The sequence below is a fragment of the Eumetopias jubatus genome, unplaced genomic scaffold, assembly GCF_037043125.1.
Source record: "Eumetopias jubatus isolate StellerSeaLion01/CBP00866 unplaced genomic scaffold, mEumJub1_p1.0 scaffold_4, whole genome shotgun sequence".
In the NCBI taxonomy this organism is placed as follows: domain Eukaryota; kingdom Metazoa; phylum Chordata; class Mammalia; order Carnivora; family Otariidae; genus Eumetopias; species Eumetopias jubatus.
In genome coordinates this window covers 83,162,263-83,224,948 of record NW_028274810.1, presented here as the reverse complement: position 1 = coordinate 83,224,948, position 62,686 = coordinate 83,162,263, and the positions used below count along the sequence as shown (strand labels likewise).

At 59.0% G+C, this 62,686-nt stretch overlaps 1 protein-coding gene across 1 annotated transcript; it reads right to left on the bottom strand.

The window, feature by feature from the left end:
• Positions 1-11,551: 11,551 nt before the first annotated feature.
• ADGRB2 (adhesion G protein-coupled receptor B2) lies at positions 11,552-41,110 on the bottom strand. Its single transcript, XM_088023021.1, has 29 exons — positions 40,300-41,110; positions 29,112-29,195; positions 28,687-28,851; positions 27,357-27,521; positions 26,587-26,751; positions 26,338-26,505; positions 26,161-26,262; positions 25,883-25,989; positions 24,896-25,090; positions 24,665-24,733; positions 24,479-24,587; positions 23,815-24,145; positions 23,359-23,464; positions 23,142-23,185; positions 22,767-22,893; positions 22,213-22,316; positions 22,016-22,118; positions 21,169-21,319; positions 20,917-20,986; positions 20,464-20,530; positions 20,226-20,311; positions 19,835-19,933; positions 17,563-17,734; positions 17,136-17,231; positions 16,725-16,764; positions 15,447-16,063; positions 13,106-13,141; positions 12,565-12,663; positions 11,552-11,998 (listed from the first exon to the last, which is right to left on the bottom strand). The coding sequence occupies exons 1-29, from the start codon at positions 41,099-41,101 to the stop codon at positions 11,813-11,815; spliced, it is 4,665 nt and encodes a 1,554-aa protein (XP_087879147.1). The 5' UTR covers positions 41,102-41,110; the 3' UTR covers positions 11,552-11,812.
• Positions 41,111-62,686: the final 21,576 nt, after the last annotated feature.

The window sequence follows — 62,686 nt, the reverse complement described above, 5'->3', positions numbered from 1 at the left end:
GTCAGACGCCCAGGTCTATTTTTAGAGCCGGCTCCAGGATTGAGCGCAGAGGGGCAGGAGGGGGGCGCCTCATAGGGGCGCAGGCGCCTGACCAGCTCCTCCCGCTGGGGCTCTAGCCCCAGGCCCTCCAGCTGTCTACCTAGAAAAGAATGGAAACACGGGGCGGGGGGGGGGGGTGGAGTTGCAGGAGGTGAGGTGTAAGCCCGAGAATGCGTCCCCCCTCCACCCGCCTCCCTGCGAGGCCTGGCAGTTCCAGGGAGCCGGGAGCGGCCTCCCCAGAGAAACGACCTCTGTTAAGTAGGGCCGGGAGCCTCGCGACGGCGGGTCTGTCTGGCTATTGGACTGGGGGCCAGGGCGGGCGGGGCTCCCGGGAGACCCAAGTGGCTAGGGAAGGAAGAGAGGAAGCTTCCAAGTTGGGGGATCCCGATCACACGCCTCCGTCGGCCACGCCTCCAGCCCGCTCTGGCCACGCCCCCTAGGCCACACCCACGGCCTCTGCCTTCCCAGACTCCACACTAGGCCCCGCCTCCTATCTGGCTCCGCCCGGCCCTGGCCAACCTTGCATCCTGTCTCCAAGGTCCAGAAAGGCCGAGATGCGTGGCGGCCTGGGACTGGACCTGGGCCTGCCTCGGGAGGCCGGGACAGAAGTGAGAGGAATGGGTGCCTCCTCCTCCAGCGTGGGGTCGGGGAAAAGGAGAGCGTCGGGGGATGGGGGTCAACCGCAGCGCCATTGACAGGGAGGTCTCTAAGCTGAGGGTGTTATCTGTGGGACCCCAGCGGTTTTAGAAGCCCAAGTGGCTGAGGTCCCTCGAAACACAGAAACACTGCTGTATTCGCGGGCACAGAGCGGTATGCCGAGGCACCTGAGGCAGAGGTCTCTGGGCTGATACCCCCACTACTGGATCCTAGAGGTTGAGGTCACAGTCCTGGGGAGTGGGGGCAGCTGGTGGCCCCAAATACTTGAGCTCTCTTGGCGAGTTCAGGGACTTGGGGTTTGGAGAGGCCCAAGTGAAGGCCCATCCCCTGGTCGGGGGAGGGGGTGAGGGGCAGAAGATGGGAGGGGAGCCGGTCTCTTAGCACCAGCCCTCCATCTAGTGGGAAGTTTGGGAATCGCAGAGGGGATGCCGAGGTGGCGTGGGGGGAGGGGTCCGTTGCACTTGGAATCCTTCCTCTCCCTGGGTGTCCTGCTGGCACCTACCGCCACTATCCTCCCCAGCCAATCGGCTCCATCTCAGGGATCGGCCCCAGATAGTCATTTGAAGCTCGGTCCCCCCCGTTTCCCCCTATCCATATGGATGGTGTCCTCTTCTGTCCATCGAGGTGGCCGCCCCGGGTTCAGGCAGCCGCCGTCCTTGGCCTGGATCGTTGCAGCTTCTGCCAGCTGCTGTCCATCCCTCCAGTTTCCCCTTTCCCCCTCCATTCTTCTACTGCTAGCCAACTAGCGTTTCTGAATCAGAAATCTGGTCGTGTCACTTCCTTGATTAATCTCTTTCAAAGGTTTTTTATGATCAAGATGAACAGCCAAACCTTGGCTGGGGACTTAGGAGGCTTTTCACCACTTAACCCCACCTCCTTCACACAGGCCAACTGTCAGTTCTTCACAGACCCCTGCTGGCGCTCACCAAGAGGCCTTCCCACCTGCTGTTCCTTTCTCCTGGAACACTCTTCCTTGCTGTTCTCAAGGCTCAGTCTGGCAGAAACTCTGCTCCTTGGGAGGCCTTTCCTGATCCCCTCGGAATGAGTTTGGTGCCCCTTGTCCGAGTCCCCCCCCCCCCCCCCCGTCCTGGATGCATCCCTGCCCCTCTCAGAGCCTCGCTGCTTGGGTCTCATCACTTATGCACTCCTGTGACAGGATAATTTATTGAGATGTTCATGGTTTTGCTCCCCTCCCAGTTCCATGCTGATAGCCCAGCCCTTTGGTTTTCCTAGCCTCGGGGAACTGTGCAAGGCTGAACACAACAGCTGTTTGAAGTCCGATGGCTCATCCTGACTTTGGAAAAAGCTAAACTTCTGGAGTGACTGGGCTGGGTAATCCCAAGGGATGGGGAGAAGAGGACTGAAGCAGAGCAGCTAGCTACAGAATGGGCAGAAGGGGGCTCCTGGGAGTGCTAGGGACGTGTGTCCAGCAGCCCCACCCCTGACTGGTGGCAGGAGCTGTGGAGGACAGCAAGTGGTGCACGGGGCGGGGAGGGGGGGGGGGGGAGGCTGGAGCCCAGGCACTAGGGTTCTAGCCTCAGTGCTCGGAAGTAGCAGAGGAACAGCTGAATTGCCGCACCTCGAACCTCGAGCGACCACGTGACCTGAGACAATGGGCATCTCTGTGTGATCACAGTAGATGGATGACAGGTGGTACCTCCTCCGTGCTTAGGCCCAAGTGGGACAGAAGGTCCTTGCACAAGACTCTGGAGGAAGTGGCAGGGGGACCCCAGGGATGGTTGAGATTGCATTTGCTGCCAACTCATAGGCTTAGTGTGAGTCAGATTGGAACTGACTTAACAAGAATACAGACACGGAGTATTTCTTGAGTTTGTGCACCAAGATTTCTACCTGCCACACCTGTCTGTTGTATCCGCACCGTGGGGCTAGGGCTGTGCCTCATTCAGAATTGAATCATCGGGACCTAGCAGGGTGCCTGGCCCATAGTGCTCAAAATGTATATGTTGAACTCACTTTTCCTTGGTAGCTACAGAAATCTTTCTAAAACCCAGGTCTGCCTCAGTGATTCCCCGGCAACCCTCAGAATAAAATCCAAACCCCTATCGTGGCCAGAAAGCCCACCGTGATCAGAACCTGCCTCCCTCCTGGCCTCATATCGGCAGCCCACAAGCCCCACCGCCCCCCTACCCCTGCACGCTCCTCTCCTCTCCAGCCAAGCCACACGATTCACAGCTTCCCAGACCTGCCAGGCTGTTTCATGCCTCTGTGCCTCCTTTGCTTACCTGGCCCCTGCCCCTTTCTCCGCCTGCTGAGCTTTCAATTAGTCTTCAAAGCTCAGCATAAGTGTTTCCTTCTTTAAGAAGCCTTCCCTAATGTCCTCCCCACAAAGGCGGAGGAGACCCCTCCAGCTCTGGAGCCTGCTGCTCATGTCCTGGTCTGACTCCCTCTTCCCCTAGTCCTAGTTCCCAGATGGCAGTTTCTCTAGCGTGGTGAGTCCCCAGTGCCCCGCACCCTGCCATGTACACCACAGGCTTTCCAGAAATGTTCACTGTTCACTGAACATTAGCCCTGACCCTCCATAGACTCATGATGTGACCTTGAGCCACCTCTCCCCTCTGTGGGCCTCACTTTTCCCCTCTGCACAATGGGGGTGGGAGTGGAGCTCAATGGTCTCTGAGGGCCCTTCTTTCTCTCAGCTGGGCTGGGCAGCAATGGTGCGTAGAACACCACTCACCTGTGTGCCCTGCAGGCTGGCCAAGGGCAGAGCACGCTCAGACGTGCAGCTGCATCTGTAGTACCCGGGCGCGGCCGCCTGGGAGCAAGTCCCTGCCTATATCGGTGCACGTGACACTCTCGCACAAAAGCATGCATGGACTCCTGGACATCGATGCTCTGTCCACCCAACCCCCATCCCCAATCAGCCACTGGCCTTGACAGTGAAAAATTCAGCAGGAGCCAGAGCTGCCAGTCCCGCAGCAAGTTAATATGCAAGGAACGAGCCTCCTGCAATATGCAAATCCTGAGGCTGATGTCCTGTGGGACTTTCTCCTTTCCAGGCTTGCACATGCAATACCCTCCCTCTACCCCCAGGTCTAGACACAGACACGACTGGCCTGTGGCATGAAGGGCCAGAGCTTTAGCTCCAAGTATCCCCCTCTTGATGTCCTATGGGAACCTTAAACTCCACATTCATTCCTTCATCCATTCAGCAATATCTATTAAGTTCACATCATGTGCCAGGCGGTGGTATATGTCAATGAATATCACCCTGTCCTGCACTCAGAGGTTCACAGTCTAGTGGGGGAGACAGACAATAAACAGGAAACAGGTGCTATAGTTTCATAGGGGGAAAGCAGTACTAAGGAAGGATTAGGCTGATGTGATACAAAATGACTCAGAGGGTCAAGGGGTATATAAGGAAGGCCTTTCTGAGGGGATGGCTTCAATCAAAAGATGAGGAGCCAGCAAAGCAGATAACTGGGAAAGAGGATACAGTACATGCAAAGGCCCTGGGGTAGGAGAAAGCATGAAAAGTGTTTGAGGAGCAGAAACGAGGCCACATAGCTGGAGCTCCATCAGTGAGGAGAGAGTGGTATGGGACACATCAGAGCTTGGGCCACAGTAGGGAGACTTAACTTTATTCTGAGAGCAAGGGAATGACCCTAGAAGGTCTTGGGCAGAGGAAACAAAATCCATCCCTTCTCTCTGCATCTCTCTTCCCTGGTGTCCTTGTTAGAGACTATGTCTTCCTCATCTTCACATCATCAGTTCCCAGTGCAGGGCCTGGCACGGGCTGACATCAGACAACGTTTGCTGAATAAATGAATGACCAGTTCGGGCTCTCCTGGCTCAAGGCTTGAATGAGTGGCTCAGAGTGGGTGAGCTGGGCCACTGGGGAGTCCTTGGGCAGCTCAGATGGGAGTCATCTGGGCGAGATTAATATATTTAGGTGCCCTGCCCACTGAAAAGAATCTGGTGTTCTTCATACATAATTCATAATAGAAATAATACTATTCTGTGAAGCATAATACTTACAAGCATGCTGAAATGGAGACAATTTCTTTTTGGATTTTTCAATTGCAAACTTCTGGATAAGTTCATTGAAGCAGAATTTCTTTCTGTGTGTGCGTGTGCGTGTTGCTGTCAGCTTGCTGGTGCCCCACGCTGGACTATCTGCCCCTTAGGTCAACCATGCTAGAAGGCAGGCCTGGCACAATGGTCTCCTCAGTGATATGGTCTTGGCTTTGGGCTCAGACCCACGAGGAGTGCTAAAGGTGCCACAGTGGCCCAGGCCTAACTGATAGCAAGTGGTGCATAGCAGCGTTGTTGGCAGCTTCTCAAGGCTTCACCAGATGTGGCAGGTGCTCAGTGCAAGAACTCCTAACACCCCCTGGGCCACCAAGGTTTGCTGCCCCTGCCCATCTCTGACCCTCTGAAAACCGTACAAAGTGACCAAGGTACTAAGAGACTTCTCAGAGGAAGAATCTAGGGCTCCGAAAGGTTATTTAACTTGTGGTCACTCAGCAAGTGGGGATCAAGTTGCAATTTAAGCATGTCTGGCCCCTAAGCTGTCTCCATTCCGCTGCTGATGGTGGGTGGGCCAGAGTAGGCCAGAGCGCCAGGGGCCACAGCCTACCTGTCCACATCTGATCCCCAGAGATGGCAGGAACAAACTGTGGAGCTGAACCCAGCTCAGCCTTGCCGTGGGCTCTGCCCTCCCCCTGGCCTCTTTTGCTGCCCAGCTGAGCTCTAAGCTCAAAGCACTCCCAAGCCCTTCCCAGGGCCTAGAGCTGGACTCTTGTCTCAAGGTCTCCATGGGGGTCCCACAGCATTATATAGACACAGTGCTAGGCACCCAGAGGGGCTCCAGAAGCTTGAACGGAATAGCCCTTGGGCTCTGAGTCCCAGAATTCTCTCTCACTTCTCTCCCACAGTGGAGGACTTCACAGGTTCTATCCATCATTCAATTCCAACCGCACCTGCTCTACTTATGGACCCTGCAGGGAATTAGACTCAGTCCCTGCCTGGGAGGAAGGTTGACCTCCCTTCCCCACCTCAGTGTGCTCCCTGGAGACAGAGCTCGGGAAACTCAAACAAAGTAGATCAGAGATTCTCAGGGAGAATGGGAAGGTGGGTGGCTCAGGGCAGCACCCCTACGTACAGGCCAGTTTTCCCAAGCCAACCCCAGAGTAAGCTCTGCCACCACTGGGCTGCAGCACACTCCACCCCCGCAACCCCCAGTGGGTGGGAAGTGACAAATGAGCCTGAGGAAGCGGAGAAGGGGAGGCAGCGATCGATAGCATTAACATGATGCCCAAATTAAATATTGACTTTCTTCGTTGACTCTAGGGATGCCTGGATTGATGGCTGGGGCTGTGCCATGCACCGCATGGGATGGGGACATACCAGCCTGGAGCAGGCCCAGTGGGGAGGCTTGCGGGGAGCTCCCCTCCCCCGCTCTTCCTGACCAGCCTGAGAGGGCTGCAGGGAGCCCAGGGCACATGCCCGTATCTCCATCTTGTACCCTGGGAACTCCCCAGGGAATCCAAAGTTTCCTCCTCCCAGAGGTCTTAGAGCTGAGGTTTTGTTGAGCACCCACCTCTACCCCCCATCCCCTCTTCGGGAATTGCAGCTGGCCAGCAGCCCAACAAATGAGCAGAATCAATCTCCATGATGATATCCATTACCAGGTCTCAGGACCCTGCCACCCAGAATGGCAGAGCTGGTTATTTTTGGTCTGTCATTATGTAGGATCTTGGGGAGGGGGTAAGAATGACCTCTTCGTTGCTTGGAAACATTCCATCATCCTTGCCAGCTAATTCACCTTCAGAGCCTACAGCGGGCCCTGAGCTTCCTCTCCCTTTTCACAGCCCCAGTTCAAGAGTTGTCTATCCGGTCTTCATTTCTTCACCTCCCTTACTCTACGGCCACTTCGATACGGCCTCCTGCCATACCCAAGACCCTAGTCCAGCTCTTTGTGTTCCACTCCTGTGTGTCTAACCACAGTTAGACTTGTGCTTCCTACTTGAAATTCCCCTTTGACCATCTCCAAGGTATTTCCAGGTTAACACGCTCAAGGCCAAAGTCATAAGGCGTCTCCCCCAAAGCTGGTTCTCTTCTGGTGCTCCAAATCTAACGGCACAGTTGTCCATCGAAGTGCATAAGATAGAAGCCCATGAGTCATCCTTGGCTCCTTCCCATACTGTCCATATCAGGGGCTGACAACCGCACTCACTACATACACATCAATTCCATGCCCCCTCCACTGAAACTTCCCTTCATGGATGGTCTCCTCACTGGTCTCTGCATCCATCCTTACTCTTCACTAATTACCCACCCCATCCATTTCCCATTCACTCAGAGCAACCCTGTTAATATATAGATCTGATCCTGCCAGTGTCCGACTCAACACCCTTCTTGACTTCCTACTAGCCTGCATGCCAAAGCCCTTATGGGAGGCTCCTCTGCCCTGGACACTTAGGATGTATGTTGAGGGCCTGAGAGGGTAGGGGTCTTCCTGGGGTTGGTGGCCTTGGAGAAGTACAGGGAGGAATAATAGGGGGTGCTAGGGATGGCCCTAAAAAGCCGCAACTGTGGGACCCCATAAATTGCCAGGGTAGGCAAGAAGCCTTGAGGGACATAAGTCCAGAGAGGCAGAAGTTGGCAACATCCTGCACCCAGGGTCTCCCTCAGGCCTCCTTGGTCACCTAATTTCCTTGTAATTGGTGCCTAATGGAAGTGAATTAAACCCTATTGAGTTTTAATGTGTCTGTTCAAGTGCCAGTCCTAACCTGCCTCCCTTCTCCCAGGGTCTGGGGCTGCAGGTAGAAGGAAGACAGACTGTGGGGTGGGGGGACAGTCTCCTCGGGACACCCCCTCCCTGTCCACCTGTATCCCCTGAATACCTAGATTCCAGGAACACTGACTTAGGACCTACTTCGTGCTGGCACTGTACTGGGAATTTTCCCTGCGTCACCTTCTTGAACCCTCACCACGACCCAGTGAGGAAGTAGTACTTGCACCTCCTTTCCACAGGTGACACTGAACTGACTTGTCCAAGGTCACTGCCTTTATTCTGTCTAGAGCTGTGCCGTCCAGTATGGTAGCCACTAGCTACACATGGTTACTGAGCACTCAGAATGTCGCCATGCTGAATTGAGATGTGCTGTCCATGTAAAACAAACACTGGATTTCAAAGACTTAGTATGAGAAAGAACATAAAGTACCTCATTTGTAATTTACGGATCATGTGTTGAAATGATGTTTTTGACATATTGGGCTAAATATATTATTTAAAAAACAATCTTGGGATGCCTGGGTTACTCAGTCGGTTAAGCGTCTGCCTTCGGCTCAGGTCGTGATCCCAGGGTCCTGGGATCGAGTCCTGCATCGGGCTCCCTGCTCAGTGGGGAGCCTGCTTGTCCTTCTGCCCGACGCTCTCCCTGCTGGTGCTCTCTCTCTCTTTCTGACAAATAGGTAATAAAATCTTATTTATAAATAAATAAATAAATAAATAAATAAATAAATAAATAAATAATCTCACCTTTCTCTTTTTAAAAATGGCTACTAGAGAATTTGAAATTTACAATTACATATGTAGTTTTCCATTTTTTTGTTGGACATTCTCCCAGGGTCTGGTCTTACAACGGTAGGGCTGGTCGGCTCACCCATGACCCTGCCACGGCTGGGAGGCAAGGGAAGCTGCTGCTGAGCTTGGGTGAGCCTCTGGGGCTGTCTCATCTCTTGGGGGGGGTGCGGGGCGCCAGGTCCATTTCAGCACCCTGGAGAGCACCGTGGCTCCCCCTTGGTGCCTTGTAGAGATAGCATCAAGGCCTAGGAAGGAATAACTGGGAAAGGGGTTGATGTCACCTGCAAAACGCTCCCCATGAACAATATCCGCGAGGAAGGCTAGGTAAGAATTATCGATATCCCCATTCTGCACATAAGGAAACCAGTATCGGTTTGTGCATTCCCTCCGTTCACTCAGTAAAGATCCACTGATGCCTACTCCGTGTGGGGCCCTCGACTGAGCACACAAACCTGAACCAGGTCGACGTGAAGGACACCAATTCTGCGAGCAGTGTGACAGTGAAAGTGTGTGCCAGGGCTGAGGGAGCCCGGCGAGTGCCGACTGCTGAGATGGGGAGTTCAGGGATTGCTTCACAGACGGGCCACTTGGGCTGGCGCTGGAAGGGTGAAGGGGTTTGTGCGTGCGAGCAGGAGGGAGTTCCAAGCGGGAGAAATGGCTGTGCCTACGCACGGAGGTGAGAGGGGTCAGGAGAGGTAGGCAAAGGTCACATCACCAAGGCCCTTGCATTCTAGGCTAATTCTAGGATCCTTAGGAGGCTTCCGGGCAGGGCAGTGGCTGGGCCAGGTGGATAAAGGCCTGGAGACAAGAGGCAGAGAGAGTAAGGACGACGACGTGGGAAATTCAAGTCCAGGAAAGAAATGACAAGTTGTTCGCTATCAGCCGTAATGGAAGGGCTATCAGGCCTACAGATAAGGAAACCCAAGGCTGATAGGGCCTGTCCAAGGTCACACCTCCCACCAAGGCAGTGCCTGGGGGTGTGAGGACTACGGGGCAGAGAGGCGCAGAGCCTCAGCCCAGGAAAACTCTGCCCCCGACCACAGACGTGGTGAGTCTCCCGCCTCAGGAGCCTCTGCTGCAGCTGTGGTTGCTGCTTGAGCAGAATCAACAAGGTGAATACTAAGCTGCCTCAAACCAGATGCACAGCAAAAAAACCACAAGGGGTGGGGGGAGTAAGCACATGGTAGCTCAGCCCCAGAGATCCCAGTGGTGGCCAGCGGAGCCCAGGGCCGGGAAGAAAGGAGACAGGAATACAGGAAAGATACTGAGAAGGCTCTAGGTGATAGCTCCAAGGAAAACTGACCCGTGGTGTTTGGCAGGCGGGGCAGGGGGGACCCACTGGCACAAGGTCACGGCCAGGAGCTTTGTTGTGCCAATCGTGCCCATCATAGCACCCCAACCTCTGCCTGGGCCAATCACAGCCCTTCCTTGGGGAGTTTCTGATGGGAATTTAAGAGAAAGTTTCTTCCTCTCTGGGGGCAAAGCCAGTGATGGGAGCTGCAAGGAGGCCTGGGGCGGCGGGGAGGTGAGGAAGCTTGTCTAAAAGAATGAAGCTGACACAGCTTTAAGGGACAGAACATCTGGAGGCACTCTGACCCTGGGTCCCATCACCTACGGACAGCCACATGTGCCCACCACTGTCCTCGCTGCAGCTTGCAACTCCTGAGTGAACAAAGTTCCCTTTTACCCAGGCTGGCTGGCCAGGATCAAGATTCTGCCACTCACAGCCACAAGCCCCAGTATAGTCACTTACAAGGTGTGGGAGTTTGGGAAAGTCATGCCCCCTCTGTGAGCCCTGATTTCCTTATCTGTCAGATGGGGGAGTCACAGTACCTACCCCGAAGCCTCAAATGAGGTTGTGCCTGAGGGAGCCCTGTGCACAGTACATGCCTGGCCTGCCCGAGGGGGGCTGGGGAGGCCTGGAAGGCTCACAGGAATGCAGGGGGCCTGGAAAAGCCCAGGGTCTAGGGGCACAGGTCTGAGGACTCTGCTCCAGCTCCTCTGACCAGGCCCACAGCAGGCAGGATTCAGAGAAGACTGGGGGAGCCTGGACCTTGTGGCCAGCCCCTCCTCCAGGGGGGCTTTTAGCTGTGTCCCCTGCCACAGCAGCCAGTCCCTTCCCCCTTTTCCCCTATCCAGGCCCCCAGAGCACCTAGCCCTTCCCTCTGATGGGTCAGCCACCCCCCGAGACTGTCTGAGTCCCTGGGGAGCGGCCCAGGGGTGCCCGTGCTGCTGAATGACCAGGCCAGCAGGCACACCTGTGGCCCCCGCTCCCGATGCCGCCTGACCACAGGAGCACCACTGCACACACCGCAAGACATTTCCACATGCCGATCCTACACCCCCTCTTCCCGGGTGCCATCATCCACTCGGGCGTGTGAGGAGTACACCCCAGGATGAATCTCACACCCTAGCCCTCTGGCCCCAAGCCAGCCTGGCCCCTTCCTCTCTACACCCACCCTGAGCCCTGGACCCCGAGGCTCCACTGTCACCCAGCGCCCAGCAGCTCCCCTGCAGCCAGGAAGGTCGGGTCCCAGGGAACTGAGCTCTAGCTTCCTGTCCTATCAGGGGAGGCTGATAAAGATGAAGGGGGGTGGCTCCACCGTCCACCAAGCCTGGGCTTGAAATCCCAGCTCTGACTCTGATAGCGACCTTGAGCAAGTCACTTCCCAATTCTGGCCTCGTTTTCCCATCCACAGACCTAAAACCTTCCAGGTTATTCTGAGGGATCAGGGGTTGTGTGTGCGAAGCTCCTAGCACAGAGCACAGCATGAGACCAAGTGCCAAGTGATAACAGCTAAACCTTTAGAAGTGTCTTCCATGCCAGGTCCTCGCTAAGCGCTTTGCACATACTAACATGTCTCATCCTCTTAACCCTATGAGGTAGGTACTATTACCAGCCCTATTTCACACAGACCAAGGTCACTAAGCTCTGCCTTGGCTCCAGCCCAGGCAGTCTGGCCTCTGAGTCCCAGTGAATAGCAGCCATGACCATCATAGCCAAGGGGTAAGGCCAGCTGCCAGGGGTCCCATTCCACATTCCCAATCTGCTTATCGCACCCAGGCCCGGATGGGAGACAGGATATGCCCAAGGTCATCCAGGGAGTCAGGGGCCAAGATAGAGTCAGAGCCCAGGTGCCCCCTCCCAGTCAGGGCAGGCCTGACCTCATTATACGGTTTGATGAGACCCAGTGGGGTGAACCAAGGAGACAGAGGAACAAAGTTGGGGTCCCAGGGCTGGGCCTTCCCCCGGGGGGAAGCAAACAGTTCAGCAGCAAAATCCACAGAGTGAAGTTTATTCCCGACAAAGTTTCCCTCCCCCCTCCCCAGCCCGGGACAGGGACAGATAGCTGGGGTGAAGATGGGGGGCCTCTGAGAAACAGGGAAGGGCCCTGGCCCCCCAGGCCATGCCGTGTCTGGCTCCCCCAGCCCGGCTGAGTCCACTGCGCCTCCCTGCCCAGCCCTCGGGAGAGGGGAGGGGGCGCCGGCTCCTGGGTGGTTCCAAAGTGGAGTGTGAAAATAGAGAGATATATATATTTATACGCAGTGGGCAGTCCGGTGTGGCACTCACACCTCTGTCTGGAAGTCACCATCAGGTGGCTCTGTGGGCTCCCAGGCGGCTGCTCGGTGCAGGCCCAGCCGTTCTCGGGGCTTGGGGGGCAGCGAGCCCAACGTCATAGACTTGAAGGTGCTCCAGCTCTGGTGTCTCCGCTGTTGGGACAAGCCAGGATGCTCCCCAGGGCTAGGCTTCTCCTGTGGGAGGCAGTGGGAAGGACCCGTGCAGATAGGCCAATACCCCCTCGCTCATTGTACAGCACAAGCTAAGAAGGCCCAGAGAGGGCCAGAGAAGCCCAAAGTTACCCAGCACCCAGGCACCTGAGCAGAGTTCAAACCCAGATCCGCCCGGCTCCAGAGCTGGGTTCCTGAGCCCTGTGCTCTGAGAGGCCCCTGGGGTTGTGCCTTCTCTGTGCCCACCCTCCTCAAGATCCTGTCGGAGCCCCTGGCATTGCCCCCCTTTCCCAGGCAGCCCCAGAATTGTCACTTATGCCATGGGTAGCCCTTGGTGAGGCAGGGTGAGGTTGCCCAGGAAGGGGAGGAGGGCTGGGAGGGAAGAAGCCCCTCAGAGCCCACCTAACCCTGACCCAGCCCAGGCGGGGGACTTAACACTAGACACGCTCCGTTCGGCTGTCCCACCCAAAGACACATTCCACCACTTCTCCCTCTGCAACGGGGGCCATGGGTCAGGGTCCGACTCTGTGGGGCCCTTGTCAGGTTGGGCCCTGAGCTGTGGGCAGGGAGCACTTGGGAGGAGCCCTCACCTTGGCTGTGGACTGGCTATGGTACCGGTCAAAAGTGTGGAATTTCTGGTTGAGCTCGTGGTAGAGTTCCGAGTGCCGCTTCCGGGTGTGCATCACCTTCTGGGGGCCACAGGGGGTGAGAGGAGGCAGACCGCACCGGTGGCACTGTGAGCCAGCCCCCGCCCCCCCCACCCCGTCACTCAGCATCCTGGCTCCCCGCATCTCTGCCTGCTGCTGGCCCCCTAGGTCAAGGCCTGGCTCTCCCACGACTTCCCAGCTCTGGGCTTGGGCTCAGGTCGGGGGGATGGTGGGAAGACCCCACAGAAGCCACAGGCTCGGGGCCTTGGGTCAGGCTCTGCAATGGGGCTTTGGCTCCTGTTAGGAGTGGACCCTCTGGGAACAGACACCACAGACAGATGCTCCCCAACACACACACACGCGCGCACACACACACGTACACACACACACACACACACAGTGGACCCTCCGGGAACAGACACCACAGACAGATGCTCCCCAACACACACACACACGCGTGCGCGCGCACATACACCCCACTTACCTCAAAGTCCAGGTCTGAATATCGTAACTTCTTTCGCTGGGAGGGAGCACCAGGGAAACAGTGAAGGAGAAAAAAGTTTTTTAGCACATGCGGGGGCTTTAGAGACAGGAACCCTGGTACCGAATATCTGCCTCGCACCTCCCCGCCAGCCCGCGCCCAGGAGCCAGGAATCCTTAAGGGCAGCCCTCTGGGGTTGGAGGACCAGGGCAGAGGCCTGGGGGAGGAGGAGCTGAGGCGTGACCCCACCACAGGCCCACACTCCCGCCGCTCCTGCAAGGCCCACACATGCCCGAGCCTGCAGGCAGACCCTCACAGGGAGTGCGCGCACACAGACACACCACAGACACGTGTCTGCCCGCGGTGCCAAGTGTCACAGAGACATGGATTCCCGCATGGGATCACAGAGCAGACCCTCCTTCCTCTGTGCCCCGGACTCTGCCCGTCCGCCCCATCCTGCCCCATCCTCTGCCAGCCACAGGCTCCCCTCTCCTTGGAACCTTCCACTTGCCCTGCAAACACAAGGAGTCGGGCTTCCAGTCCTTCCTTTGACCCTGCCTTGTTGACAAACCAGGTCTTGCCTCCCTGGCCTCTGCACCCCTCCAGGCCCTCATTTGCCCAAGAGCACATTCAAGGCCCCATTGACCTATGCAGCATCCAGCGCTGTTCAAGCAGGAGGCCTTAGAGTCTTAGCATGTTGGCACCAGGAGCACTCATGAGAGCAAAGTCAACTGTCCTGGGTTACATTGGGGAAACATCAGGGAGGAGGCTAAGACCACCAACTAAGATCTTCTAAGTCTTGGGCCCAGCAGACATGGTCACCACCACTGGCCTCCATGACGCCACTCCCTCCTGGTCCTCCCACCTCCCTGCCTGCCCCTTCTCCCCACCATCCCTGGCTTCCCCAGCACCAGGCCCTCCACGCTCAGCCCTAGACCTTCTCCTGCCCTTGACCACGCATATGTGTGTGCCCTCCCTGTTCTGGCCACATCTCTCCTTCTGGAGGCAGCAGGACATCTCTTCCCATCCCCTGATGCCCACAGGCACCACATACACAGCTGTGCCCAACTAAAAAAACTCCGAATTCCCCGCCCCAAACCCACTCCTCCGCCTCCACTCCACCGCAGTTGCCTGCACCAGAATTCTGGACGTCATCCTTGACCCCTCAAGACACCGCCACATTTACTGCTACCTCCCACACACAGAGCCCCAAACTGGCCCCTCCTCCGTGGCCCAACCCCGGGCAGGTGTCCACAGAACAAAACCTGCCGTGACGCCGACCGCGCCCCTCCCCGGCGCGGCTGTCATTTTGCCTTTGTTCTGCCTTCCTGTGTCTGCCATCTGCAGCAGGAGCGGGCACCAAATGTTCAAGAAGCATTTTTGGGAGAGAAACTAAACTTGCAAACCTCTAGCTGCTAACTTAATTTCCTTTGTGCGGAGGATGGGGAGAGGTGTCAGAGGCCAAACATGAGCAGCTGATGGCGTCTGAGCTGTGACTCCTGACCCTGCCCTTATCCGCACTTCCATCATCCCTCCCAGAGTTCTAGAGTGTTCTGGAGTTCTACAGTGGCTTACTGCTTGTCACCTGCCTGTTCCCAGTGATTCTCTGAGGAGGCCGGAGAGAAGGTGGGACATCCACAGAAAACACACAGGCAGTGAGACAAAGGGGCTCGTGTTTTCTCGGGAAGAGAGGGTCAATGACCAGAGGCCTAGCGGCAGTGCCCGAGGCGGATTTCAGGGATGTTAACAGCATCAATTTCCAATTACCTAGAACTTTCCACTGGCTGCACACAGAGACAGACGTTTTCTAACACCCAATGAATCCTAGGAACAACTCTACAAAGAGGCTGCCCTCTTCCCAAATGAGGAAACTGAGGCTCAGAGAGAGAGGATGCTCGCGATCTCACGGCTGATCAGTAGCGCCCGATCCACACTCAGACCTGCCAGACTCAGCGACCCAGGCTCCCAGCCCCCAGTGTAGCTTCCCTCACAACCCAACACCAGGCCCCTTCAAGGAAGACCCGTTCTAACCAGTCACCCCAAAGGAGGCCCTGAAGCACGCGGGAAGGCACGTGGGCACTGAGTCCCAGCCCATCTGAGGAGCTCGGAGAAGCCAGAATTCCCTTGTGTTGGCGGGAGCACACACCGAGGAAGGAAGGCACGGTGTACACACTCCCAGCCACTTCGTACAAAGGGGCCGCTCGGGGCAGGGGGCGGGGCACTGCTGGCTGCCCCCCCCCGCCCCCCCCACCCCCGCCACTGCTGCCGCCTGCGACTCAGACATCGCCTTGGGCGCACGGGGAGCAGGCCTCCCACCCCCAGCCCATGCCCTACAGCCCCTCACCTCCAGGGAGCCCAGCTTCATGGTGGAGCCCGGCACAGTACGGGGCATGGTCCGGCTGCGTTCCCCCGGCTCAGATACTTGGCGGGCACTGGGTGTCGGTGGGGGCGGCTGGAAGGTCATCCCGTAGGGGTTCTGCAGAGACCCATAGGCAGGGCCCAGCCCCAGGCCCGAGTGGTCCACAGACAGGAAGCTGGGGTAGCCTTCAGGGTGGGCCAGTGTCTTGGCAGCCCGCCGAGGGGTGCCCTCGGGCCGGGCCCTTGGGGGCTCTTCGCCAGCCCCGCCCCCGCTGCCGGGCTGCAGGCTCAGAGTCCGCCGGGGCAGCACCATGTAGTCCCCCTCGGAGCCCGGCTCGGGCCGAAGCCACGTGAGGTCCAGCTGCCGCAGGCCGCCTTCCCCACACATGTACACGGGGTTGGCCTCCTGGGGGGGCGGTGGCTCCCCCAGCCCTGGTGAGGCCGCCATGGGCACCAGGATATTCCCGGGCAGTGGTGAGAAGCTGAGGCCGCCCTCGGGACCCACAAGGCAGGACTTGGGCTCCTCGTCCTCGTCCAGGGACAGGCGGGACAGTGTGCCCGTGATGGTAGATGGGTTGCAAGTGTTGACCTCCTTGAACAGAACTGAGGGCAGGAGTGGGAGAGAGGTAAGTCCTGAGGAGGAAGAGTCCCTGATGCCCTGGCCCAGGCTGGGTAGGTACCAAGCCCCTGAGCTTGGACTGAGTCCAAGGAGAGGAAACTGAGTCCCGGAGAGATGGCTAGGTGGGAGACACTCTCTCACACACCAGATGGGCTAAGAAGAGGGGTCAGACCGGCCCAGAGGCCCATAGCAAGGCAGGGCAAGGGATGAAGCCAAGGGCCAGGTCCCACAGGTCAGCGCCTGGTGCAGGTCCTGACCTCTGACCCCCACAGCCCCAAGGCTGTCAAAATGGCCTTGCTCCTCCCTTCCCCCCACCCCTCCAGCAGCTCCTCCCCAGGAGCCAGAACTGGAAAGAGATTCTGGTAAGAAGTATGGAAATGATATAATAATGTGATAGCCACTCTATGCCAAGCATCCTGCTAGGCATTTGATGTCCCCTAATTCATTTAAGGCTCAGACAAGTAAGCCGTTCGCCCAAAGTCACACAAGAAGCAGTGTTCACAACTTCGACTCCAAGTTAGGGCTCTCTGACTCTACAGCTAAACCCCACAACCAGACCGTTAACAGGGCCTCCCATGATCGGGCTGGAGGCTTTCCCTTCTTGCCCACCCCTGGGGAACATTCTCGGCTCTCAGGCAGACTCACCTGTCTGACAAGCCAGATCCACATCCTTTTCAAAGTCTGACTATAGGCAGAGAGGAACAGAGCGGATGGGCAGAGAAAGGATCCATGTATCAGGGTGGGGGGGAGGGGGCTCAGGCCCCTCCCCAGCCACCCAGAGGGGCTGCCTTTGGCACACTGCCCGACGGAGCCCAGGGGGGCCCCACACAGGGTCTTGTCCAGCCTCGCCCGACAGGTAGGAACACTGAAAGGGGAAAAGACTTGCCCGATGCCACCAAGCTGTCAGTGACTGGGCCTGAATCAAACCCGGGCTCTGTCCCCTCCCTGTCTCTCATCCCCTCCATGGATGGGAAGATAAGCCTGGGGTAGGAGGACTGGGGGTGGGGGGGGCACACTCAGAACCCAACCACACCCTGCCTCGGCCTCCTCACTCACCAGGATCTGCAGCTGCCCGTTCTTACAGGAGTCGGGGGAGTCTTCACTCTCATCGGCCCGGCACACACCCATCTGGCACTTCACCACATCCTGGACCTGGGGGCAGCGGGTGCCTGCTGGGCCTGAGGCCACCACAGGGCCCCTGGCCACAGCTGGCTGTGCCTGAGGCCACCACAGGCCCCCCGGCCACAGCTGGCTGTGCCTCCCACCCCAGGCACCCAGGTGGGTGTGGAAGGAAAGAAATGCATGCGGCGTGGGGGAAGGTCAGAGGGGAGGAGGAGTCCTAGGAGGCCCTAAGGCCAAGGCCAAGGCTGCCCCAGGCCGCCAGCTTCCACACCCAGCTGGGGGGGGGGGCCGGGAGGGGCTTGGCTCCTCCCCATCTGCCAGGTGAGGGGGACGGGAGGGGGCGGGAGAAGCCCGGCCCCACCTCTCGGCGCAGGAAGCAGTGCACGGCGGTGATCACAAAGCCCTGCGCCGAGTTGAAGACGGCAAAGAGGGCCTGGAAGAGCACGGAGCGCCGGTCCGTCATGGCCAGGACGGCCGACATCCAGGTGAGCGCCAGCAGGGGCAGCACGACGCAGGAGCTCCAGAGTGAGGCCCTGAGGACGGCAGCAGAGGGCCCGTCAGGGTGACACTCCAGGGGGCTGGGGGGTGGTGGGGGGATGAATCCAGGCCTGCACTAGGCCTGGGGCCCTTAAGCTGCCCAAGACTGGCTAGGGCTCCACATTCCAAGACCTCAGCAATGTCCCCAAGCAGACAGAGGCCGAGGAGCCAAAGGCAGAGAGACAGAACAGGGACAGAGAGCGGAGAGCGGCGGCGGGGCCAGAGCGGGAACCAGGAGAGGTGGGAGGGGCCAACACGGTGGGGCTGAGCCTGAGGCGGCGTCAGGGGACGGAGACGGGGAAGGTGGAAAGAGCCCGTGGGACAGAAGACAGCGAGGGAGGCAGATGCAGATGCTGTGGGTTTCAGCCCCAATCTGCGTGGAATCACAGGCCTGGGCTGCACCCCCAGAGATTCCAGGAGAGGCGGGACGGGGCTGGACAGGAGAGATGGCAGACACGGGGAGAGAGCATGAGACGGTCCGACACACAGATCCAACAGTCAGAGAGCATGGAGGACGTGAGCGCACACATCTTTGGGCATGGGGTCAGGCCCGGTGCAGCAGAGCCTCTTCCCCCTCAGGTCCCCAAGGAGGTGGTGCCAGGCTCCTGGGGTGTTGGGGGGCCCACTCAGAGCCCTGGGCGGAAAGAGCATAGCTGGGGCTGGCCGGAAAAGCTGGGGTCATGACCAAACCCACGCATCCCCCACCTCCTTGACTCGGGACGCCCGAGGGAAGAGGCAGACGGGCCCTGGCATCCAGGCCCCAGAGCCATACCGCCCTCCCCAGCCAGGGCCCACGTGGGTAGAGCAGGGCAGGCTTGCCCTACTGGGCCAGATGCCACGCCCAGCCTACTCTGCCTTGTGAGCACCCCAGTAGGAGAGTCAGGCAGGGGTGGGAATGGCTCCGGACAAGGCAGAGAGATGGGCAGGGGGCCAAGACCCATCCTAGGAAGAGAAGCTGGGGGCTATTCAGCCTGGCGGGGGGCGGGGGGGGGGGCGGGCACAGTGGTCTCCACAGCCCCCGGGGGCGCAGCCAAGACTCAGAAAGGGGCCTAATCACAGTCATAAGAGCTGCCATTGATTAACCACCAATCCTCTGCCAGGCCCTACACTGAACAATTTACATACATTAGTTCACACTGTGATCAAAACAACTCCAGTAAACAGGCATGGGGATTATTATCCCAATTTACAGATGAGGAAACTGGAGTGTGCCCAACTGGGAAAGAGAGAGAGAGCTGGGATGCAGACCCAGCCTGGCCGCCTCCAAAGCCCAGGCTTTTCACTGCTAGTTCTGAGAGACTGGGTCGGGGAGGCAGACGGCTGCCCGAGGGAGAGGGAGCTTCCTACCACGCACAGCTTCCCAGAGACGGTGCCGGCTGCCTCCAGGAGCAGTGAGCCTCTCTGACCCCGGAGGTGTGCAAGACAAAGCTGGACCCCCACTGGTCAGGGAGGCTCTGATGGGTTTCTGGCCCTGGGTGGGAAGTTGGGCTGGGCCCAAGGACCCTGTGGATTCATTCATTCACTCATTCTGCTCTTACGTGCCTCTGAGTTTAGGATCCTTAGCTTCCGGGGGGTATGGTGGTGAATCGCTGAGATTCTCTGCCCCCCAAATGATTGTGAGATTCAATGCCTCTAAAATTCTAAATCTCAAATTCTATGACAAATGATAAGACTATGATTCACTCATTCTAACATTCGTAGCTTCTGATTGTTTTATTCTAAGATTCTATCATTCTAAGGTTCTATGAGCTCAAAGATTCTAAGGGCCTAAGATTCTAAAAGCCTCTGTAGGTTGGGGGGTGTAAGGAGGGCTCTGCAGCTGTGCCTGGATAAAACAAGCTGGGAGTGGGGGCAGGGGTGGGAGCAAGGGGTGGGCACAGGAACCCAGCATTTTCCGAGAGGCACAGACATTCACTCCCCATTGCCCTTTGCCACATCAATGCCAAGCCCTTGAGAGTGTGTGGCAGTTGGCAGGGCAGGGCAAGCTGTCCAGGGCACTGGGCTCATATCCCTCCTCCCCCCAACCATGGGCACTGCCCCCCATTCTTTTGCCCCCGCCCGCCCCCACCCCCTCCCCCCCGGGGGGCACAACTAACATGGCGTTCCTGGCCGAGGCTGAGCTGAGCAGGGGGCTGGGGACCGCTCCACACGCTGAGCAGGGGAGGAGCAGGCTGGCCCAGGGGCACCGCTCCGACCTCGGGGGCGGCACAGACACGGGAGAAGGAGGGGGAGACACATGGGAAGCGGGAGGAGACGGGGCAGCATGAGCCCCAAGTGGGGTGGGAGGGGAGGGCAGACGAGAGAGAAAGAGGTGGGTTAGGGTGGGCGAGGGGCTGCCGCGGAGCACTCCAGGTGCCCACCTTGCCTGCACCCTTGATGCACCAAGGTCAGGGAGCCCCGGTCCCATCGGCAAGCCCTGAGTCTCCAAGAGGCCCGGCCCTCCCTCCCTGCACTATTTCCCACAAGGCCAAGTCACATCCCCCTTACCCGGCCCTCTGCTTCTTGGACTTGTCCGAGATGCCATCACGTGCCATGAGCTTGTTGAAAACGATGATCCCGATGAGCATATTCACCTGGGGGCCCAGTGTGTGTGTGTGGGGGGGGGGAGAGACAGGATTACCAGGTGCCCTCCTGGCAGGGAAACCCCCAAGTGGGAGCTGGAGTGCAGGGAGAAGGTGGAGCCCCTATGGCCACACCCTTCCCAGGATGCTAAAGGGGCACATACCAGGACAATGACAGCTGCAGGGCCCACAAAGGCATAGAGCAGGCCGCCCTCCAGGGAGAGCCAGCAGCTGGGGTGGAGGGAAAAGAGGGGGCATCAGACACACCACCGCTCAGTGCCCCCTGGGCTGTCAATGGGGCAGAGCCTCCAGCTGGGTGACAGTGAGCCTGGGGCTCCTGCTGAGCCTCAGTTTCCCCTCTAACAAAGACCCAGCCCTGAGCCCACCGTGGGTGTCAAACAAGGCTGATCCCTGAGCTAAATGATGCTTAAAGATTATCCCCAATCCCAGCACATCCTTTTACAGTCAGGGAAACAGAGGCTCGGAGACACGGAAGATTTTGCCCACAGCATGGCAGGCACGGGCCAGGACTGTAGCCTGAGTAGACCCCATGCCCAGTGGGATGCCCAAACAGGTCCACTAATCCCCCTGCTGCCCACCATGGGAGGCCCACGTACTAGCTGGATGTACCGTATCCTTTGGTGCGGGTAAAGCCGACAGACACTGCCACCACCAGGGCCGGCAGACCTGCAGGAGCAGTGGGGGGGCCACAGTGAGATGGCTGTGAGTTCTCAGAGTCCCCTCATCCTCCCAGCCCCAGCGCAGCTGACCCCGGGCCCAGAGAGCGGGGGCCAGGGCCAAAGCTGACCCTGTCCGGCGGCTCCTGCCCCCAAGGCCCAGCGACAGAGTCCAGCAAGGGCCCTGCTCACCCCAGCCCAGGCAGAGGAAGCGCTTGCGAACGAGGCGGGTACGCATCCGTCCAATGACAGCCAGGTAGGACTGCCAGGCCTCCGTGAGCACCCAGCAAAAGGAGGAGAGGAAGAAGAAGTGCAAGAAGGCGGCAGTCATGGTGCATACACCCTGCAGGGAGATGGCAGGGAGGGAGTGGCCCTGAGCAGCCACCAGGGTGGGAGGTGCCAGGCTTCCCACACCCGCCGCTGGGCACTGCCCCGGCCGCCCACCAGAGCTCCGCCCCCCCCCAAAGCCCTGTCAGGCACCCCCGCCTTTCTGCACCCACACACAGCACGACACGGGCCCGGTGACACGCACACAGCACCCGACATCCGGGAGGCGGGCGGGCAGTCCACCCACGCACAGACGGGGCTGGCAGGGAGGGGCACAGACCGGAGCGGCTGTCGCGTCACGGCCAGGCGGGCCCCACGCCTGGAACTTCGTAGTGCTGGCACCGCAGAGCCGGCCGACGGGGCAGAGGGCACGGCCAGCCGAGGGCATCCACGGGCAAGCGGCTCGAGAGGCCCTGCTCCGGCTCCCACAGAATCAAGGAGGCCCCGGCTCCACAAACGCCCGCCGCCCAACGCATGCGCACGCGAGCTCGGCTCACATACGTGTTCCCAGAGGCACACAGACACTCACCACTCGGGGACACACACACCCCTCCTTCCCACTCGCGCCCTCCCCCAACCCAGGGCTCGGGTGTATACAAACAGCCGCCACGTGGGCACAGACGTGCAGACACGCGCGCCGGCCCCGGCAAACGCTCTCCGCCCTCAGCCCTTTCACGCCTCTCTCACCCTGGCGCCCGTGACCTGCACCTGCCTTGCTCAGCACCCGTGACTGGCCCACGAGGATCAGGACATTGGACGCCAGGATGGACAGGCAGAAGTTCAACAAGATGATGGAGCGCTCGGATTTTATGAACCTGAGAGGGCACGGCGGGCAGAGGAGCTAGCCGCCCTGCCCAAGCGGGGCTGGCTGGCCACCCCCTGCCTCACCCTGCCCAGCGCCCCACCTACCTCCAGAACGCGGCGTAGATGGCAAGGAGGGTGAGCAGCGCCATGCAGGACACGGCACAGCCGATCACAAGGGGGACCGAGGGGGAGCCTGCCAGCTCCAGGGTCTAGGGAGGATGAGCAGGCGGTCCACCAGGTCACCGGCCCGGCAGCTGCAGGGGTGCCTTCTCCCCCTCCACTCCCTGTCTGGCACCAGCTGGCACCTATACTTTTCCCCACACTCACACACGGGAGGGAACTCACTATCACATCCACACGTGCACGTGCATTTATGCTCGGTCACCTGCACTTTACTACACACAACCAGACACGCATGTGTGTGTACACGCATGCAGTCGTCCCCCCCCACCACACATCTCTAGGCACATGTCGTCCCTGTGAGCACCCTCCCGGGGGCACAGACTTGTGTGTGCAGGCCCCCAAGTGCACCCGCTCAGACGCACGTGCGGGATCACCCGGGTCCCTGCTGACACCACCACGGATGGCTCCTGGCAACCCCGGAGGGAGCACGCCCCCGCCCCCCACCCACCCAACCCAGGCACCTCCCTCCCACTCACCAGGTCCTTGGGCGGCTGGGCCAGCACAGCAAAGGTGGACAGGTGCTGGCACTGGCAGCGAGTGTGCGCCGCCTGTGTCTCTAGCGTCTGGCAGCTCTCGGTGTCCCAGTCCCCTGAGCTGGCATCTCTGGAGTCAGGGGAGAGGTGGAGTGATACCCAGCCCAGCTCCGTGGCCCCCCACCCCCTGGTGCCGGAGGAAATCCAGGGTAAGGCCACACCCAAGAGGCCCGGTGGCTGGGAGCCCCCAGATGTGCCCTGGACCTGGCAGGCCGAGGACAGCCCCAAGGAACCCGCTCGCCTTCCAGGTGAGACAGTCCCCTGACAGAAGTGCTAGCGCTGCACCCCCCCCCCACACAGAGCCCCAGCCCAACTCACGCTCTGGAGTAGTCCCAGCTGGCGCAGTGGGGATCGGTGGTGCCCTGGGGAGCAGAAGCGAGGAGTGCAGTGTGGGGCAGGGAGCGCACCACCCCGGACCACCACCCCTCCTGCCGCAGCAGGCCCCACACAGGCCGGAGGTGCAGCCGGCTATCAGACAGGCCTTTGGCTGCCCACAATGGGGTACCCCAGGGTTACTGTCTGGGTCCCCACTCACGTTGATGATGTAGGAGAGCTCCACTGTGATAAGGGGCTCAGCTGGTGGCTGGGTGGGGGGCCGCACAGTCACTGTCATCACCCTGGATGTGACGGCCAGCGGGGGTCTGGGGGACAGGTGCTGAGGTCAGCTCCTGCCAGTGGTGCCCAGAACCCAGGAACCCCAAAGGTGCTCTGGATCAGGGGCAGGGGGCTACCAGGGAGCCACGGCCCGGGAAAGGCCCAGAGTTCAGCGGGGCCCGGGACTTCAGGTGAGGTCTAGAGCTCAGTCCAGCAGCCCCAGTCTCCGGGAAGCCTCTAGGAGCTGCACAGACATCTTTGAGAAGAAGCCCCTGTGTCCCTAGCCAGGCAACAGGGCCCAAGGTCCAAGAGGCTGCAGAGAGAGCTCCCCGCGGCCAGCACGGGCTCAGTCCTCCTCTCACCCGGGCGGCCCCATCCACCCTTCCCGGGGACTCACCTGGGGGGCGGCAGGATGAGGCCCAGCGTGCGGTAGAGCACAGCACCAATCACAAAGTAGGAGGACGACTCCTCGGGGTCTGCCGGCAGGAGGCGCTGGTGGGAGTGGCCGGGGCCAGGGGGCACGGTTCCTGGGCCCCTCCCCCTGCCAGGGCTACCCACTGGGCCGGAGGCAGCTGGCTTCCCCGGGGAGGAGAGGCTGAGCACCTCCTTGGGTAGGAAGAGGCGGTCCTCCGAGTGCCGCACCCAGTCCTTCATGCCCCTGCGGCCGCGCATGGGGAACGTGATGTCACTGGACACGGCCGAGACCGGTTCGCGCTGAATGCTGATCACTGCGACCCGCACCAGAGACAGAGGGACAGAGGCGGCCGGGAGAGTCACAGGGGAAGAAACAGAAACGGGAGAGACAGACACACCAGGAAGGCAGACGCAGACAGCGAGGTTGGTACGAACACACGGGTGGGGGACACGCACACAGAGAAACAACCCCGGGGGGTGGGGTGGGGAAGAGACAGGGACAGAGATACAAAGATGGGGTTAAATGAGGGAAAGAGAGGACCCAGAGAGACAGAAAAATAGGAAGAGCCCTCAGAAACCACCCCTCCCCCACAGCGGCCTGGGTTCTACCCGATCCAGCCCCCGCTCCCTAGCCTGCCTCCCGGTACCCAGGTTGTCTGTGACAATCAGAGAGCTCTGGAAGGCCTTGAGGGCATCGCCCACCAGGTGAATGAAGTCCTCCACAACACGCAGCAGGTGCACAGAGCCAGGGGATACCTGGAGACAGAGAGTATATAAGGGTCCGAGGCAGGGGTGGGTCCTGGGGAAAAAGGCCTGGAAGTCCAGCCCCTCACCTGCTGAGCATCATCCCACTTTTCCTTGTTCTCTGCATCCACCATGAAGCTCACCACCTGGAAGAAGCGCTGGGGGCAAGAGCCGTGGGTGTCAGGAGGTCCCATCCCCAGGGATGGTGGCTTCCCCCCCATATAATCACACACGTCACCTCTGTAGACTCCGCCACAGGGGCCCAACCCCCCACTGCAGTCTAGGGTGCCCTCCTTCCTTCTGGTGGGGCAGGGCGGTACCTGCACGTCGTCTGCCGAGGGCACATAGGTGGCCCTCTTGAAGGTGTCAGTGACATTCCTTAGAATGTCCACGGAGAAGAGCAGGTCCCCACTGTAGTAAGTGCGCCGGGCCAGCAGCTCCTGCAGGCTGCGCACCACTTGGGACATGCCCTCCCCTGCCAGCATGCGCTGCCCTTTGGCCAGGTGCTCCCGAAGCTGCAGGCGACAGGTGGGCTGCTGTCACCACGGGGTCAGGAGCTGGGACCAGCCTTGGGCCCATCCCACTCCAGTCCACCCACTGCTTGCATCCAAGAGGGGGAACAGGTCAGAGAGAGCTGCTCAAAGGGGCTCATAGGAGACAGGGTCCAAGAAAAAGACCTAAAGATACTTGAAAAAGACCAAAATAGAAACAGCTAGAGAAGGGAAGCGCTCAGATGTGTACATAAAAGATGACAAGCACAGTACAGGGACAAGGCACCTCCCCATCCCAGAGGGGTCATGCACGCTCCGAAGTGTAACGCACCCTCACTATCACTCCCTCTTTCAAACACGAGCTCCGAGTGCAAACACACAAGTACCAAATACAGTCAGACACGCATGACACCCAGGCCACATTCACTGCCAACATTCCTAGCATCCCCAGCAGGCCCTGGGCTGAGCACTGCGGACACGGAAATAAATCCAACTTCGCCTCTGCCTTTAAGGAGCTCCCAGTCTAACGGGACACAGACATATCGATGAGCATTCACTACACCTCACAACTGGGAGGCTCGGGGGACCAGAGGAGCAACAGAAGGAGGCGCCAGGAACAAGGGAAGACACTCGAGAGTCAGGCCCTGAGGGATGAGTAGGAGTGCGCGGGGCAAGGACAGACACAGGCAGGCAGAGGTGGGCACAGCATACGTATGCCGAGGCACACGGGCAAGAGCAGGAAGCCAAGCTCCCTCCACCCCCTACCCGAGCCTGGGACAGATCCTGCGCCGCCCCAGCCCAGCGGGGCGCACTCACGGACAGGTACAGGTAGCGGTACTCGTGGGAGATGCAGCGGGCAAAGCTGGGCAGACCCCAGTAGGCCACGCCCTGGGCACTGAGGAGACAGCGGCGGCTGGCAGACCCTGCAGGGGGACAGGACGGGCCACGGGGTTGGGTGTGGGGGCCGGACTCCTACTCGCTTCACTCCACACCTGAGCACGGAGGCTCAAACAGGCGGGGGGGGGGGGGGGCAGAAGGGAGTGAGCAGGAAAGGCGGGGGTGGGGGCTTCGGGGACAGCCACCCCACCGCTCACCTGAGGCATTGGGGGGGCACTTGTTGTAGATGATCTCGCCAGCAGCTGCCTTCTTCCACGTCATCAGCATCACATACTCGTCCCTGCACATCTCATGGAAGGCTGTGGGGACAGTGGAGGGGCTCAGCTAGACCCACAGGCTTGTTCCTCCACCCCCTAGCGTCCTGTGGCCGATACCTGGACACCTCTTCTCACTGCAAGGCTTCACCTCCTCTCCGGTGCCCTCGCAGGGGTAGCCCTGTGCGCCCGTGGCCTGGCACATGCGGAAGCGGCGCTGCCAGCCTGTGTCACACGTCTTGGAGCACAGGCTCCACGCGTTCCACGGCCCCCACTTGCCATCTGCGGCTGCAGAAGGGGGGCGTGAGTGGCCCCAGCTGCCCCCCGGGGGCCGGGCTGCCACCTGCCCCCCCGGCTCTGAGTACTCACCCGGGCACTCAAGGTTGCTGCACTCGCGGGTGTCTGTGAGGGCCCCCGTACATGTGGCCCAGGCTGGGCCCGCCACACTGCACTTCCGGCTGCGTTGCTGGGTCCCGTTGGCACAGGATGTGGAGCACGGGCCCCAGGGACCCCACTCTAGCCACTGGCCTTCCACTGCATGGGGAGACACAAGCAGGGGTGGCCGTTGAGCAAGGGCTGTGGGGACCAGCGGGGGCAGGGAGATGGCAGAGCCTGTTAGGCATTCAGACTTGAACGAGGCCAGACCCACGGGAGAGGGGTGGATGAAGGGGGGCTGCAGTGAGCAGGTGGTGCCTGGGCCTGGTCCTGCCTGCCTGTCACCAGCTCCAGAAACGCAGGATACCTCTGCACTCAGCACCAAGGCGGCACTTGCTCTCTCTTGGTAAGGGAAATGGGCCCCAGGGACACCTCTGGATCTCTGCCCACTCTTAAGCCCAGATTTGTGTCCCCTCACAGCCAGGCTGGCCATGAGCACCAAAGGGCAATGAACAGCGAGGGTATCACAGGGCATAGGGGAAGGGGCAGCCTTCTTCTGTAGGGGTTACTGTGTGCCAACCCCAAGTCAGGGCCGGGGCACATCACCTCCCACGCTGGCAGGTACGCTTCGCCAGTCTCCCCATGCTTGGTTCAAGTTCATGGGCCCCCAAGGGCAGGGCACTGGACCTGACTGCCTCCCCTGGGTCTCCCGACCCCCACCCGGCTGGGCAGCGCCCGCCTGGAAGCCCACGGGCGCTACTGACCCGGGCAGGCGGCCATACTGCAGAGCTTAGTCTGCAGCTCGGGACCCTCGCAGGCCTTGCCGCCGTGCTGGGGGGGCACGCAGGTCCGCATCCGGCTCCGGGACCCCCGCCCGCAGCTGCGGGAGCACAGGCTCCAGGACCCCCACTCCTCCCACACGCCGTGCACTGCAAGGAAGCACGTGGCCGGTGGCTGGGCGGCACCTTGGCCCCGCCCACTGCCCATCCGCCCACCAATCAGGAGCTCCGGCAGCTCTGCAACAGCTCCTCATTGGCTCTGCACTGGGCCCCAGGACTCCGCCCTTTGGGGGGAGGAAATGGAAGACACAGGCTTCTAGTCCCAACTCACACAGGATACCTCCTGTGGACACCAGGACAGGGAGACTAAGACCGACCCAGGAAGGGAGCCGGGGCTCCTCCTCTCCTGGGGGCACAGGAAAGCCCAGGAAAGGGCTCAAAATCCGCCCGAGCCCTCCCGATCCCCAGACCCAAAGCAAGAATCCAACATGACAGGCCTGGGGCAAGAGTAGTGCCCATCCCGACCCCAAGCGCATGGACACACAAAGAGACATGAACCTCTACATGGACAGTGACACAGAGAGCTCACACTCCAGAACACAGCTTTGCCCCAGCCTTCTGCAAGCTCTTGCCACACCCCCGGGTGCCAAGACCCCTTCCCAGGTAGCCCTACTCTAAGTCCACGGCCAGGAGCTGGTCATGGTCTAGGCACTGCTGCACTCCCTCAGGGAACAAGGAACAGGACTGGCTGAAGCGGCCCCCCACCTCCCCATGGCAGACCACCTGTCCCAGGCAGGCGCATGCACATTCTCAGTACTCCATGCTGGACTGAGGAGGCTCCCTGGGGACTGGGATGGGGCATTAGAGGAGGGAGGGGATGGTCAGGCAAGGTTTCATTAAAAAAAAAAAAGACGTGTCATTTGTCTTAGATCTTGAAGGGCAGGCTGAATTGTAATAGCCAAGGTGGGAAGAGGATAAGAATAAGCCAATGCAGGGGGATGGGAGAGTGCAAGAGGCGCTGGTATGGCCAGAGCGTAGGGAACACAGAGGGCAATGGGGGTAAAAAGATGAGCCTTGATTACCGGGACACAGGCATCAAGGGAGTGCTGGGCCCAGAACCAAGCCCACTGGTGCGGGCCCTGGTCTGATTCATCTGCGTCCCCAGTGCCCTGTGTGGGGCTGGGCATGGTGTGGGGGACAGTCAAGTTTGCTGAATAAAAAAAGGAGGCAACCCACCATCTTTGGAAGATGAACCTGCCCAAGTCCCAGGCAGGACCTACCCCTGCAGGCAGAGCAGGCGGGAGGATGGGCATACCTGGGCAGGTGGCTGAATTGTTGCAGGGCCGGGTCTCCCGCAGGGGCCCGCTGCACAGGGTCCCATAGGGGGAGGACACGCAGGAGCGGGTCCGCACCTGCAGACCCTGCCCACACGTCAGAGAACACACGCTCCACGGGGACCACTCCTCAGCCGCCGGGTCGCCTACGAGAGAGGGACAGCGTCGGCGGCAGGGGGCACCTCCCAAGCACTCAGCCTCCTAGGGATCCTCCTACCCTGACCCCAAGTGACAGGCTCTTCAGAGCCTGTCAAGCCCGCCCATCCCTGCCCACAGGCCTCACGTGGCAGAGATGTGACTGAGCTCTAGGACACAGACACAGACGGGCACACGCCAAGCACACATGCCACCAGACGCCACACCGTCGGGCCCCCGCCACAAAGGAAGGGAGGCGGGCCCGAGTTACCTGTCTGCGCCATGTATAGCCCAGGCTCATCTGCAGACCTTGGCCACTGGGTTTTCACCTTCGGTTCCTCTTCCGGCTCCTCACCTGGAACACGGAGGTGGTGGCGGGGGCTCAGCAAAGGCCAGCTCTGTCCTGCCAGAGTGGCGCAGAGAGGGCAGCCTTGCTCTTCCTCAGCCCGACGGTCTGGAACCGACTGCAGGCGATGCTGAGTGAGCATCAAGTCCTTGCCCCTGCCCCACCACCATCATTTCACAGATAAGGAAACTGAGGCTCAGAAGGCCACACAGGACTCGCCCACAGCCTTACAACCGTCTTCTCCTTTTGCCTCAGCTGGACTGAGGGAGACTGGAGAGGAGTGGCCGCTCACATCGACGGGCTCCAGGAGGCTTCTGGGCCATGGGCTATCCATACCTAGCTCCTCCAATCCTCCTCTGGGAGGCAGGGACCACTGTCTCTGTTTAAAGATGAGGACACTGAGGACCAGAGAGGGGAAGTGACTTGTCCAAGAGCACACAGCCTGGTAAGCCTGAGGCCCAGGCTCTTTCCCCTCACGGGACTGACTCCTCAGGCTGACAAACAGACCACCCCCCATGCCTGCTTCCGGGACGTGACTCATGCCAAGCCAGGGGCTGAGTATCAGGCCTGGATTCTGCTCCCCATGCATCACTGGACTGTGACCTAGAAGCCCAGGTCAGAATGCTGCTCCTCTAAGACCCCAGGACCTCGGGCAGGTGCCTACAACCTCGCAGACCCTCTTCCCCCCTGCCCCTGTGGCTGGGAGAGCAGCAGGTGCTCCCGGAGGCCGCTGCCGCCTCAGCCTCAGCCTCAGCAGGCTCTCAGCTGACCATCCTGATTTATGTGTCTGGTCTAGGCCTTGGAAGCACCACCAGTGCTGGAGGAGGGGCTGGGAGCTCCCATTCTCCAAAGCTGGCCCCTCCTGCTCAGACATGAGCTCATCCAGGCCCTCTCCCACAGGCTAGGGAACATGCATGGGAGCTGACATGAGCACAGAGGAGCAAGACCCAGCCCATGTAGGGGCTGCTGGGCAGGTGGGAATAGCATGTGGGACAGGACTCAGCCCATGCTGTCCCCGGACTAGAAGGTAGTGTTGGCCCCCAGCCCCAGGACCTCTTCTATATCGGAAAGCCAGGTCAGCACCAGGCAGGCACGGTGTTTGAAGGAACCCAAGAGGGCTATGCTCTTCCTGCCCCCCTGTGGCCCAGTCCAGGCTCTGAGTCCGAGAGAAAGCTTTGTCCAACCAGGCGCCAAGAGGACCACCTTGAGCAAACCTGCTGGGCAGGGGGCCCTGAAGTGCCACTCAGCCCAGCTTCCGGTCTCAACTCCAGGACCCCTCCCTCCATTTCAGCCACTAGTCACAGAACTCAATCCACATCCTCCCCAAAACTTCTCCACCAGCTCAGGACAACTCTGGAGTCATGCCCCATGTCCCAACTGGGGCACGGACACTGACCAGCTGTGTGACCTTGGGCAAGTGTCTGCCTCTCTGTTTTCCCCTCTGTAGAACAGTACTCGGAATACCCCCTCCCTTGAGGGCTGACTTGAGGACTCCCTGAGAGGGGGGCCATGAAGCCCTTGGCACCCTGCTTGGCATGTGGTGAATGCTCCAGAAGGCAGGACCCATCTGGCTTATTTTTACCATCTCCTCCTCCCCTCACAACCTGCACCTCTTGTGCACCCTCACTTGCCAACCTTCAGCCCCCCTCCCCGGGGCCTCCTCCCTTTAAACGGCATCTGCAACGCCTCCTGGCCTCACTTTGGGCCCTGCCTCCAGCAGGACCACAGAGAAGGTGCCCATGCCATGCTTGGCCATTCCTGAATCCCTTCACCCAGCCCTTCCACCACACCCGCTCAGCCAGTCCCCAGCCCCGGAGCCTTGTGACAAGCCGCCTTCTCCACGCCCACCCCCAGGCTGCTGAAGAAATCCACAGCTGTGCCAACTGGCACCAGGACAGATTCAGGGCTGCATATCCGCTGGGCGCCTGGGGCTTCTCAGTAGCACTCCCCGGCTCCCTGCCTTCCCCATTCCCCACCTTCGCCGTGCCAGACCTTGACCTCTCTCCTTGAGCTCATCTCTGCTCCCTCGCGCTCTGCAAGGAGCTCCTTTACAGAGAAAGCAAACGCTGTGACATAGGAGCCCCCCCAACCCTCACCCCTGACTTCTTGTCCCAGACATCCAACTCCCAAATTCCCTGCAGTCCCTCTTACAAAGGCCAGCCCCTCCCCACCCACCCACCTGCCCACCCTGGCCCTGCTTCTCCCCCTCCCACCTTCCAGGAGGGCCCCACCCACTACCCTCTGGCTCAGCATTTGGTCAGCATGGTCTTCTCATGGCCACCCAAGAATGGACTTCCATTCTGGGGGGAGCCCTCCTTCCTCCTCCAGCTACTGTCCCCCCACCCCCGGCTCCTCCTCCCCATCAATAAGTGTTCCACAGCTGGCACTCTAGTTTCTCACCTGCCGCTCACATCCTGGCTCAAATGTCACCTCGCCTGGTAATCCACTGCAGTCTGGCTTCTGACCACATCTTTCTGCTGAAACTGTTCTTGACAAAGTCATCAGCGCCCTCCTTATTGCTAAATCCTATGGCCGCTTGCAGCTTCGTCCCACTTGACCCCTCGGCAGCACGGGGTCCTGTTGACTCTTCCCGCCTTGAAACACTCCCCTCCCCAACTCTCCTGCTTTCCTCCTACCTGTCTGGCTCCTCCATCTCAGTCTCCTCGACTGCTCCATCTTCCTGCTGCTTCCCACACCGGGCAGCCACGCTTTGTCGGGTTTCCACTGCACCCCCCCACACACCCCCTACCCCCAGGTTTAATTTAGCCCCTCTGAATGGCTGCTCCCGAAGCATTACCCACAGCAACCCCACGCTGGGCTTCGCTCCTGTGTAGCCTCTTGCCTTCTGAACAGGTCTCCTGATGAGGGGCCCTCAAAGTCAGCTCATCCAATATGGGACCACCATTTCTTCTCAAATCTCTACCTGCTTGTTTCCCACCTTTTTCACCTCGAGAACTTCTACCTGATTTTCAAAATCCAGCTCACGTGGCTTCTCATTTATGAAGTCTTCCTCATCCCCCAGCCCCCCAGGCAGAGTCAGCTGTCCCCTCCTCTGTGTGCCCTGTCGCCACAGAGGATTCCACCCTCCGACCGTCTGAACCTCCCTGGGCCCGTGGGCCCTTTGGAAGCAGGCCGTGGAAGCCATCTCCCTGAGCACAGTGAACACTGGCCCTGGATCCGGCCCAGAGGCATACCGATAAACGCCAACGAACATGCAGCTCCTAGCTCCCCCACCCCACGACCCCACGGGGGTCACCGGATATGGTCCCTTGTAAATCTTGAGGATCAGCTCCGCCCAGCAGTCCTCCACCTAGACCAGGCCCCATCCTGACACCCAGGTCCTAGTAAACATTCTGCAGACGCTGCCCAACCTATCACAAATCCAGCTGAGAATCCCAACAACTAGCTCCTGCCTTGGCATCTAGACCCTCACTCTGTGTCTGTGGCAATCCCCAGCCGTCAGCCTGGCATCCAGGAGGGCCAGCAAACCTGGACGTGATGAGAGAGCCGTCTGACCCGCTCGCCGCGGACGCCCACCACTTCCTGTGGTCTCCATGGCCTCTACAAACTGTGCACCAACCCTTTGCTGGCCAGCCCCAAGATGGAACCAGAGGTGATGTCGGTGGTTTCTAGAATCCACCCGATTTGAAAATCAGAACGTGTCACAGGCCCAGCTCTTGAGTCCCTCTCCAGGCCTCCTGGGCTGGACCAGAGACGGGGGGTGGGGACAAGGCCAAGGCCACGGTGCCGACACTGACTGCCCCCTCTTCCACTCCCATCCCACTTCCCTCAAAAGGGAAGCCAGCAATTCATGTCCCCCACAGATGAAAGGCAGTTCTGCCTGAAGGGGAGGAACACAGGTAAGACCAGAGGAGTTACCCACTGAAACCACGTTTATTCAGCATATAGCATGTGCAGGCCCCAGCCAGCTCGGGGCCCCCACTGGGGGAGTCTAAGAGGCAGCTGAGCCAACAGGACAAGAGGGGGTCCTGTTGGAGGGGGTGTGAGCACCCCTAGAACTTCCAAGTGTCTTGTCCAGGGAGCAGCACGAGCTTGGAGGACCCAGGGCTCGGATGCTCACAGTCCTGCAATCTATTGGCTTTTTCACCCGGGAACCCGCCCTGGGCGGGTCGGACCTAGTGCCTGGAACCCGCTTCCCTGCTCAAGCCCTGCTGACCTCCTAACTGCTCTGTTTTGTTTTGAATAAGGTAACATTTACTACACAACCCCTACTTGCCAGTCACCGTGCACCCTACCTCGCCTCATCTCATCCTCATGAGGATGTGTTCTCCCGTGTTACTAATGAGGACAGTGGCTCTGAGGTCGCCTGCCCGAGAGAGGCTGAGTGACACTCGAACCCAGGCCTGCCTGACTCCTCCGGAGGCCACGCTCTTCCTACTGAACGGCGCTGGCTCTAACAAAATGCAGTCCAACTTGGACCTCCTCAGAGACGCCTTTCTTAATTCCCATGGGACCTTGAGTCATTTCCACCCACCTGCTCGCGCCCCCCCCCCCGAAAGCCCCTCACACCTGCTACTGTTATCCTGTTTTCACACCACCTTCTAATTGTTCCTTTGCATATCCACTCCCCACTCCCCACCCGAGAGACTGATTCTCTTCTGTAGCCTCCAAAGTGATCCCCTGGGACCCCAGCTCAAACCACACACACTCCGCCTCCCCTGCTGAGGAACCTTCAGCAGCTCCCCACTGCTACCAGTGTAAACCTCAGAGCCCAGCATGCGCTGGCCCCTGATGACCTGTCCAGTCCTGTTTTCCTCTCCCCACCAGGCAGCCAAGCACGCTGCAAGGTCATGTGGGCCTGTGAGAAGGACGTAGCTTTTAAGAGCCAGACAGATGCAGATTTGATTCCCAATTCCACCAGAGTCTTGCTGTGTGCCCTTGGGCAAGTGGCCTCACCTCTCGGAGCTTAAACATCTCCAACTGAAAATAGAAATGATATATCCTACTACAGGTTCAGAATTAAATGAACCAAGAGATATGGACTGCCTGAATACAATAAGCTCTCCATGGAAAGGGAATGCCACCTTCTTCTTGTTATCTACGTGCTTTCCTCTCTGCATTTGGTGTTTCCTTCCCTTGGAATGCCCCTCCTCCACCTCAATCTGCCAAAATCCTCTACATGTTAAATGCTGCCTCCTCCAGAAAGCCTTCCTAGGCTGACCACACAGGAGTTTGGCTATGCTGGTCCCTTCTGTGGCTGAGAGCCTAGGCTGCCGCCCTCTGCAGCTCTGAGTATCCTGGGCTCGTCCCTCTTGTGGCCACTATGGGAGGGTCTCAATGTCCCTCGCTCCTCTTGCACAGAGGGCCTAGCTCTGAGCAGCTAGACAGAAGACAGGCATTCAGCAAACATGGGCCAGATATCCCTGAGCGTTCCCCTACCCCAGTCATACAGAAGCCACTCTTGCTTCCCCCCTCCCCACCGGCACTGGCAGATAGGGTGGGCTCAGGCTCTCTGCCATTTGAGCAGACTACAGACACCTGCTACACCATGCTCTGCAGACCCTGCCCCCAAACCCCACACAGTGCAGCCCCCTCAGCCTCCTTTGTCATGAATGTGTTAAAAATAACCACGATAATCATCACTTCCACGGGGAGAGCAGTGCGATTTACAAAGCAGTCCTCCCTCCCAGGGCTCTCTACATCCTCCCTGAGGCTGGCCCTGAGGCCCTGAGTAGGCACCAACAGATCCCCTTGAAACAGGGCTCTGTCATGTCTCTCCACGGCTTCCCACCCCCAGCAGTGCCTCAGAACCCCACGGAGAGGGGGTACCGGGAGATGGCTTTGAAAACCCCAAGCTCTACCTCTGCAGTCCAATGCAACTGGGTATCCCCATGAGAGCAGATGCCCAGCCAGAATGCCAGTTCCCTGCCGATGACTTCCTCCCCCAAGCTGCTGGCCTATCTGCCCAGCCTCCCAACAGAGTGAGCTGGGGCCCTGCCACCTCCCCCGTGTGGCCAGGAACTCCTGGAGAGCAGGGACCACACCTGACTCATCCGACCTCATCTGGCCTCCCCCATGACACCCAACTTCTTGCTGCCTTAAGGCCCTCGGCCAATGGGGGCAGGGTCCCAGAGCCTTGACCCCATTTCCCACCACCGGGGCTACTGCCCAGTAATGCCAGTCTACTAGACCTCCCTGTACCCACACGCTCACACTTCCATGTCCTTGCATGGGCTGCTCCCTCCTGCAGGGTTGCCCAAAGCATGTGGTAGGAAATGACTTGGGGAGGCTCACAAACATGCCATTAAACAACCCTGGATCATGGACTGAGGCAGTTCCCCCTTCCAGGTCTCTTTTTTAATTAGGGTGACTTCCTGCCAATCTATCTGCCTGGGGCGGTCTTGTTCATGCCTGCCCTGATGCAAGTAATAGGACCCCTTCCCCTGCTTTAAAACCTCACAAATGTCCCAGTTTAGATGATAAATTATACGGTTGCTTTACTTTTAATCCTTCCAAATGCACGCAAGATAAAGTCTCTGTGCAGTCCGAGCCTTCAACACGTCCCCAGCACGTGCTCATTTCTCTTTCTAACAAATCGAGAGGTGAGACGAGCAGCTAGCGAGAATTTACTACCGTCGCTTTGTTTTCACTATGGTTGTCTCTTCTGTTATCTTCTACTTCAAATAAGTGATACTCCTTTTCCACTTATGATGTGAAATTTCTTCCTAATATATTAAATTTTAAAAGTGATTCAATTAAAAAATATTTCACGGGCCAGTGAACTCCTATTCCTTCCTCAAAACCCAACTCAGAATCACCTCCTTTAGACAGCCTTCCCACCCCTTTGTGGTTGAATCCCTCACTCTTCCTGCTCCCTTGACATCCGGCCCATGTACATCGTACCTACTGCCCTAAATCAGGACAACACGCAGTGATTTATTAGGGATTTACCATGTGCCAGGCACTGTGCTAAGCACTGACCCACAGTCTCTTGCTGAATCTTCACTATTACTCTGTGAATAGCTCTACTAGCCCCATTTTACAGGTGATAAAATGGAGGTGAAAAAACTTGCCCACAGTCACACAGCTAGTCAGTAGTGGGGTTGGGAACTGAACCCAGGGCTGGGCGACTTCGGCCTGTGGCCTTGACCTTAAAGCCGTACACTAGTGGTCCCTCTCCCCCATCAGAGGGCAGGAGGTGTGTCTGGTTCACCTCAGCTCTCATTCACTCAGAGCCGACCCAAGGCCTGGCACAAACTCCACCCTGATAAAGACATGAAGATGTGCATGTTGGATGGGCTGCGACTGGGTCCCTGCTGAGATGTCTCAGGAATCTGGGCCCCCCTCCCCATCCTGTGACGTAGCACACAGAGCTCCAGCAGCACAGATTGGGGCTGGAAGGTCCTTCTAGGAAATGTACAGCCTGTGCTAGGTTTCCCTGCCCAGGAGGGGTCTCCCGCCCTGAGAGAGGCCCAGCCTCCCCAATGTCTGAGCCCCAAACAAGAAGGTAAGGCTGCACTTCCTGCCACCAGACAAGGCTGGCCAAAAGAGGACAGCAGGGCCTGAGTGCTGGGAGGAGAAGGACCAATCGAGGACTGGGTTGGGCAGGTGGAAGTAGCTTCCCAGAGGAAACAGGGCTTGAACAGCGCTGGGAAGAATGGGGAAGATCTGGATAACCAAGGGCAAAGGGCAATCCAGGTGAGGGAAACATCCCAAGCAAAGGCAGGGAGTCCAGAAAGCAGGGGCTCGGGGAGCCAGTGAGGAGCCCCGGTCAAAGGCAGGACAGATTCAGAGCGAAGGCTGAATAGCAGGGGGCAGCGGGGTCTGGGGTGGGGCTGGAAGGCCAGGCTCAAGAGTCTGGGCCATGTCATGATCCCAGAGTCCTGGGATCGAGTCCCGCATCGGGCTCCCTGCTCCTAGGGAGCCTGCTTCTCCCTCTGCCTCTCTCTCTCTCTCTCATGAATAAATAAATAAAAATCTTTAAAAAAGAAAAAGAAAAAAAAGAGTCTGGGCCATGATGGGGAGTCTGGGGGCTGGATCAGGGAAGTGATGCACAGATGACGGGAGGTCCTGAGGCCCCCAGGGGCAGCCCCCTTGTCCAAGTCACCCAGCAGCAGTGGCGGAGTGGGGATTTGAACTCTTGCCTCAGGAATGGAGCCTGGATGATGGGGAGGTGGGTGAGCAGCAACCAGCCAAGGATGGGACAGTGGCTCTGGGGAGGGCAGGGTGTGTGGGAGAGGAGGGGGAGGGCTGCCAGAGCGAAAGAACCCCTCTCCCGGGTATCACTCAGCACAGCGAACCCCCCGGCCAGCGCCTCATCAGGTCTGGAGGGTCTGTGGGGCAAGAACTGCAGGGTGACAGCTCTACCTCTTCCCCCCGATTCCTGCCCCGGCCTCAGCCAGCATCCGCCGAGCTCCTTCCTGCCTGCCTTCCCTTTCTTCCTCTCTCCCCACTTAACAGATTGCGGCAGCAAGATGGCACAAATTTATGGCTCAACTCACCAAAAATAACAAGAGATCTATCAAAGGCAGTTTGCGTGAAATTAACAGGCGCCTGTACCCTCTTGTCAAACGCACTCAGCTCTGAGGCGGGTCCGGGCACTGCACTCCCGCGCAGCCCACCAGCTCCCGGCCTCGGGGCTCTTCCAGTAGCGACCCAGCCCCACTCCACCTGGCTGTGCCACTGACTCTACTCCGGGTGTCCCAGGGAAGGGGAGCACAACTCCCCTGCTGCAGTACCTAGCAGGGGGGCTGGGACAAGGGTCCTCCTCTTCCTGCTCACCCCCATCCCCACCAATCTTGTCCTCCATCTGGCAGTTCCACGTGTGAGCCGGTTCTCCCGTGGCTGGTACCTGTGTCCAGCCGGCCTGGTGGGCTGGGGGCGGCGCTGCCACCAGGCACAAAGTGCCCTGAGCCCTGATGATGCCCTGGCCCTCAGACGTCCCCTGCCACATGGAACGACCTGAGCCATATGTCCATTGTCTCTTGCCCCTAAGAGATCGGGCAGAAGGGAGGAGATGACAGAGGGGAAAAGTCTCTTGCCTGCCAGGGGAGAGGAAGGAAGTCTGGGCAGCAGTGTGCTGTGCAAGCCCACTTAGGAAGAGGGATGTAACCTCACCCCCTGGCAACTCCCCACAAGGGCCCTCCCTGCAGGCAACCCCCACAAAGAGCCTGAAAACAGGCCAAGCAGGACAAGGGGCGTGAGCTGAGGTCAGACGTGGAACAGCTGGGAGCCTGGGGCTCCCTGCTCAGAGATGATACCAGGCCTCATGCCCAGGGACAGGCAGCATCCAATCTCCACCCATCCCCAGTCTCAGAGGCCCCTGCAGAGGCTGTGATGATGATGGGGACCATGGTGGCCTTCCCATCACTAGCCCTCTCTGACCCCCAAAGACAGCCCAACTACCAACCAACTGCCGCTTCCGGCTTCCACCAAGCCCAGCTGGCTGCTCCTGGCTCTGTGCTCCACATGGCAGCCTGCCCAGATGTGCCCGCCCGTGAGGGTAAAGCATTGCTCCGTCCACTGCGGACCACTGGGCCAAAGGACCACAGGGAAAGCCAGACAAAAGAGGCTGCCCTCTGCTGAGCACAATGGGGGAGGCCCCCACAGAGTGATAGGCAGCGACCACCAGGCAGGAAGAGCCATAAACCTCCTGATAAACGCCTGGCGCTCTCCGCTGATGTTCGACAAAGAAGAGAAATTCAATTTCTTCCCGCAGGCACTAAATCCCAGGCCGGCCTCCAGGGCCCGTAACCTGCCCACGGCCCGGCTGTCACTCGGATGGCTTCATCGACCAATGTTAAAGGCCAAGCTGGCCAGGGGGAGAGGCCAGAGCAAGGCCACTGGGCATTTGCCGTGGACAGGCATGGTGCCAGATGTTTCCTGGGGGAAGCTGAAAGCTCCCTCCACACTGCATTGGGAGAGGCCGCTGTCATGATAACTAGCCCCTCTAATTAATTCAGAGATATCTCCCCATTTTACAGATGAAGAAACTGATGCCAAAAAGTGGGATCCGCTCAAGGGAACAGTCAAAGGCAGTGCCCAACTCCAGGGCTCTGGCCTCCAAAGCAGGGGAGGGGACAGGTCATACTCCAACACTCCTAGTGGCCCTCACACAAGACCCCTTGCCTCCCTGTAAATACTCTCAGGCAGATCTAGATGCCTCTTCTGACTTCCAGCCCTGCATGACATCCTCATGCTGGTAAGGCCCTGCAGGACCTGTTACCCCAAATGGGGAAACCAAGGCCTGGAGAGGGAAGGGAACTCCCTTTCAGTACCAGAGCTGAGGACCAGAACCCAGATCTGCCTCCCCCCACCCCACTCCCTGCCAGGCCCCCTGGCCAGTCTCAGGCCTGGCACTGTGCAGCAGGCACACGGGATCCAGATGAGGGGCTAGGGGCCTTGAAGCTGCAGGAAGGAGGGCCGGCAGAAGGTGGCTGTGGCGGGAGCAAGAGCATGTAGGTACTCAGGGCTCGCAGAGCTTTTGCCCAGTCAGCAGGAAGCTCTAGCTGCTGGCAGCCTCGGTCCCAGAAGACATGGGCCCAGAGGGGGAGAGAGGGGATGCTGGGAGCTGAGCCAGCCCAGCCCTCCAAGGCAGCCTTGAAGCCCAGGCCTCTTCACCCGGGCACCGCCCTCTGCCCTGACCCTGGGGCCACTGCCAAAAATCACTGACCTGCGAGGACAGGAACACATCCCTGCTCCCTGCCTACTCTCCAGCCTCCAGGCAAACTTGTCAACTTGCAGTGTCAGGACCTGCCACGGTCACTCCCAGCTTGGGGCCTTTGTTGGCACTGCTCCCTCTGCCCGGAATGCCCTCACCGCTTCTTTGGCTTGGCTGGCTTCCACTTGTCCTTCAGATCTCTGCTCCTGTATCACTTCCTTCAGGAAGCCTTCCTTGATTGCACACTTCCCTGATCCCAGTGTGTGGAGTCCTCTCCCTGGGTTCACCACACCGCATTGGCCGATCTCTGCCCCTCATTCACCCACCTAGACTGCAAACTCTTCGAGAGTAAGTCCCCCAACATCGGGACAAGGACAGACACAGAGGGGACACGGGTGAAGGACGACACGAATGGCCTGGGGATCTGCCAAGACGGGCCCCAGAGGGCCCCCTGGGCACACCCAACCCCACCAGGGCCCTGCTCAGACTCACCATATCTCATCTCGGTGGTGAACAGGTCATTGCTGCTCCCTGAATGCAAATCGGCCTCAGCGGGTGGGGCCGGGCCCCCAGGCACCAGGGCATTGGACAGAGTGTGGGCAGCCGGAGGGCCTGGAGGCGTGGTAGTGGTGGCGGGACCGGCCCCCGCCTCCCCGGGGCAGCTGCAGCCCGGCTGGGCGAAGCCACAGGCCCGGCCGGCGGCGCGGCCGCACTCCTCACTCCAGCGGCAGAGCACACCACAGGTGAACTGGCTGGAGTTGTTGTTGTTGATGAGCAAGACCTCAACGAAGCGGAAGGCCAGGGCGGCAGGCGCCAGCAGGCGCGGGGCCTCCGAGGGCTCTGCCGACAGGCACAGCTGCACGAAGTTCTTGTCGAAGTGCAGGAAGGTAAAGGGGCCCGAGCCACCGCACAGTTCCAGCCCCGCTGCGGCCTCCTCCTCCTCCTCTGGCCGCCCCGCCTCTGCCTCCGCCTGGGCCACCGCCTCCTCCGGGCTAGGCCGCAGGCAGGTAAAGTTGACCAGGTAGTGGTCCAGGGGCAGCAGACGGGGGGCAAAGTGAGTGCACACCTGCTCCTGGCGATTGAAGCGCAGGTAGAGGGAGTACTTGGTGGGGTCAGGGTTCTCCAGGGTCCAGGAGCAGCCAGAGGCGATGGTGGGAAAGAGGTCCTGCAGTGAGAAGGCCCCGTAGAGCACGCCCGAGGCCAGGGCGGAGCAGGCGCTGGGGGCAGGGTCGAAGGCGGCGGCCAGGCGCAGGGACAGAATCACAGATAGTAAGAGGGGACAGGCTGGGGTCATCCTATGTCCCTTGCCCTGTGGAGAGAGACGGCGGTCAGCAGTCCCAGGCACTACTCTCAGTCTCCCGCGGCCTCCTCGCTGCCAGGGGTGGGCCTCTGGGGGAAGACTTTGAAGTCACCCACATCCACCTGTGTGGTCTTAGACAGGGGACTCGACTGCTTGGAGCTTCAGTTCCCTTACCTGTAAAATGTAGGCACGTGGGAGAGTGCCTGACTCTGGAAGCCCTTAAGAAACATCCGTTGTTGTCTCTGTCACCCTGTGATTCCTCGGTCAGTCCCACCCGCCACAGGCATCCGGCCTGACACTTGGATCTAGCCCCATCCCCACCACCCAACTGGAATTCTCCAGAACCCTTGTTCTCAGTCGCAGTGTATCGTGATCAGCTGTGAGGCGTGTCACGCGTAATCCAGCGGTAATTGTCAAAGGAGCAATGTTTGACAACGATTTGCTTTTTTATAAATCAGAGCAATTCAAGGTTATTCCCGGAACAATGTCATTCTCACTCGCTTGCTTTTACTGAGTGGGCGAGAAAGGGGAGGAGTTACCAGCGGTGTGCCAGGGGCTGCGCACACCTGAGCCATGCCCATGGAGGGCATCGCAAGTATGAACGTCATGAGTACCGCTGTGGTGGATTTCCTGGTGGAAACAACGGGGCGAGGCACCTGCAAAATGGGTGCAGTATTCCCCTTAACCCCTCTTCCCTTCCTGCCATGCGGTTATCGTCCAAGGCCTGGCTCACGGCCCACTACCCCCAGTAAGGCCACCAAGCTATTGCGCAGCTCGCAGCTCCCGCAGCCCTTGCCTGCAAGTCCATAGCCCCAGTCAGCACCTCTATCCCCTGTTGTCTCCCCCGCGCTAGCTCGTTCATCTCAGGAGTCTTCAAGCTCCTAGGAGTGGAGAGCAGAGTTCACTGATTTCTCCCTCCCCGCCAAGTGCCGCGCTGAGCCGAACCCCCAGCAGGTGTGAATGTGCTCCAGGTGTGGGCAGGCAACCAGGGGCTCAGGCCATACCCTGACAGACACACAGGGCGGTCAGGCCCCAAGTGGACAAAACCTGGCGGGCAGGGCACCTGCAGGCACCCTCCCACCCACTGGGCCAGGCCAGTGCCCACAGCCTGCACAGCCTCCACCCTAGCTGTCCAGAAAACAGAGCCTGGCACCTGGGCTGGCTCAGTCCTGCTTCCAGCCCTGCCCCCGAGGTGATCCCCACTGCCTCCCTCCTCCGTGCCGGCAGCAGAGCTCACAGCCCTGGATGGGCCCCTAGAGCCTGGTTGCTCCACATTAGAGGAGAAAAGATGAGGCTCCAAAAGGGGAGGCGACCTGCTCAAGATCACACAAGCGTGATCCAGCTGGGATTGGAAGCCGGGACCCGAAGCCCCAGCCTGGGGTTCCCCCTCATCCACCAATAGCCTCTTGCTCTGTCCCCTTCCTTGCCCAGGCTTCAGGCCCGATGGACAAGCCATTAGCCCTGGGAACTGAGTCACAAACAGGATAATTCACAGGTGTGGCCAGATGTTCCCAAGACCCGGAGGCTCCCCAGGCACAGATTTCCCCTTGGCTCTTTAGGAACCTCAACAGTGGCTGGAGGGGTGAGGGTGGGAGGGCAGGAATTAGAACCCCAGAATTCCAATCCCTGTGCACCATCCGTGGAACTCCTCACTGCCCCAGATCCTGCACTTGCCCCTCCCCAGCCATGGGGGAAAGGGAGCATAGGGGGACAAGCTCAAGGCAGGCTCATTTCCTGGGGAGGAGCCACCCCAGCCTCCTCCAAAGACCCATGTGGAGTTATTGGGCAGAAGTCAGAACAGGCTGTGTCTCCACTCCTCCCGCCAGAACTGAAAAAGGGACACAAGAGCCCTGGCCTTCCCTGCCCCACATCATGCGTGTCCCAAACTGTCCAGCCCGCCCAGCCTGCTGCAGCACCAGCGAAGCCGGGAGCTGATGATGAGTGACATCCAATCCCCCCGCTGCCCCCAATTATTTTTAAGCAGGCTGCAAAATTCAGGCCATAGCTGCAGCTCAGCAGAGGGAAGGTGGGGGCTCATTATAACTGGCCTTGCCTCCCCCACTTAGAGCAGGGTAAGGAATCTACACACACACACACACACACACACACACACACACACACAGAAGCTGGAACATTGCTGTGCCATGCAGACATGCACACAAAAGCACATATGCACAGACACATGAAAAGACAGGTGTTCCCAGGCATTCTGCATGTGAAGACACATGCGCACACAGACACGCACACAGATCAGTGAAGCCACAGATGCGTGAATTCATACGCACACCAGGGTACAGGCACTCACATGTACAAGGTGTAAAGATCCAGCCACTTGTACACTTGTACAGAGATGCAAATGTACTCTCTCGTGTGAATACACACACAGGTAGCTGGCTGTTTGAGGCTTAGCACATGCCAGCTAAGTGTCAGGCAGGATCTGACTTGCTGCTCCTTCCTTTGTGTGTTCTTGAAGCTGGGGGCTCAGATACCACCCCCCAATCCCACCTCCTGGTCCTCAGCTGCTCCCTCCTCCATAGCCCCGACCCATCAAGAAGTGCTATGTCCAGACCCTCAGAGACACAGCCTGGCTTCTGTACAACTGAGCCACCTCTAAACCCTGCCCAAGCCCCCTCCTCCAATCAGTCTCCTTCAGACACCCCCTTCACACCAATTCTGGAATTTCACCCTGGGTGTGTATGACCCTCGTGGTTCCTGTGGTGACATAAGACCTCTGGGGCCCTTTATTTTAATATCCTTCCCCATCCATAAAATAAGGCAAACAGCACAATTCCAAGCTAAGTCAGAGAGAGCCTCTTCTGGGAGGGGACCTGGAAGGATCCTTACCTCACAGGCTGGGCAGGTGGTTATTAGCCATGATCCCCCCTCCCTGAGTCTCAGTTTCCCCCTCTGTGCAATGGAGTCCACCTTCTCATTCAACCTCCCAGTGAGTTCCCGGCACAGAGCCTGGCCCAGGCAGAGCACTCACACAGTCCCTTCCCCTTCTCCCCTCTGCCTGAGAACCTCACAGACTCTCCCTGCTTCCCCGCTGAGGTCCACCGGTATCTCTGGAAAGGCCCTTTGGGCTGAACCACGGAAATGGCTTTGCCACCTCCAAGCCCAGTAAGATCACAAACGTGCCCAAGAGCTGGAGAGGACAGGTATGGAACTCAGCTCTGAGGAAGAACTTCCTGGGTCAGGAGGTTAATGGAGAGGATAATCAAAAGGCCTCCTCCCTCAGGACTTCAGTGGGCTGAGATGTGTGCGCTGCGGGGGGGGGGCTCCCCCGCTCCTCGGGCTACCTCCCCCGCATGCCTGCCGCCCGCCCGCACACCCGAGAATCCCACCCTCTGCCCGAGCACACTGAGACCCCACAGGCCCGCCCGGTCTCGGGCTTGCCCTTCTGCCCCAGTGAGGGAATCGGAGGCTTTCGCAGCAGCTGGCAGGGACAAGAGGGGGGGCGGGGGGCACCTCAGGGCAAGGGCTGGGTCTCCGGGATTCCCGGGATCGAGCCCCTTGCGCCCTGTGGGCTGGGAGCAGCGGCGCCGGGTGGCGGAGCGCCGGCAGCCCCGGCCGCGGGCAGGAGAGGGGCGGCGGGGGTGGGGGAGGGGCGCGGCGGTGCGCACCGCGGTCGCGTTTATCCACCTGGCAGCTCCAATTCGCCGGCCCGTCACTCACCCTCCGCCTCCCGGGCGCTCGCTGCAGGGCCGAGTCCAGGCCGCCACGCGGGCGGGGACCCCCCACTCGGGGCCTTCGGGTCCCCTGCCCATGCACTGGCCGGGTGGCAGGGTCCTCAAGGACCCCTCTCCCAGAGCTCTGGTACCCAGGAGGGCGCACACCTCCATCCAGCTTCTGGAGCTGGTGGGCAGGACCGAGGGGAGGGGGCGCCCCCGAGTGCGGCCCCGCCTTCTCCACCCGGCCAAGAAGGCTGCTCCTCCTCTAGCTCAGGGGTCTTTCGGTCCCGGGAGGGGCCCTCCCGCCCACCGCGGGGAGGCAGACCGGGGGCGGGGCCGCGAGGGCGGCGGGGGGAGGGGGCGGTGACTCAGCCGCCCTCCGCCCGCCTCCCCGGAACTTTGCAGCAGCTGGAGCCGCCGTTGCTACAGGAACCGAAAGCTTTTGTTCCCCAATGTCAGGGCTGCCCGGGCAGACTGGAGGCTGGGAGGCTGCCACTCCCCGGTGGGACCCAGGCCCAGCCACACTGCCCAGAGGACTTCCTGCAGCAGAACGCCACGGATTCGAGCGCCTCTCTCCCCCTTACCCGCCCTTCACCAAGCCACTCCCGGCAAAGCCAGGTTTCTTCAAACTCGGGGCCCTCAGGCCGGGTCGCCCCCTAACTCTGACCTGGAGCACTAACTGTCCTGGAAAGTTCCTGATGGCGTCTGACCCCCTGGGGAGAGGTAAGAGGTTCCTCTGAGCACCATGTGCTCCTCTGGTGCGGATTTCCCACGTGGGCTCCCCTAACAGGCAAGCCTACTTTTGGGGACCTTGACTTGGGTTTCTTCCCTGCATTTATCCTACCTCCCCAACTTGAACCAGGACCTCAGAGACCTTGGCCTGGCTTTCACTGATGCCCCTCTGGCCAGAGCTGATCCCAGAGCAGTCCAGCAGATCCAGAGCACCCAGATGGTGAAGGATGGGTGAGGGAGGGGATAGGCTGACAGTTACAGGCTCCCTGGATCCACTCTGGGAGCTGGGTAGTTTCTGGCTTTATCATCCTGGGGGTTAGAGTGAAGTCACTAGAACCTGTTCTGCACTTCTCTGGGAATAGGAGTAGTGTGGAGAGGGGCCTGACCTTGGCCTTGAAGACAGCCCAATAAACCCATCATTGTTGAGCATTACTAGGTGCCAAACACTCTGTACAATCTAATTTCATTCTCCCAGCGACTATATGAGGCGTTTATCACTGACCCATATTATAGAGGACCAAATGAAGCTCAGAAAGGTTATATAGTCTGCCTAGGTCACACAGCTTTTGAACCCAGGTCATCTGGCCAAAAGCTGAGTTACTAATTACTTACCCAGCTCCATTACCTGGGCGTTGGGAGGGAGAAAAGAGTGCAGAGACCATCTGAGACCTCATTTTGAGTTACAGAAATGCCTACCAGACACACAACCACCCCAGGCTAGACCTCTCCCTTTCTGAAGAGTGATGGGGGTGAGCAGAGAAGGGAAGAAGAGGGGGGAAATCTGTCAGTCTCAGTCCAGGGAAGACCGTCCCTCAAGCCTCACCACCACCACCATCAAGGCATACCCCATCCAGAGTCCACACTGACCCCTATGGCAGCAAGGGGGACACTCCCCAGGTGCCTGCCCTGTCCCAGGGCCAGGTGGACTCCCCTGCCTATGCCATGCCCAAACCAGACTGAGCCCACCTTTGCCCCCACCCACCACCTAGTGGGGACTGCCATGGGGTAGACAGAGGCTCCCTGGGGACACCTGCCCAAGCCCAAACAAGCCCATCCAGACCATCTCAAATCCAGAGGCCAAGCCTGCTGATCTGTCCCTGATAGCTCAAAGGGCTTCTGAATCCCTGCTGGGATGAGCCCTCCACCCCACCCCACCCCACCCTGCCCCCAGAGCATAGGGTCTGACAACCAGAACTGTTCCGCACGGCTAGCACGAGGGGGCACCCGGCCTCGCCCGCCAACCTCCTCTTCCCCAGGGACTTCCCAGCGCCAGTCCCGCAGCCACCGCTGCTGCTCCGGCTGCGGAAACCTTGGGTTACCCCGCGGGAGGAAAAGGGGCGGCGGGTCCGGGGCTGCGGGCAGGGGGCGCCAGAGGACGCCCAGGGGCCCGGCCGGCAGCTGGTGAGGCGGGCAGTATCTCCGGCCCGGGAGCCCCTCCCCCCGCGGGCACCAGACCCTTCTTCGCCCGCTCTGCACCGGCCGCGGCGCAGAGGACTTCCCTCGGACCGAGCTGACTGCGGGAGTGGCCGCCAACTTCACAACCTACAAACCCCCCTGCCCCCGCCCCATCATGCCAGACCCCGGGGCTGCGGGAGGGTGCGTTTGGTGCCCCGCTCTATGCCCCAGGGGTGGGAAGAGAAGGATGGGGGATGGACAGACTCCGACCAAAGATGGACACGGGAGCCAGGGATGCAGGGCCAGTCGAGAACCCGGCCGGAGAGGAGGGGGCTTGGAGCAGACATGGGGGACACGGCCCCAAGTCCAGGCTGAGGAGGAGGAGACTTGCAGCAGAGATTGGCGAGGGATAGAGACTCCAGGCAGATATGGGGGAGGAGGCATCGGGACAGAAATAAGAAGGGAAGCATGGTCGGGGTACTGGCGCGGGGAAAGGCAGTAACTATGGGCAGACATGGATGGGCATAGGAAGGACTCTGGGCAGAGATGAGTGGAGGGGAGGAGCAGGGTCCGGCATCCAGACGAGGAGGGGCGATTAAGGGGAAATACACAGTCGAGCTGCAGGTTGGAGAAAGGGGCTCTAAAGAAGGTGGGGGGCGCACTGCCAGGATCCAGGCTAAGATAGGAAGAGACTCGAGACAGCAATGAGGGTAAGGTCGGGGTCAGGATTGTGGGGGAGGGCTTTAGCAAAAATGGGTAAGGGGAAGGGGGTAGAAAAGGGACTCACCAGAGATGAAAGGGGCCTCGGCCCCAGGCTTGGAAGTTCCCAAAGAGATGGGATTGGGTAGATGCAGAAAGAACTCAGTTCGGGAGGGGGAGGATTCAACAGAGATGGGCCAGGGGAGCGCCCCCGAGTCAGGGCCGGTGCGGAAACTCGGGACCGCGCCAGGAGGGCTCGGTGCAGGGCCGGGTCGAGGTCTGGGACCGAGCACTCACCTGGGCGCCGTCAGCAGCAGGAGCGGGGGCCGGCGCTGGCGGAGGCAGCCACGGGGCGCAAGTTTGCCATCCCTAAGGCGGGGGCCTGGCCGGATGCGGGGCAGCTCGCGGCAGCGGCGCGGAGGGGCCGAGGCTCCCGCTCCGCGGAGCGGCGGGTGCAGAAAAGGCGCCGCGGAGCAGCGTGGGGCGGGCGGGCGCCGGGCCGGGCGCGGGCTCCTGCCGCCGCCTCCTCGCCGCGCCGCCCCCCCCGCTCCCCCGCCCCGAGCAGCGCCCGCGCCGCGCGCCGCCTCCTATTCGCGGGCGGCGGCCGCAGCCCCGGGCTCCAAAAGCCGGCGCCGCATCCTCGGTCTCCGAGCGCCGCCGCCGCCACTGCCGCCGCCGCCGCCAAACCCGGTTCCTCCCGCCGCTCCGGCCGCTGCCCGCAGCGCGCGCCGGGCCGACTGACGGCCGAGGCGGGACGCGGCGCCTGCGCGGGCTGGGCCCGGGAGGGGGCGCGCGCCAGGCCGGGCGCGAGGAGCCGCGGGAGAAGGGGCGGGGGCGACGCGCGCCGCCTCCTGTTAAAGGGGGAGCAGCGCCAGCCGAGCCAAGCGCACCCTCCTCCTCCCCGCCCTGGGCCCCAGGCGCCGGCGCGGGAGAAGCCCCGGGTAAGCCCCTGCCCCGCCCGCGGCCTCCTGGACCGCAGGATGCGGCGATCCGCGACGCCCCTCCAGCGATACCCCAGGCGGAAGGCAGCTCGCGCAGCCAGGGTCTCCGGGGCCCGGGGGCGGGGGGGGGGGTGCTGAAACATTTGCCCCACCCTCCTCCGTGTGCATTGCAAATTGCATATCCCTGTGCATGCAGGTGCCACTCCTGTGCGCTGAACTTTGCATATGCTTATGCACACAGGTGCCCTATGTGTGCACTGCAATGTTGCCTGGCTGTGTGCATGCAATCGCGACACACATACACAGTGTGTTAACATGTGCTCAGGTCTGGAATGTATGTTGGCTGTTCCTATAGATAGAGATGCTATATATGTTCAAGCTTACAAGCGCCACATACGTGCTGAATGCTCTGGGTCACTTGTATGTAGGAGCCACATATGTGCGCTGCAGTGTGGTATGCTTGGTGCATACTCTAGTGTGAACTGCAATGTTGCATGTCCCTAGGCACGGGGATGCTACACGTGTGCAGTGTGTTACATGTTTTCCTGAGTGCCTGTCTATTCCCACAAGTGCCTTTTCCTGTGCCAGGGGCGCCCCCATGTTGCATCTGTTTGCGTAGAAGCAGACGGAATGTACGGACCTGCCCCCTCCCCAGCCTGGCACTGTGCGGTTGGGTGGGGCCAGAGCCCACATGGTGAAGGTGGTTCCCAGGGAGATGCCTATGGCTCAGGGCCCTGGTCCGGTGGTTTTGTGGCCTGGGGCATGTTGCCACCAGGAAGGTGGGCCGACGAGGGACACACCACTTCGGCCAAAGACAAGTAGGTTAATCAGATGGCTCTGATCAGAGGAGGAGCCAGCAGGGGGCAGCTTTGCAGTGAGGGTTGGGATGGTTTCAGGAATCCTACTTTTTGAAGGTTCTCTGGCCAGGAGAGGGCTAAGCCTGGGAAGCAAGGAAGTCCCCAGTCCACCCAATCCCAACCCCACCTCTCCACTGAAGCCCCTTGAGTTGTGTCACCCTGGAGACCAGGGCAGGACGAGAAGACTCCACGTCCCCCTGGGGACAGTACCAGGAAGAGGCAGAGAGAAAGCCCCCTGTTCACGCCCTCTGTCTCTCCCCCCCCCCCCAGCAGCCTCCGTGATATTTGTTGTGAGTGATTGTGAGAGATTATCGACTTTAATGGAAGGAGGTAATAAGGGGCGATGAAGGAATCTCATCTATCACCTTAAGGGAATTTACGAGGCTGTATGAGACAGGGAGGAGGGCTGGCACCTTTCCTTTCCCAGCGGGAGCCCAAGGAAGCCTGTGCCTTACGCCTGGCACTGGCAGGCAGGGCTCCTGGGTTCTTGCTGTCACTCTCAAACATAGCCGGGTCTCTGGGTTTGGAGGCTCAGCCGCTACTGTGAAAGCCAAGGCAGGCCTTGCCATCTACAGAGTGTGTCAAGAGTCACCCCAAGGGCAGTGGGAGATCCCAGGCCTCCTTACTTGGGCATTGCGAAGGGCAGTGGGGGGTGCTGGAATTCGGCCTTAATGAGGTGGGCAAAGGTGGGGAGAGTGGTCAGGATATGAGGTAAGCACAAGGATGTAAGGACAGGTCCTCAGAAGCTTCCAGGACCCTGTACTCCAGCGCTCCAGCCCCTTCCACTCCCACAGGGAGCCTGCCTCCCTCTTTATGAGTATTCATTGAATTAACATACTAGAGACCCAGAGCCCAGAGAAACCCAGGCAGGTCTCTTGCAGATGTAATGCAGCTGGATCCCTGAGGCCCTCCCTCTCCCCCCAGGATCCAGCTGGGTGCAGGGGTAATGGGAGGGGCTGGCTCTGGAGAGACAGCAGCCTTTTGTCTGTTTCTGTGTTCCTTGGTAGCCCTCTGACTTCTCAACCCCATTCTTTCAGCCACAAAAATGTATGCCCTGGGAAAGACAGGTGGTCAGATAGAGTGAGGGACTGACAGAGATGGTACACCATACCTGGGAGCTCACGGGGCAGGGTGGCGAGGTCAGCAAGGCAGCAAGGGCTGCAGGAGCTGGGTAGAGAGAACAGACCTCCCAGGGGTTGTGCAGCAGCAGGCTAGATTAGGGCCAACCTCTGGAAGGCTCTCCCGGAGGTGCCTCCCCACATCAGGGCTTCCCCACCTCCTTTCCCAGGAGCCCCTGCCCTTCCAGACTCACTCTGGTGATAATGCCGCCCGGGAGGACTTGGAGTAATTACAGATTGTTTCCATATTCCAATCCAGCTGGTTGAAGAGAAATTACTTCTCTGACAGCCCAGGCGGGGGTGGGAAGAACAAGTCTAAGCCCTAGGAAGGGCCTCTAGGGAGCCTAGGGCAAAGACTGGGCAAGGGAAGGGGCCCCAGTCAGAGCCTGAGCATGGAGGGTTTAGGCAGAAGAAAGGGATACCTCCCGCCCACCCCTCCGCTGAAACACAAAGACTGGGCAAAGGACAATGACCCCCAGCCCTTTAGCCCCATTTGGGGCTCCCTCTAGAACCTCTGATGGGAGGTGGGGGACCCATCCCCCAAGGGCAACTAGAAGTCAGACTCTCTACCATGCTCTCACGTTGCCTCCCGAGGTGATCTTGAGAAAATCCCTCCAGCTTTCAGAGCCTCTGTTTCCTTATCTGTGAAATGGTATAAATGATCTCACCCGGCTTCCAGTGGCATAAGGGATATGGAGTAGCAAGAGCTGTGCTCCTAAAAGGCGCCTGTTTAAATCATTGTTTTAGTACCAGTTAATTCGTATTTTGGTTAACAATGACAACCACCAGTGATCCATTCTGGAGGCAGCACAGCCCTCAACAGGGCAGCTCAGGAGGGGATAGTGGGTCTGAGGGGCGCAACCCTGGCCTCACTGGCCTGGCCTCAGCCCTGCCTCCCACTGGGCCAGCCACTGCTATGCTTCATTGCCCTTTAAACAGATGAGAGGGGCTCCTGGGTGGCTCAGTCGTTGGGCATCTGCCTTCAGCTCAGGTCATGATCCCAGGGTCCTGGGATCGAGCCCCGCATCGGGCTTCCTGCTCCGCGGGAAGCCTGCTTCTCCCTCTCCCACTCCCCCTGCTTGTGTTCCCTCTCTCGCTGTGTCTCTGTCAAATAAATAAATAAAAATTTAAAAAATAAAATAAAATAAACAGATGAGAAAATGTTCTTCTCTTCCCACTAATTTATTTGGTCCAGAGCCTGGTCAGGTTTCCTTCCAGCCGGTGGGACCCAGGAGTGTCCCTCCCTCAGCCCCTACTCTCCACTGACACTCAGCCAGGCACCCATGGCAGCCCAGAGCTCTGAGTACCAAGGTCCCCTTTTAATCCCCCAACCCCACCCCAGATACCGATCAGAAGCTCATAATATGTTCCCAAAGACACCCAAATCCATGTGACAGTCTTCTACCAGGGTCTGTCCTGGAGCTCATGTGACAAATACCTCACTGTTGTAGATGTCATGGATCCTGGAGGGGTACCTGGAAAAGGTGGACTGGCCCGCTCTGCCTGTGAGAGGTCCTGCATGTCTAACCTCCATTCTTCCTGCTGCAGATGCCAAATGGGTTAGGAGCCTGGGGCAGCCCAGGCTGGGTGTTTGTCATTTTCTTGGTGCTGTAGGTCAAGGAGAGGAGGGAGGATTAGTTGCTTTCTAGCCAGATCCTCCCAGAAGTTTAACATCTGGTTCGTATGCAGCCCTCTGGGCAGTGCTGCATTCTCTGGCCCCCAGGGCAGGGGGCAGGAAAGATCTTTAGGGTCCTGGGTGATCCTCACACACACCTTACACCAGAGGGTGCATGCAAGAGCCTGCCACCTAGAAGGTGCCTTTGCTCACCCATTCAACAAATATTTATTGAGTGTTTACTGTGTTCTAGGCACTGGGATCCAGGCCATCAGCAAGTTCTGTTGCTTCTACCTCCCAGAATATCCCAAATCTCTTCACTCTTCACATCCCCACTGCCAGCACGGGAATCCAATCCACCAACATCTGGTGCCTGGACCTCCCTTCTTTAATCTCCACGCTCCCACTTCTACCTCCCAGCCCCAATCTGTTCTCCTGGAGGCCACTGAGCCCTCTTTTTAACATGTAAATCAGAGCACCTCTTCTTAAACCCTCCAATGTCTTCCTGCTGCACTGAGCACCATGACCTTCCAAGCTCCACATGGTCTGGCCTTTACCAGCCTCCCCAGAGCCATCTCCACTACCCCACCTTCACCCCATCCCCACACAACATTGGAGGAACACGGATCTTCTTGAAAAAGTCCAAATCCTTCTTCCCCTGGCCCTTGCCCCAGTTCGCCAGGAAGGTCTCAGTTCCAACATCACCTCCTCTAGGAGGCCTCCGGGATTACACTTCTAAAGCAGCCCTACCCACCCACCCCGAATCGCTCCAAACCATGGCCTTGCATTTCCATCACAGCATCATTATTTGAAAATATGTTGTCTATTTACACATGTCATCTGTTTCCCCTGCTGGACTATGAGTTCTGTAAAGGCAGGGACCTTGTCCCTCCATTCACGGTTGGATCCCCTGGCACACAGCATTATGCCAGGTATATGGTAGGTTTTTGTCAAGGGCACGAATGGTCAAAGGGCAAGTAAAGACCCTGCCCTCACAGAGCCTCCAGTCTGTCATCCTCGATCCATGTTTGTCCAATAAAACAGCGTTTCGCAGTTTTCCATGTGAAGAATAAGAAAGGACTTCTGCCTCTGTCTCTCACTGGTTGTGTGACCTTGGACAGGTCACATATGCTCTCCGAGCCTCGATTTTCTCTTCTGTAAGATGGAAATAATCCCAACCTAGCAGAGCTGCTGGGAGTCACAAGAGATGATAAAAGATGAAGGCCTCCATGCAGCACCAGACACAGGGAGGAGTCATCGGCAGGAATGTGGCCCCCTCTTGGGACTTACTGAGGGCTGCAGCTGTTCCAGGTTCTGGGGACATGGAGATGACTCAGAATGGGGCCCTGACCTTGAGGCCTTCCTAGCGCCCCCTCCCTCCCACCCAGGCAGAGAGGAGTTCTTATCTGCTGAGATCACTGCTGTGAAGGAAACCACCGGAGTGACCAGGACAATGTGAGTGTGTGATCCACTCAGATCACAGAGAAACTGAGTCCGAATCCACTTCTCTGCAGCACCTCCTCTCCTTCTTCCCTTCCTTTTCTGTCTTCCCTGTGTAAACACACATGCACACACACGTTGACGCATGTACCGATAAACTCATATCCACACACTTACACAGTCGCTGGCCCACAGACATACACGTGCCTGGGAAACGCAGGTGTATAAATAACCACACACACACAAACCCCAGGACACACACCCCCCTCAATTTTTCTGGCCCAGTGGGGACCTGTCTGGCTCATCTATGAGTCCCGTCACCTCCTGCTCCAGGCTATTAGACACGACCCCTCCAGGTTGCCAGGAGGCAGCCTAGGCTTTCCTCCTTGGTAAATTCTCCTTAAGGCCTAATTCCACACTCCCCTGCTGCAGGCCTTAAGGACAAGGAGCCCTGGCAAGCACTCTGGACACCCAGAAATGATAGCACGATCCCCTGTACCCACACCCCCAGGCTGGTGGACAGGCAGAGGGTGGAAAGGTGCCTGAGAGGAGCTGCTCCCGGCTTCCTGCCCAGGTGGAAAGGCAAGGGGAATACCTCAAGGACGGTCTGGGACACTTGGCAGGCATGGGGCACACCGGCAGTGGGGGGCCAGTGTGCTCCCACCAGCAGGGACGCCCCATGTTCTCTCCCTCAGGCTCTGTGCCACCTGGATCCAGCTGGACTGGGCTTGTGCCAAGCAGGACACACTGAGTGTAACAGGCAAGGGCAGGGTCAACCCAGCGGTCTAGAGGGACCAGCCCGCCTTGTTGAGCCCCTCTGTGGGCCTGACGCTGTGCCAGCTACTTTTAACTTATTGTCACAACAAACCCTGACACCGGTATGGTCACCCCCATTTCCCAGATGAGGAACATGGCTTAGAGGGAGGCAGAGAGCCCAACCCCCCGTCATTCAGAAAGGCCCTGCCTTAGTTTTGCCTCTGCCTTGTCCCCCCGCCCCCGTCACCCCCTCCCCGCCGGAGGACAGACCAAGCGCAGGCTGTGGAAAACAATTTATTTCAGGATTACAGCTGATCTTCCAGGGAGAACCAGTTCCCTCAGGATGAGAGATCTGAAGGGGTCTGACTCCCAGGGCCAGTCCCTGTGAGGAAAGGCTGAAGCAGGACTCCTGGATTTGGGGGAGGCAACCGGAGTTGCTGAGGGTGCTGGGAAGGACATCTCACAGGACCACTGACTCATACACACCTCCCTGGTGGGCACAGCCACACTCCTTGCTGACACACCCCAGGAGGACATCCCCTTTGCTAGAACATACATCATCTCAGGCTGGCAGCAAAACCATCACCACTGGATGAGAGGGTGGGCCTTCGATCTCAATGCCAAACCTGACACAACTCTGATCTCTGGGGGTCCCAGGCCTGGGGGCCGGGCCTGTGGATGGGGCAGGGGGTTGGGGGAGAAGGCTCCGAGTGTTGTGGTTGGAGGGGAGAGGCCCCGGGGTGCATCGCCAGCCGGTGTTCTGCATGTCAGAGTGGGAGTGAGTGGGGCTGAGCTCGGGTACACGTGTGGGTGGTTGTGTGCGTCAATGCGTGGGGAGAGTCTGTGTGTGTGTATATGGTGTGCCTGTGCGCAGGTTTTGTATGTGTCTGCCTAGGCCTTGTACGTCAGAAGCCTGGGCCTGGCTCTGGGATCTCTGCTCTGTGTGTGTTTGTGTGTCTTTGTCTTTGTACACAGGGTGTGTGGTGTTTCATGCATAATTTTTCTGTTTGTTTATGTGTATGGCATATAGTGCATACAGGCATGTGATGCCGGGGTCTGTGTATCCGCTCGGTGTCTGGGTGAACGTGGAGTGTGTTGACAGGGCTGGGATTAGCGTTGTTGGCGTTTGTGTGCAACCAGTATGTGGTATTTCTTTGTGTTCCATGCCTGAGCCTGTGTGTGTGTGTATGTGTGGGGGAAGTGTTTTCAGGCCTGTGTCTGTGCCTTTTGGTGGGGTATGAGTCAGGGCATATGGCATTTTCAGGTCTCTGTGTGTCAGTGTTTGGAAGGCATCCATGCCAGCCCCGCGGTGTGTCTCCCTGAATGTACTGGGGGGTGTCGGCAGGCCTTCCCGTGGTGTGGGGGGTAGGCATCGTGGGTAATACTACTATTTGGTGTGTGACTATGGGGGGTTGTGACCCTGGGTTCCCTCTATATGTGCCTAGATGAGGGGTATAGATTGGTGTGTACTGTGTGTCTGCAGATCTGTATGGATGACATTGTTATTCTCCTCTTCGGGCACTTTTTACGTGAATGCCTCCCAGGAAGCCTCCTCCTCCCCCAAGGCTGAGATCTCGGGCCCTGCTCTCCACTCCCAATCACCTCGGCCAGCTCTGCACTTGCCTTGCGGGGCGAGAGGGGTTGGGCGGGGGGGGGGGGGGGGGCGGTTAAAGGAACCCAGAAACTGCCGGCCATGGGTCAAGGTCGCATGGCAGAAAGCGCAGGGGCTCTTTCTCCTAGGGCGCCCCGCACCCCTCCTCTCTCACAAAGGGCCCTACCGGCGAGGCCGCCCCCGCGCTCCCCTCGCCCTGCCCTGGTCTCCCCTGAAATGAATTTTAATTTCCGCTCGGGGTGGGCGGCCGTCATGAGGCTGGAGCCAGCAGGGCGGCGGCGAGGTGCGGGGCCGCGGGGTCGCCGAGCTGAGGAAGGGAGCGCGGATTTGAATTTCAAAGGCAGCTGGGGCCCAAGTGCGTCTGCGTTGTGCGATTGTGTGTGCGGCGCTGGTGTGTCGGCCCAGGCGCGCCTGCGTGTGTGGCGTGTGTCTTGGTGAGCGTGTTTTGTGAGTGTGCCTCTGAAAGGCGCGTGCGAGCCCCCGCGTGGGCTGCGAGTGCGAGTGTCGGGGAGCCTGAGCAGCCGGGGGGTCTCTGTCACCGTGTGAACGTCCACAGCGGCGTGTCTGCGTGCTTGCGGGCCGGCGTTGCATGTGCGAGTGTGTATTTTTAGGACGAGTCTGCACCACCGTGTGTGTGTGTGTGTGTGTGTGTGTGTGCGCGCGCGCGCGTGTGTGTGTCCGCGCTCCAGGACCTGCGTGTGGCTGCGAGCGTGGCCGCGCGTTTGGGCGCTCGGGTCTGTGTCACGGAGTGGACGTCCGCAGGGCTGCGAGGGTGTGTCCGCGTGTCTGTGCCCGCGTGTGGAGGCGCGTTTGCCCCTGTGAGTCCGTGTGGGCGTCTGTCTGTAGGAACGCGTGTCCGTCTGAGCCCGCGTCCCAGCCCCTGCGTGAGGCCGCGAGTGTGTCCGTGCGTCCGCGTGCCGGGGGGTCTGTGTCTCCGTGTGTCTTCCAGCGCTGGCGCCGCCGAGAGCGGGTGTCTGCGCGAGTGTGCGGCGGCCGGGCGCCGGGCAGGGGTGGGGGAGCCGGGGAGTGGGGAGGAGGGTAGGGGAGTAGGGAGGGCGCCCCCCCCGCCCGCCCCCCCCCGCCCCTGCAGCGGCCCCGCTCGCCGACCCGCGGGCGCTCAATGGGCTCTCGGGAGGCAGTGGCCGGAGAGGATGGGCCGTTAGCCCGAGGGGCGGAGCGGCGCTCGGTTCAGGCTCTCCTTCCTCCGAGGGCCTGGGGGCAGCTCCTCCGTTGCGGGGCGACCGGCCTGCGCCGCTGAGAGATCGCTGCCGCCCTGTGGCCGCACTGGAGACTCAAGCTAGAGGCTGGGAAGGACCGCCGGGGGCTCCGGGCCGAGCCATCTAACAGGCACTGGCACACACGGACCCCAACTCAGACACACCGGGGCACATTCCCGGGCACACTCAACACACACAGGAGTGTGGGCTAGGCCACCGACACCAACTCAGGGGTCAGACCCACTGGTGCAGAGCCAGGAAGGCACGCATATGGGTGCCCACACACACACACACACACACACACACACACACACACACACACACATCCAGAGACACAGGCAGGTTCGTGGGCACATCTCGCACTCACTGGAACAAACCCCCCTCCCTGGGTTTTGGACCCTGTTGGGGGTGAAGAGGGGGGAAGCTCAGAAGCCCCTAGGGAAAAGGGGCAGCCTGAGTCACTTCGTGTTCCCTTTACTCTGTCGGGCTCTGGGTTGGGCCCTGACGGGGGTGGCTCACCCAGCATCCTACCTCTCAGAAGCTTGGGGGAGGCACAGGCACAAAGACCCCAAATCCAATTGTTCCCGGTCATTCCCATAGGGTGCCATCCCACAGCCGGAGGCAGGCAAGAGCCAGTGGCTGCCTTCTCACGGGAGGTCCTCCAGGTGCTGTCAGGATGCCCAGAGGACAACAAATTAGGAACTAGGGTTGGGATGATGGTTTCAGGTTCTCCTTCTCTGCAGGATTGGGAGCATTTTGAGAAGGGGTAGGGGCTGACTCCTCCCAGTAAGGCTCAGCAAGGGGCCTGGCACCAAGGGGCTGCTCCAAAAACACTATTAACTAAATTTAAAAAAGAAATAAATGAGTCAGAGAATGTGGAGGACCACTTAAGGGCTGAAAGAGCACCATACAGAGGCAGAAATAGTATATCCAGGCTCTCCTCACGGCTCTGTGTGCGTGTGTGTGAGCACGCACGTGTGTACTTATGTTTGGGGGGAAGCACACAGGAAGCTGGAGGTGAGACTGGAAGCAAGCACCGGGGGCCTTGTAAGCTAAACCAGAAGTAGGTTTTATTCTGAAAGCAACAGAGTTCTATGGAGCGTTCTGGATAGGAAAGAATCATAGTCAAGTTTGTGTAAGGAGAAACAGCTGGGCAACTGGAAGGTGGATTTGAGGAATCCAGGATTGGAGAAGAGGAATGGTGAGAGGCTCACTCTTTCTTTCAATCATTCATTTATTCATTCAACAAATATGAGAGCTTACTAAAAGTGTCCAGCACTGGGGCGCCTGGCTGGCTCAGTCGGTGAAGCATGTGACTCTTGATCTCTGGGTGGTGAGTTCAAGCCCCACGTTGGGCGTAGAGCTGTCCGGCACAGAAGGGGTAAAATGGATACAATCTAGGTCCTCAAGGAATTTCTAGAACCTGACCACTTAACTGCTGAGCTTATGTGGGGTTCACCTTCTAGTGGGGGAGGGGAGGCAGACACAAAAGCATAAATACATGGAACGTTAGTGTTGATAAGTGCAAAGAAGGGAAATAGCGTTAGATAAGGAGGCAGGGGTGTTAGAGGAGAACAGGGGGCGATTCTAGGCGAGGTGGTCAGGAAAGGTGTCTCTGAGAAGGTACTATCTGAGCAGAGACCTGAAGGAGGTGAGGGATACGTAGAGGAAGAGCAGTCCATACAGGGGCAGTTGTAAGTGCAAAGGTCTTGAGGAGGAGTGCGCCATTCACTCACATGGGGAAAGACTTCCGGGAAGTCGATGATTTCTATTTTGGACAAGCTGCATTGAGGTGCCTTCAGGACATCCAGGGACAGAGCCCAGGAAATAGGAGAGATGTGGGTAAAGATAGAGACGAGGGAGAATGGAAGCCCTGGCACGGCTGCCGCAGGAGAGATTAAGGATATATGGCAGGCAGGGAGGAGAATGGGGAGCAGCCCACGGTGTGAGGAGTCCATTTTGGGGAGAGTGGCTGCTAGGGATGGGTAGCAGGGATGGGGACCATGTGACCAAAATGGCACCCCCCACAGTGGTCCTGGTACTAGCTTCCCCTCCTCCCCATGCCCCTGGGGCCACAGTCTCTCCTCACTTGCCAGTCTACCCTGCTGCGTGGGAGAGAGCCAAGGAAACAGGTGAGGGTGTTGACAGGAGCCCCTTTCCACAAGGAGGTCCCCTGGGCTCCCTCTGCCGCTGTCCTGGCCACCAGAGCCAACCTGTCCACCTTTAGAGCTTATTTCCTCTCACCTAAGGATGAGTCCTCAGGTAACTCAGTCCTGGGGAGCAGGGGAGCCTGGACTGAGAGTCTAGAGGGCCACAGACGTCCTAGGTGGCTTCTGAGCCTCTGTTTCCGCCTGTGTTGGGATTTGAAGGGACAATGCCTTAGCAGGACCTTCAGGTCCTACCAGGATCAGGATTTCTGAGGCTCTTTCATCACATTTCAAATGGTTTCGTTGGTGTGTTTTAACTGTTGAACAACTGGCTCTGGGGAGGGACTGGGGAGGCATAGCCTTGATCTGTAGCATTTGCCACTTTCCATGGTGTAAATCCTCCCATGATGGTCAATTTAAACAACTAACGTGAAGTCAACTGGCTGGCAAATTCCAAACCATTTAACAATGGACTCTCATAAACTGGTATGAGCTGTTTCAGCACCTTTACCAGACACTTTTCTGAGAGATGGAAGAGAGGCAAAAAGTCTGGGCAGGGCTTGGGGGTATGTGCTAGTGGCAGGAAAAAACTGGGCTTTCTAACTACGCCCATCTTCCCTCTCAACTCCAGGAAGAGGCCAGAGCCTCTGGTCTGCCCCCATTGCTTCTCTGACTTTAACCATGTGACATCCTTCCTAGGCCTCTACCCATTGCATCTCCTACAAAAGCTGGACTGGTATCCACAGCCTCACCCACTTTCCAGCCTCCCTCTCAGAGGGACCCTCTTTTCTTTTGGAAACCGAGGCCAGACAGCCGTGGGCTATGCCGCCCTGACCCACAGCCAGGCCGTGGCTGCGGTCATTATAGACAGATCACGTGGGTATCTGGCCTGCTCTGACGCCAGCTCCCAGGGCTTGCCCCTCCTGACCTGTCTTCAGTATCTCCATCTGTGAGATAGGCAGCAACCGCAGGCTCTCCAAAGGCCCTTCGAGCTGTGAGATTCTGCCATTTCTATCATTCCTTATCTCAGCCCTGATGGCAACTTGGGGCCTCCTCTCTCAGAACATTTCCCCAGCCTCCTAGACCCTCCCTGCTCCAGCGGCCCCCCACCGCCTCTGGCTCCCCAGGCTCCCCGATAAGGGGCCCAACTAATTACATTAGGATTTCATGCCAATTAGCAAACAATTACACGGGCAAATTGGTGCCTAATTTGGAGCAATAACGACAGTTCCACTGGCCGAGGCAAGACAGCTGTAGACAAGACTGTTCACCCGGCCTGGCCCTGCTGGAGCCCCGGAGGTCAGGAGCTGCGGGCTCTCCGCCCCAGACCTGGGCCAAAGTCTGCAGTTCTCCTTTAAGGATTTTTTTTTTTCCCCTTTAAGGATCTTTAAGCACTGTTTATGTTGATGACAGGGTCTGCCCAGGCCTTTGCTAAGAGAAGAGTAGAGAGGAGGGGGAGGAAGGGTGGATAGTAGGGAGAGAGGAGCTGAGGCAAACAGGGCCACCTTCACTGAGGAAGTGGGGAGGAATGAGGGACGGGAGTTCACGGGCTAAAGGCGTGGAAGCTTGAGCGGCTCATATGAGCTCAGGACCCATGGAGAAAGCAGTTAGACGAGAACACAGGCTCCTGCAGGGGGGTGGGAGGGCTGAGGCTGTAGAGGTGGGTAAGGCCAGCCAGGGAAAGCCATTACAGCCCATGAAGCATGCTCCTGGAGGCCTGGGAGCCCCTGGGTGCTCAGGGGAGGAGGAGGAGACTATGCGGAGACTCATGCCGGGTCCCGACCTTGGGCCACCAGCAACCACCCATCCCACCTACAGCCGTCATGGGGTCCCCTCGAGTCTCCCCTCTTAACATCACTGGAACCCACTTTTCCTGCCCCTCATCCCCTGTCTGTATTTGCCCCCAAATGATCACCCTAAGGAAAAAACCAAATCAGATTCCTCATTTGCTTAAACCCTCAATGGCTCCCCAGGGCTCTCAGGGTAAGTTCAAGCACCCCACTTCACTATTCACTGCCTTTTACCATCCGGCCCCTGTGGACCTCCCAGCCTCCCTCCCTTTCTGCCCCCACAGCCGCCTGGTGTCCTGGGAACAAGACCCCCGTTTCCTGATTGTGCCAGCCTCTTTCCCACCTCCCAGCCTTTGACTCTGCTGTTCCCTCTGCCTGGATTACTGTCCCAACACCCCTTCTTCGTTACCAAATGCATCCTCCCAGGCCCCCCTCCTCTGCCTCCCAGATTCCTCCAGGAAGCACCAATTCTTCTCTCCTCCGGGCTCCCTTTGTCACCTTCTTCTGTGGCACTGTTCACTCTGCATTGAAGCTGTTGGTATCGGCATCTGCCTGTCGACCGGGCTCGGAGCTGCTCACAGGTAGGGCCTGGAGCTGATTTACTCTGTGTCTCCTTCATCCAGCACAGAAAACAAATGAACAGAGAAGACAAAGGGATGAGATAAAAAAAATTTTCCCCTGAGGATAGCGGGGAAACTGAGGCAGAGACCCACAGAAATATTCGTGAATCTGGTGGATGCTGCACTTAGAAAGGAAAGCTGAGGCAGCTTTCAGCCCCCTGTTCATTGGAACCAAGCCCTGATCACATCCCTCCAGGTTTTCTTCCTGAACACCCTCCCAAAGCTTGGAGTACCTCCCTTCAACCCACTCTTATCCAGCTGTTTTCACCTCTGCTTTCAACAAATCAGGTAAAGGAAACCCCTACTAAGCTAAGGATAACTCCCAAAATAAAGGCAGCTCTCATGAGCACAATGGCACAGTAAATTGAACTGCAACATGAAGGCCTAGGGGCAGACTCAAGGAGGAACCTACTGAGCATCAGCACTCAGCCCCTAAAGTGATCTCTAAAGGAATGAGCAGTGGGGAAGGGGCGGGGCAGGGGGGGTGTCCTTTAAAGGAGACCCAGCAGAGGCCAGGGATGGAATGCAGACCTTCCTGGAGGCAGGGGGATGACCTAGCTGACTTTCCTGAGAAGCTTGGTTCTCACTTGGGGGGCTGCCACTCCATCTCAAGGCCCATCACTCACGTTAATTACCAAGAAAAAGCCGATTTCTCCTCATTTCCAGACTCTAAGTGATGGTATCATTAGGCTTGTAATGTGCAGAGAAATTGTGCGTGTCTGTCTTGGAACATGTCCTGAGCCAGAGTGGGTGAGGGCACCCCCAGCTAGGGTTTGTCTCAAGACGCTCCCTGTGGCAGAGGGCCAATCTCAGGAAGAGATGCTGTGCCACCAGGGCAAAGGTACTCTCCCTCTCTGTTTAGTGGACATCTGCCAGATGTAAACAAAGCCGGCAGTTCCCTTCTCAGAATTATATAAGGGCACAAACCCCCTTGTCTCAGTCCAACTTGAATTTAGGCCTGTCTGCTAT

Excerpts from the sequence above, each read along its gene's own strand:
- ADGRB2 (XM_088023021.1), bottom strand. The coding sequence starts at position 41,101 with ATGACCCCAGCCTGTCCCCTCTTACTATCTGTGATTCTGTCCCTGCGC. Across the intron at positions 24,734-24,895 it reads CCTCGGCAGACGACGTGCAG|CGCTTCTTCCAGGTGGTGAG; the intron begins GTACCGCCCTGC and ends TCTTGCCCCCAG. Across the intron at positions 19,934-20,225 it reads TCCAAGAAGCAGAGGGCCGG|GTCGGAGCGGTGCCCCTGGG; the intron begins GTAAGGGGGATG and ends GCCGCCCCCGAG.